General features: G+C 45.5%; 3 long non-coding RNA genes across 4 annotated transcripts; all 3 read left to right on the top strand.

Annotated features, from left to right (window-relative positions):
- The first annotated feature begins 3908 nt into the window (after positions 1 to 3908).
- LOC123394229 lies at positions 3909 to 7778 on the top strand. The gene is made up of 2 exons (XR_006608963.1): positions 3909 to 4201; positions 7597 to 7778. It is a non-coding gene; the product is annotated as an uncharacterized LOC123394229 (long non-coding RNA).
- Positions 7779 to 22522: 14744 nt separating this feature from the next.
- On the top strand, positions 22523 to 53804 carry LOC123394228. 2 transcript variants are annotated; one of them, XR_006608961.1, is made up of 5 exons: positions 22523 to 22832; positions 23430 to 23623; positions 44932 to 45073; positions 51603 to 51791; positions 51896 to 53804. It is a non-coding gene; the product is annotated as an uncharacterized LOC123394228 (long non-coding RNA). The 2 variants fall into 2 exon arrangements; XR_006608962.1 differs by lacking the exon at positions 44932 to 45073.
- Positions 53805 to 54058: 254 nt separating this feature from the next.
- On the top strand, positions 54059 to 64815 carry LOC123394227. Its single transcript, XR_006608960.1, has 3 exons — positions 54059 to 55293; positions 57454 to 57657; positions 64561 to 64815. It is a non-coding gene; the product is annotated as an uncharacterized LOC123394227 (long non-coding RNA).
- Positions 64816 to 71640: the final 6825 nt, after the last annotated feature.

The raw sequence follows: 71640 nt of genomic DNA, 5'->3' as shown, positions 1-71640 counted from the left end.
TTAAAGGCAGAGTTTGGAAAGAAGATGTAAAAAATATAAGCAGGTATATATCTAACAACATAATACCTAAAGACTCTAAAAATGCAATAACAAGGTAATATTTTAGCTTTTCAAATGGGAGTATCTACTAGAAGGAGGGAAAAACAAGGACACACAGAAAATAGACATCCTGGGGCGCCTGGGTGGCTCCGTGGGTTAAAGCCTCTGCCTTTGGCTCAGGTCATGATCCCAGGGTCCTAGGATCGAGCCCCACATAAGGCTCTCTGCTCCGCGGGGAGCCTGCCTCCTCCTCTCTCTCACTCTCTGCCTGCCTCTCTGCCTACTTGTGATCTCTGTCTGTCAAATAAATAAATAAAATCTTTAAAAAAAAAAAAGAAAATAGACATCCTTATTTCCCTCGGAAAGCATTTCTTTCTTACACTTAAGGAAAGCCATATTTGTAAAGATTAATTGCATACTAGGCAACAAAGGAAACCTTTACAAGCCTTCCAAATTAAAGATTTAAAGAACAGTTCTTTGATCACAATCCAGTAGAATCAGAATTAGATAACCTGGTAACAAAAAATTGAAACTACATACAAGTTAAGAAATACAGTCTTCAGTCAAAGAAGAAATCATAAGACGACTGAAGAAAATCTTGAAAGCAATGGAAAGGAGACTATTTCATACCAAAACTTACAGAAGACACCAGAAGTTATACTCTAAGGAGACTTTAGTGTCAAATGTCTTCAATTTCAAACATTTTTTTGAATAAAAGAAACTACTCATTTAAACCCATCAGAAAGGGGCAGCTCAATCAAAAGAAAGGAAGTAATTATAATAAAGATAAATTTTTAAGCTAATAAAAAATATGAGGGGCAAATAAACTCAAAGTGTTTTTATGAAAGACTAATGAAATAATAAAAAAAAAAAAAAAAAAACCTTCACATGTCCTATTAAGGATAAGAGAGGGGGAAGATGGGGTGTGGGAGGAGAGTGGGGAGAGAGAGGAAGGGGATGGGGAAAAGGGGGGGTTTCAGTGAGGAGGGGACAGAGAGAGGGAGAGAGAGAGTTGCAAAACAGATAAGGATTGGGAACAGATATAAAAGCAAATGCATAATATAAAAGAATCACTAAACTGCAAGGCACTTTATAGTAATCAATTTGATAACCTAGAAGAAACGATGATTTCCTAGGAAAACAAAAATCATCCAAATGATTCAAGAATGGAAAATTCAGAAGATGAGTTTCAAGATCAGACAGGTTTGCAGCTGGATAACTGTCATTCTACTGTTAAATGGCAACAGGCAATTAAACAATAATAAGTCAATTCACTTGATGAAGCTGAGCACAATTTTAATACCCAAACCTGAGAGGGAGGAACGGGGAAGCTATTAACAAATCTGGCTTAGGACAGATTAGTTAACAGAAACTGAACTAATGTTAGCAAATAACAGAAGTCAGGCATCTATCAAAGGACTATATCCTGAGACCAACTTGGATTCATTCCAGGAAAATAAAGGGAGCTCAAGACCAGAAAATCAATAAGATTTACCTCATCACTAAATTAACTGTGAAAAAAACTCTTAAGACCATAGCAATAAATGCATTTGATAAAAAAATAAAGGCACCTGATAAAAGGTGAGCAGCCATTCTTTATAAAAAATGAAGATAAAAACAGAAGGACGTTATGCAGGAGGGATTATTAACCGGAAAGCACTAGATCAAGAGGTAGATAAAATGAGCCCATATTTGTCAAACAGTGACAGAGCCCCATGCGTGTGTGGATAGAGGCGAATGAGTTCATGGATGAGCACCAGGCTGTCAACAGGTATTATAGGGACAAAGGCAGCGGTGAGGAGAGGAGAGTCTTAACAACAGGGAAGAAGGTAAAAGGAGGATTGCAGTTAAAAATTGTGCATGATACAAACACATGCAAATAAGACCGGATATTTTCCCGTATATAGTTTTTTAAAACCCTGCACACATTACTGGAACTACCAACTCTTGCTTTCAGCTCCGCAGACCTCGCGTGCTTTCCCAGTACCAGGATGCAGGGGTAAATCCTCCGTTGGTGAAATCCTATGTCATTGTACTCCTAAAGGGACAGGTGAAACAGCGCAGGGGCTGGAGGTCGGAAATCAGGCATCCCTGCGCCCACCCCAGCTCCCTGCTTGCCCAGCCCCGACTCTGAAGCAGCGGGCACTTAGAGCTGTTAAGAAGCAGGGATCTGAGCAGTTCTCTGGTTTCCCCTGGAGCCATCTGCATCCATCATATTTCTCACAACTCTCCCCGAGTGTTCCCTTAACTACTAGCACACCCTTCTTATGAGAGCACCTAGTACTCCCCGTCACAGTGCTCTGTCTGTCACATGCATCCATTGATCGACTTTGTGCTGGTTGAGGGCTGGAGCCCCCTCCTGTTAACTCCTCAAGTCCGTTTCTAATGCAGCAGCACCTGGCACTTAAGCACCCTGTCAGTACCTGCCAAATGAATGAAATGTACTCAAAACATAGTATGAAGTCTGCGTTTTGAAACTCCTTTTTGGAGCCGTTTGCTATCATTTTCCCAGGCAATTTAAAAAATGTCCAGCCTTGCTGCCAATAACCTGAAGGGGTAAAGGAATGCCGGCGTGCCCCATGGGACATGTCACTCTGGATGGTCCTTCAGCAGCAGGGACTTTGATAGCGCTCTTCCAAACCCAGCAGGATGGTGGAATGGGTACGTGGCTGAGTGCCTCCCGGGTCTGACCCTCCCGGGTCTGACGCCACCCGGTGCCTGCAGCTGCCCTCTGGAAGGTGTTGCTTTTGCGGCAGAGCCGGAGGGCACCAAGCGTGTGTCTGTCTCCAAAGTCCTGGGCACCACATCACAATGCCTTCCTGAGAAGCAGAATCAAGGACAGTTGCTGATCTTCATTCCTTCCCACCAAAGGTATCTCATACACCATCTTTGGAAGTTGGAGCCAGGGGGCGCCTGGGTGGCTCAGTCGGTTAAGTGTCTGCCTTCAGCTCAGGTCATGATCCCAGGGTCCTGGGATCGAGTCCCACACATTTGCCTCCCTGCTCAGCGGGGAGCCTGCTTCTCCTTCTCCCTCTGCCATTCCCCCCACTTGTGCTTTCTGGCTCTCTGTGTGTCAAATAAGTGAATAAAATCTTTTTAAAAAGTTTGGGCCATACTCTTTAGCCATTCTACTTTCCCTGGGGTAATTTGCCACCTCCCTGAATTTACCTGCATCTTTCCCAAAATCTACTTATCTTCCAGCCTTCTTGACCATAATGAGTCTATAAATTTTCAATAGACAGTGTGAACTTACACTTGCTAATATTTGCATAACATGCACCTCTTTCGATCTCAAAGAAAAGCTTCGCACCGCAATGGTCTCTAATCTCCAATTAGGTTCTGTTCCGGGATCCCACTGGAATTCTACGCGCCTGTCCCCTAAGATGCCATAAATTGTGGTCCAGTTTCCCAGCCAGCCAAGGAAAGCACATGGGAAATCTTGCTGAAGTATGAGTAAGAGCCAACGAAAGGGAACATATTTATCTGCCTCGAATGCTGGGACCTGAGGAAAGCAAGTTTCATTACAGACAAATCAGGAAGGAGGTGCAGATTGCTTTTTATGTCACTCTGGAGTGGAGGTCTGCCATTGATCATTAAGGCCATTTCCTGCAATGCACTCACCAAAGTGATACTCACTTCGGAGTGGACAAAACTTAGGAAATGGCCAAGGGGAGCTCTGCTTACACTTTACACTCTCAGCATTTATTTGTATTAATTTCTTTATAGGGCAGTATAGAGACATGAGACCACATTGAAAAAGCAAAGCTTGTCATCCTGTGGCCTTGGGTCAAGAATAGAGATAGTGCTGCTCATGTCAGTTTCAACCTCCAGTGGCCAAGGGTTTGATCTGATGCTCTTTCAAGTTTCACCATAGCCTTTCTCAAGCTCAATGGCCAATAATCCCACAGGAGGAGATTTTAGGGCCCTCTCAAACTTCTGTTTTGCTATCTCTCCCCAGCCTGCTTCCTCTGCAAAAGTCACCACTTTGCCTGTGCATCTACCACCTCTTAGAGCTTTTGGAATCAGCCACGAATTGCAGTGCTGATTCCTTCCATGACCACATATTGTTTACAGGAAAACTCTTCTTCGTTATGCCTTGCCAGTCAGAGTGACGGTTTCATCCGCAACCTGGACCAGGTTCGGGAATGTTCTACACATAAATGTGAGCAAATGTCTTCTGTATTGAGAGACATGTACATTCTGTAAATGGACTCTATTGAAAAAACCAATACATAGGGTACACTTATGTCCTGACCCAGCTGGAAGGAGGCACTTTATTTCCATCTTTCAGAAAATTGGTGTAACACATTGATTTTCATAACAAAGAAAGCAGTTTTGTGTCCTCTACCAAAAGACTGTCATAGTAAGCAATAAATTGCCTCTTTGGAGTGAACAAATTAATAAGATATTTTCTAAATTTCAAAATAACAAAGACAGAACGATGTCTGTAATGCTAAGTGCATCCCCTTAGTTGCAGGACATTGTGTCATGGACCACCTGAGCAATGACACATGGCGGCCGGTAGTCTGATTCACCTGGCAACCTGTTGAAAGAAAGTCTTGCACATGACAAGCTTTCAATAAGACACTGAGAAGATGGCCAGGAAGCCAGCCTTAGCTGGCTTTTTCAGGTGTCCAGACATCTAGTCAACCTACCTCACCAACTCATCACCATGCTTACTGGAGTAAACCCAATCTCTTCCTTCCCCCCTGGAGATGGGAGAAGAGCCACTCACACGTTTGTATGGAATTCTCATTCCCCCTCACTCTGTCCCCACATGGCGCTGTCCGTGTAATAAATAAACAAATCTTTATGTCACCCGGAAGTTCCTGGGTCAAATTAAACAACTCGGACAATTTTGGGTCACTACAGCCTTTTGTTTTTCTCTCCACCTTAAGCCTTCTGGGTGACCAACAGCTATCTAAAACACATGTTGCTGCCATATGCTGTTGTTCTGCTTCATCTTCCCAGTAAAGTTCAGTATTTTTCCCTAAAGTTTGGTTTATCAGTATCTCCAGCGTCTATCTCCAGCTCAGGTCACGATCCCAGGTCCTGGGATCAAGTCCCACTCTAGACTTCCTGCTCTGCGGGAAGCCTGCTTCTGCCTCTGCCTCCCATCTCTTATGAATAAAAAAAGAAAATCTTTAAAAAAATTTAAAAAAACACATTTCTATCTTCCCACTTTTAAAGATTAATTCTAGGAATTATTGCTATAAATCCAAGTGTCCTATCTCTTTCTTAAAAAGTCTTCTCCAGGGCACCTGGGTGTCTCAGTTGATTAAATGTCTGACTCAATATTTTGGCTCAAGTCATGATCTCAGAGTCATGGGATTGAGCCCTAGTGAGGCCTCTGTGCTCAATGGGGAGTCTGCTTCTCTCCTTTTCCCTTTGCCCCACCCCCCTACTCACATGTGCACACACGTGTTGTCTCTCTCTCTCTCAATAAATAAATTAACAAATCTTTAAAAAGTCTTCTCCAAAGGGAGTTTGAGAAATAGTCCAGTAAGGGGCTGGAAGAAAATATTATGAGTTTTATTCATATTTCATGTCATCCATTTAACTGTTTAGCTTTTGCATGTCATTTATAATGTGCATAATAATTTAGTAGAGTAGTAGAGTCTATAATTTATCAAAAATTTGCTTAAATTGGTGGTATGTATGCAAATATTTTTGTATGTATGTATGTATGTATTTATGTATTTATTTATTTTTGTGAAAGAGAGGTGCACAGTAATAAAAGGAGATCACTGCTCCAGGGACCCAGATATTTCCCCAAGTCCTGTTTCCTTCCATTCCCTCTGGGCTTCATTAGACCCCCTTAACACCAATCTTGTCCCTAAAACACGCCCTCTGCAGCACCAAGTTCGAATGCTTAACTCGGGCCATCACTGCAGGCTGTACCGGGATGACCTTAGGGAAAAGGGTGGTGGGTCTCATGGGTTAGCTGTGTCACCTCCATGAACAGTCCTTTGTTCTGAACAGCTAGTGCAGTCCACGTTTGCAATCACAGGCTCTGGCACCAGAGTGGGCGTAGATCCCAGCTGGCCCCTCAGTAGCAATATGGCTTTGGGAAAGTTGTGTCATTTCTGGCCCAGACTTAAGGCTCATCCATAACGTGGAGGAGAAGACAGTGTGACCCTCAGTGGGCTGTTGAAAGGATCACGAGATGGTTTGACTCAGGTGCTCTGAGGTACCCAGCACACAGTAGGCCCACAGTAGAACAAAAAGTTGTTCTATTGATCTTATAGTTACTATTACTCATACTAATAAAACTGATCATTTGAGATGATTTTCAAGCGAAGTGTCTTTGCCTGGATTTCTAAGATTAACCTACTTCAAAATGAATTCTGCTCTACTGTGAAAAACGAGCTAACCAGCAGGTTTCTTCTGCGTCTTTTCTGAACTTTTTAGGATCCTCTCTAGAGAAAGGTTCTAAAGGAAGGCAAAGTGCAGAAATACTCTTGCTTCAAAGGATGTGTAGGAAATGATTAATTTTGCCAAAAAAACAGTGCCTTGAACATAAAAGATGTTTGACGAAGCTCACTGTAGACAGTGTATCCCTCCAGGATTCATAAGTTGAAAAACTCAATGTCCAAAGGGACATAACTAGGAGATGGGGTCCTTGGGAGATGTTTAGGTCATGAGGGTGGAGTCCTCATGGGCGAGATTAGTGTCTCCATAAGAGAGACCCCACAGAGATCCCTCGCCTCCTCCACCTTGGAGGTTATAGGGAGAAGATGGTCATCTGTGACCCAGGAAGTGGGCACTTGAACAGACACGGAATCTTCCAGGGTCTTGATCGTAGACTTCCCAGCTTCCAGAACTGAGAGAAATAAGTATGTCTTTAAAGCACCTAGTTTATGGTGCTCTTGTTACATCAGCCCAAACTAAGATAAAGCTTGCCTCTTATACTGAAAAAATAACACAAATGTTAACAACAATTAAAAAAAAGGAACAATGTGGCCAATGACATGTAATGAACATCATCTCTCCTCTACAGAGCCAAGAGCTTAATTAGTTTCGGGCAACTCAGTAGAGTATGATTAAACCAAAGAGCAGCAAGATGTCTAAATGCTCAAGTCCTCTGCCTCCTACTTTTCTGTCAAAACAAAAGAAAAGCCCTAGGCTGGTTTTGGTTGCCACCAAGCACAAAACAGCCAAATTCCAAATTAGAAAGCTCTGGGGTTTAATTGTGGATGTATGGAATTACATAGAAGCTCTCTTTGATCATTCCAAAGGATGTTTCCCTCAAAGGTTACAAATACATCTCAGCCTACCAACCATCTCAGGCCTACCACAAAAATATATATATATATATATATATATATATATATACTTTTAGCATTTTAAAAAATGTGTCTAAATTTCAGTTTCGGATCCAGTTTTGACTATTGTTATGGGCTTAGTTGGATGCCCCCAGATTCCTACATTGACGTCCTAACACCCAGCATCTCAGAATGTGGCAGTATTCAGAGACAGGATTTTTAAAGAGGTGATAAAGGGAAAACGAGCTCACTGGGGGTGGGCATCAAGCCAACAGGACTGTTGTGCTTACAGGAAGAAGAGATTAGGACACAGACAGTACAGACTGAAGGACAATCGTTTGAAGACAGAGTGGAGAACACAGCTATCTGCAAGCCAAGGAGAGACGTTTGAAGAATCGAACCCTACTGCCACCTTGATCTTGGACTTCCAGCGCCCAGAACCATGAGGAAATAAATTGTATGTTGCCTAAGCCACCCAGCTGTTGATATTTTGTTTACAACAGCCCATGACTCAGAAATTTGAGGACCTCCCCCCCAGACTTTATCCTGAAGTTCTGTTTCAGCTTCAGGGGCTTGTGTAATACTACTGTATCAAGGAGGAGGCTCCTGCCATTCCCCGCACTGGGTCATTGAGACACTGCACAGCTGTCCCCAGGGCTGGCTACATAATTTACAAGCCCCATGCAAAATGAAGATATAGGGCCCTTTGGGCAAAAAACAGGGAGGAAGTGTTTGTTAAAGGTACTAAAATAGAAAGCTCATTTCCTCCATGGTCTGTCTTCTGAAGGGGCATGGCTGCTGTTTTCTATTTGCATTTAATGTCATTCCAAGCAAATAAAAATTTTAAATGTGTGATTATGGGCATGATTCTTGCCATTCATCTTCGCAGGGTGCAATGTCAGTGTTAAATAATTCACGCAGGGATTCCACAGCTGGGGCACACCCACGTGCCCTCTTCTTATCAGAACCGTGGAAATCCTGCACAAGACCAGCTCTGCCATCTTTACCTCACCTGGGGACTCACACCTGTTCCACCGACCCTGCCCTCCCTCGGCTTCCTGATGAGTAAGGAACTTGACAGGATCAGGAGCCGGGGGCTGCCTTTTCTTTCCCTTCCCTCCTAAGTCACCACTTCCAAGGCTTGGCTAACACAGGGAGTTGACATGAGTGAGAAAGGACAAGACAGGGTTCTGGGCTGCTCACAAGAGGCCCCCGCCTCCTGCCGGTGCTCAGAGCAAGCTCTGGTCTGTAGGGAAGGCGAGCTCCGGTTGACTCGGTCATAGACGTCACGTGGTCAGCGAGTCTCGTTGACCACCACTCACGAGGTGTCCATTTCCATGCTGTGCTCACCGGGCAGGGCGAGCAGTACATACATGCAAATGAGGAGGCAAGGAATGGTGGATACCCACAGTGGGCTGTCCCCTCCGCTATGTACGTGCTCCACTGTCCCACCTGTTATGCCCCAATAATGGGTCCATGATTAAAAGAGCGAGACTGATACAAAGCGAAGGTCAAACAAAGCTTTATTTCGCACCAAGCATCAAGAATCAAACTGACCAGCCAGGGCCGCTTTTCTTACAGAGAAGTCAACCCCTCTCTCCTCCTACGGACTAGCTTTTAAGGACATAGGCCATGTGGTTGGGCCTGGTCATGCACAGGTGGCCAATGAAATTGTAACACACAGAGAAAGCTGCACAGTGATGCTAGGTGACCAATTGAATTACAACTTACCTTTTTAGTAGATATTTGACCTAGCCTATCACCTTGGTTAGGATTGGCGCCCAAAAGACTCACAAAGGGGCGGGACCCATACTCCTTGGTAGCTAGGGAGACAGTATGCAACCCTCCACTGATCAGATGTCTTACCTGGCCTGACCCACCCTTGTATTTGGGCTTTGTTACCTGAGGTTGATTTCCGGGACTTGTTTTTAAGTAAGTCCCCTGGGAGAAGGGGAGCAGGGACAGCTTAAGGGTTAAACAACAAGGTTATTGTGTAACCTCAATGGAAGCCTCTGGCTAAAATATAAAAATATAAAATAGGTCCTTACACCACCCACTTCGCTCAAAAAACACAAAGTAAAAAAATAAAACTGAGTAATTCCTAGACAGTGAGAGAGAAGCACACTGACTTCACCTTAGAACCCTTCTGAGGGCGGTGCTTGGCGGGGGTAGGGGGGTGTGAGGGGGTTGGGGGTGGATAATGGGACCTCTGAGGGTGTGGCCAAAGGGCAGGGCCCTTTGGGAAGGGGCTTTCTGGGGGAGGGGCCCTTCTGGGAGCAAAGCTCTGGGTGGGGGCATTCCCTCTGGGGGCAGGGCTGGGAGCAACCCCAGAAACCTGGCCCACAGAGAAGCTGGTCCTGTCTCTCCCTCTGCCCCCTTTCCCCAGGGACCCCTAGGCTTTGGAGACTAAAGTCAAAATTAAAGCCATATGTCTAAATGGTTCATACTGTGGTTGGGTAGTGTTTTTAACATATTAATTGACTGGTTTTTCTCAGTATTTGTCAAACCTTTCCCAACTCAAGGCTTTCTCTTAAGCAGCAGCGCAAGGCTGGCCCTTCAGTTGGGTCAAGCTGTTTGGTGATTCTCTGTAAAAACCCACCCTCTTGCGCTGCTCAGGAGGGCAGTGTTGCATCCTAGGATAAACATAAATGTATATCAAATGTGTTTACAAATTATATTTATATGTATACATTCAATTCTATGTTTACATATATATGTATAAAATAAAAATAAAAATATTGTTTAAAAGGCTGTTTTCCGGGGTGCCTGGGTGGCTCGGTGGGTTAAAGCCTCTGCCTTCGGCTCAGGTCATGATCCCAGGGTCCTGGGATGGAGCCCCGCATCGGGCTCCCTGCTCAGCGGGGAGCCTGCTTCTCCCTCTCTCTCTGCCTGCTTCTCTGCCTACTTGTGATCTCTGTCTGTCAAATTAATAAATAAAATCTTTTAAAAAAAATGCTGTTTTGCAGGGAACCTGGGTGGCTCAGTCCTTAAAGCGTCTTTTTTCCACTCAGATCATGATCTTAGGGTCTTGGGATGGAGGCCCACATTGGGCTCCCTGCTCAGCAGGAAGCCTTCTTCTCCCTCTCCCACTCCCCCTGCTTGTATTCCTGCTCTGTCTCTCTGTCAAATAAATAATTTTTAAAAAAGAAATACTTTATTAAAAAAATATATGTAAAATGCTATTTTGCCCTCTATCCTGGTAAGATTGAACACATTCCTAACAAGAGATCTTCCTTGACTCCGTGATAAAAATTTAACATTGTCTTAATGAATCCTCACAACATCCGCCTCCCCAACCCTTCTCAGATGTTACAATTAAGGTTCAGTGAAGTCCAAACACTGGGCCTGAGGTAATATACCCAGTATGTGGCCTCTTGGCATAGTCTAGCAGCCCAAATTGGGGGCGAGGGTGTTTGAGTGTCGTTGGCCAGGATGAAAAAGCTGAAAGATGAAAAGAAGGGTAGTCTTGCTTTTTGGCCCAAAAAAAGAGGATTTAGAAAGAAGAGACCTATCGCCCAAAGGAGGAGGCTCCCCACTGATCCCGGCTGGGCAGGAGTCAGAGCAGAAGGGAAACTCCCATCACCAAGGAGAATGGGCTTCTCCTTCATACAAAAGCATAGGATCCCTCTCACCTGATATGTTTCTGTCCCATAGTCATCCCCCTGTGCCTGCCCCATAATAGCATTCACAGGAAATGGCTGAGAGATACATTCAACTTGCAGAATTATAGCAAATAAAGTAATCTTTGACCCATCCTGGGAGCTTCTGATTACTGGGAGGGGCCAAGCCATCCTAGGGCAAGTGCACTCATTTCAAGAACCAGTAAAATGACTCCAAGAGTATCCTAAGGGCTAGTGATCATGACTGGTCCAGAAATATTTCTGGGAGTCCCTTTTAACATCCCTCCCATCATTTCTTCTCATCTCCAAGGGAATGGTACTTAGGTATTCTGAAAGAAATATGCATGACTAGTAAACTGTGTGTGACCCCTGCCGCCTAATTCATCCCTCACCAGCAATTAACACTGATGGTTTGAAGGATGGCTACTCCCCTGGCAGGGCAAGAGCTGAAGCAGAATGTATGGGGCGAGGCGACTCTTCCCCCTGGATATAAATAATTAAACCCAGTAGCCACCCTTCCTGCCTGGCCACTGTCATTTAGGTATGGCTGATTATCCCTAAATGGGAATGAGATGGGGGCGGGGGTGGGGGAGGGAAGCAGGTGACGGTCAAAAAAACTACAGTAGCTGCCACTGAGGGTCCAACCTGGCATTAGACTGAGCTCAAGTCCTGATTCCATCATATACGAGCTGTATGAACTTGGAAAACTGAGTTCAACTCTCGAAGCATCTGCTTTGCCCCCCCTTGGAGTGAGAATAGTCAGTAGTATTGACTTCACAGGGCTTATTAGGAGGATTAAATTAGATACTGTTCATTTAGCACAGTTTCTGGCCTATAGAAGGCACACATAAAAGTTGATTATCGTTTTTATGGACCTCCAACTTTAAGCCTTCTATAAAGAACCAAATGATATCTCTGAAAAATACCAACTGCCTACAAGGTTGTAGGGAAAGTGGTATCTATGTTGACCTGATTAGAAAAAAAGTGGAAAATCTCTCTTGTTTAAGCCTTGTTGAAAATTTTCTAAACTCTGTCCGCTCTTCTGCTTTAGTAATTAGAACAAACGTTGGAGACTCGTGGTTTTCTGATAATTGAGTTGCTCGTTGTAACGCAGGGCAATTCGACATTAGTGTTTATTTAAAAAATTACCGCAAATGAAGATAAATGGTGAGACGTGCACTAAATTTGATGAAAATCCTGACGTGAGTGTTTCTTCTTGGGATTCTCTCTCTCTCTCTTTTTTCTCCTATGATCTGAGAGCGGATTACATTCTACTTGGGTGATGGCTCAGGTCAAATGTGTGGTTTTGCAGGTGCCTAGCCTTTCACAGACAATCTTGGAAGAACCATCATTGTCTCTGTAAGAAAACGGAGGGAAAGATGTGATTTTAACACTCAGCCTACAACAGTTCAACAATCTACCAATGTGAATTTAGAAACGCTGAGCAGGTCCCCCTTCTAGTAAGGAATATCTCTCCCTCCCTTTTTCTTATAATACCTGAGTTTCTACAACTGAGCAATCTACTCTTTTGTGTAAAACAGCTTCCCAGGATTGTTTCTCCTTTAAACGCAAGTGAACTTTGGGGATGGCACTCAGATCCCTTTCTTTTACTGGACAACTGTGGAGCAGGGGTTGGGTGTGTTTCAAGAGGGAAAATATCCACAAGGGGACAGAAAAAGGACATAAATGTACAAAATCCCATTTTCCAAGAATATAAAAAGCTAACTTCCAGGGGAGCCTGGGTAGCTCAATTGCTAAGCATCTGCCCTTCGGCTCAGGTCATGATCCCAGGGGCCTGAGAATCCAGCCCCGTGTCGGGCTCCCTTCTCAGAGGAAAAACCTGCTTCTCCCTCTCCCACTCCCCCTGCTTGTATTCCCTATCTCATTGTGTCTCTGTCAAATAAATAAATAAAATCTTAAAAAAAATGCGAACTTCCAATATTTATTTTTTTTTCCTTTGCTCTAAATATCTCAATGTTCACTTGTTGAAAGCAATTGATTGAAGCCCTGGGAAGAAGTGGTAGATTGAAGCACTCATCAGAGTTGTTTGTGCTGCTTTGCAGGGGTCTGGCTGCACTAAATTATTTCAAGAAGTATTAATTATCTAAGTCACTCAGAAGAAGCCATTTACCTATTTGATTTTCTTTTTTTGAAGAGAATCTTTTTTTTTAAGATTTTATTTATTTGTCAGAGAGAGAGAGGGAGCGAGAGCGAGCACAGGCAGACAGAGTGGCAGGCAGAGACAGAGGGAGAAGCAGGCTCCCTGCCGAGCAAGGAGCCCGATGTGGAACTTGATCCCAGGACGCTGGGATCATGGCCTGAGCCAAAGGCAGCTGCTTAACCAACTGAGCCACCCAGGCGTCCCCCTATTTCATTTTCTGTGGTTCTTGATCCTTCCCCCAAATTCTCACAGGCCTCCGCAGCTGGCACAGAGTCCGCTCCCATAACTATAATCCCTGTCCCATACTCTCACCTCCATCACACATCATACATACCTGATACAACCCCACCTTGGTAAAAACCCAACCCTCTGTCCACCCTACATCTGCCCCTGGCAGCTGAAGGTGGTTGGTGAGAAAAGCAACGATGCTGGAAGCTTTCACATTAAGTTTTTTTTTTTTTTTTAAAGATTTTATTTATTTATTTGACAGAGAGAGATCACAGTAGGAGAGAGGAAGGGAAGAGATCACAGAGAGAGGAAGGGAAGCAGGCCCCCTGCTGAGCAGAGAGCCCGATGTGGGACTTGATCCCAGGACCCTGAGATCATGACCTGAGCCTAAGGCAGCGGCTTAACCCACTGAGCCACCCAGGCGCCCCTTTCACATTAAATTCTCAGCCACAAATCCAAGTATGTTTCTCTGACCGACAGAATCTCCACTCTTCTCATGAAATATTTTGACTCTTTCACATCTTCTTTCCTCCAACCTTAAGCCAGGGCTTCTCAACACTGGCCACACTTTTGAATCACCTGGAAGACTTTAAAACACAGGAGTGCCCACCTCCAGAGGATCTGATCTAATTGGTGTAGAACCAATTAGATTAATATCCAATTAGGGTCTGGATATAAGTGTGCTTTTAAAATTCTCCCAGGGATTCTAATGTACAGCCATTTTGTTCAGAGTGAGAACTGAACACCTTCCATCAGATACAGCTGATGACCGACCATTCTGATGACTTCACTGAGAAAAGTAAATTGAGGGCACCTGGGTGGCTTCAGCTCAGATCATGGTCTCAGGGTCTCAGGCTCTCGCATCAGGCTCTCTGCTCAGCAGGAAACCTGCTTCTCCCTCTCCCTCTGCCTGCCTCTCTGCCTACTTGTGATCTCTCTCTCTCTCTTTCTCTCTGTGTCAAATAAATAAATGAATAAAATATTTTTAAAAAAGAAAGAAAAACAAACTGGGTGGGTGTGTAGGTGGCTAAGTGGTTAAGCATGTGAATCTTGGCTCAGGTCATGAGCTCAGGGTTATGAAATCGAGCCCCACGTCAGGCTCCATGCTCAGCGGGGAATCTGATTGAGATTCTCTCCCTCACCTTCTGTCTCTTCCCCCTGCATGTGTGTGCTCCTGCGCTCTCTCTCTCTCTCTCTTTCTCTCTCTCTGTCAAATAAATCTTGAATAGAATAATCGGTAAGGAAAGAAGACCCACAGAATCCCACTAAGTTTACCTGGGTGGAACCCTTACTCCAATCCCTTCTGAGTGAGGACAAGCCCCTCCACTTGGGGTTTCTTCTCATTTCCCTGATCTCTGAGTATGAATGTGCTCCAGGACCCAACCTCAGACTTCTCCTCTGTCTACACTGAGTCCTTGGTGACTGTCCCTCTTCTACCATCTGTCTCCTGATGATGACTCCACATCTCCACCTCCAGTCCAGACCTGGATTTTGAGCTTTCTTCCACTGCCTGCTTTCCAGATCTACCTAGATGAGTTAAACCCAACATGTTCAAAACCAAGCTCTTATTCTTCTCGAGCTCTGCTGGTCTTGCAATAGCTCAAACAGGAAACTGTAGAGTCATTCTTGATTCATCTCTTTCTTTCACTGCCCACGTTTAATTCTTTGGTAGAAGCTGTGGATTCTATCTTCAAAATATATTCTAAATCTGACCAGTTCTCCACACTTCAGTTACTCCCACTGTGGTCCAAAACACCGTCTTCTATAGCCTGAGTTATTGTAATAGTCTCCTATCTGGTCTTCTGGATTCCATTTTTGCTCTGTTCTAGTTTATTTTCCACTCAGCAGTTAAAGCAATCCGTTTAAGACAAAAGTCAGACCTTGTTATTTCTCTGCTCTAAGATCTCCAATGGCTCCCCACTTCACTCAATACAAAATTCAGTCTTACAAAATTTAACACTCAACTTCCTTCTCAATTCATCTCCTACCTCTTCACTCAGCTGTCTCTGCCTCCGCTCACCAGCCTCCTTATTGTCTAACAGAGTACAGCAAGTGCGTGCCTCCCTTGGGGGTTTGCACTTGTTTCCTCTTCTTAAATGTACCCGTCTTGTTCTCTGAATCCACTCAAGGATCTGCCAATGTCTTTTTATCAGAGTAATCTCCCCTAACTGCACACACAGCCAGCACCAGCACCATCACAATCAACATAGTTTCTGTCCCTCTCTACTTTTGACTTCTTATCAACAGCTGACATATTATATATTTATTTATTTACTGTCTGTTCTCTCTCTTCTATTTTTGAATGCATGTGCTATAAAAATGGTATTTGTGGGGGGGCTTTTTTCCTGATTTATTCTGTGTTCAGAAGAGGATTTGATACATAATACTCAGTACATAATTGTTGAACGAATGAATGAATCAATGGAAATGGAAATATCAGGTTATCTCAATCATAAGAGAGATTTCTCTCAAGCATTTTCTATAGTATTGCCCTATTTCATTCTCTGCACCTCTGGGTTGATTAGTAGATAAAATCATCATGTAAAATCAGTTTGAGCAAGGTTGGATCCTTAAGCTTCTATGTCACCTAGGACTCCAAATGTCACGGTGTACCATGCACATTTGCCTCCAGCCTTCTCCCCCCCCATTTTGGTCATGGTTCAGCAGCTGTGGCATCGTTCAGCTTTCTTTTCCCCTCCCCTGTCTCAGTTCCAGGAGGTCCTCCTTGGCTTTGGGCCCCCTCCTTGTGGGTGATGAAGGCAATGTAGGGAGAGGCAGCAGCTTCCCTGACTCACCCCTGCTTTCTCCATTCATACTGATCCAGTAACGCATAGCCTGTGCAGTACAGGGCTGGCCAGGTCAGTCTCTGCCACTTTAGGACCTCATTTTTGTTCCCTGCGGCAGCTTGGCCATTTGCAAAATCAGAAATTGTAAAAGTACAAACAGGAGACAATATGCCATATTTTATAGATTTTAAGATGCCCCTCCCCTCCCATTTTCTTTCACATCTCCAATGTCAGGAATTGTCTTATAGTTGGGGCTGAGCAGGTGGAAGTCCCTGTAAAGTTACCACAGCTTGACCCTGTTCCATGTGGTTACTGCTCCTAGGGCACAACTGATCATCTACATCCCTTGGCATGCCAAGCCACAGGCCTTTTGAGGACCATTTAAAGAAAGAAAATAAACTGGTTATTATATGAAAATCTCAGATAAGGAAAAAAAAAAAAAAAGAAACCCCACCAGCATCAAACCAAGCAGAATGGAGGGGTGGCAATTTGGATGACCTCAGAATACTTTTATAAGAAGTGCATCATGCAAAACAATCTTGAGAAAGGAGAACAAAGCTGGAGGTATCAGCTTCTTGGATTTCAAGATATACTACAAAGTTATAGTAATCAAAACAGTAGGGTCCTGGGAGAAAATATACGCATAAATCAATGGAAACAGGATAGAGAGCCCAGAAATAAATCCACAATTATATGGTCAATTAATCTTTAACAAAGGAGGCAAGTATATGTAACAGAAGAAAGTCTCCTCAAAAACAGTGTTGGGAAAACTGGAGAGCCATATGCAAAAGAATGAAACTAGACCACATTCTTTTACCATACACGTAAAGAAACTCAAAATGGATCAAAGATCTAAATGTGAAGTGTGAGGTGTGCCTGTCTTGCTCAGCCTGTACAGGATGTGACTCTTATTCTTGAGGCTGTGAGTTTAGGTCCCACATTCAGTGTAAAGCTTACTTAAAAAAAAAAATTAAATGAATAAATGAGAGACCTGAAACCATAAAACTTCTAAAAGACAATAAGCAGTAATCACTTGGAGATTGGTTTAGCAACATTATTTGTGGGTATGTCTGCTTAGGCAAGGGAAACAAGAACAAAAATAAATTATTAAGACTACAACAAAATAAAAAGCTTTTGCACAGTAAGGGAAACCCGCAACAAAACCAAAAGGGAACCTACAGAATGGGAGAAGATAGTGGTGAATGATAAATATAATAAAGGATTAATAACCAAAATATGTAAAGAACACACACACACACACACACACACACACACACCCCCCCCAAAAACCCAAACCCCAACATATAATCCAATTGAAAAATGGGCAGAGGAGTTAATAGACATTTTTCCAAAAAATAATACATACAGACATCCAATAGACATGTGAAAAGCTCATATCACTCAATATCAATCATCATCAGGAAAATAAAATCAAAACCACAGGGAGATCTATCACCTTATACTTGTCAGAATGGCTAGTACTAAAAAGACAAGAAAGAACAAGTGTTGGCCAGGATGTGGAGAAAAAGAAACCTCTGTACATTTTTAGTGGGAATGTAAATTGGTGCAACAACTGTGGAAAACAGTATGGAGGTTCCTCAAAAAATTAAAAATAGATTTACCATATGCTTTAGTAATTCTAGTACTTGATATTTACCCAAAGGAAATAAAAACATTTGATTCAAAAAGATATATGCCCTCCTAGGTTTTCTGCAGCACTATTTATAATAGCCAGTATATGGAAGCAGTTCAGGTGTTTATCAGTAGATGAATGGGTAAAGATATGGTGTATATAGATATATAATGGAATATTATCCAGCTATAAAAAAAGAATGAGATCTTGCCATTTGTGACAACATGGCTGGATCTAGAAGGTATTAGGTTAAGAGAAATGTCAGACCGAGAAAGGCAAATACCATATGATTTCACTTCCTTTTTTTTTTCTTTTTTTTAAGATTTTATTTATTTATTTGAAAGAGAGAGAGAGATCACAAGTAGGCAGAGAGACAGAGCAGAGAGGGCAGGTGAAGCAGGGTCCCCACCGAGCAGAGAGCCCGACTTGGGGCTCGATTCCAGGAACCTGGTATCATGACCTGAGCCAAAGGCAGAGGCTTTAACCCACTAAGCCACCCAGGGGCCCCTGTAATTTCACTTCTATATGGAATATAAAAAAAAAGAACAAGTGAACAGACAAAAAAAAAAAAAAACAGAAATAGACTTTTAAATACAAAGAACAAACTGGTGGTTATGGGAGGGAAGGTGGATGGGGGATGGGTGAAATGGGTGAAATAGGTGAAGGGGATTAAGAGGTACAAATTTCCTGTTATAAAATAAATAAAATAATTTCCTGTTCTCATCTGGAGATGAAAAGTACAGCATTGGGAATACAGCCAATGATATTATAATAAGTTTATATGGTGACGTGATGATATACTTACTGTGGTGATCACTGAGTAATGTATAGAATTGTCAAATTACTATGTTGTACACCTGAAACTAATTTAACATTGAATGTCAGCTATATGTCTAATAATAATTTTTTAAGTGCAGCATGACAGAAGCTCTGGGTGGCTCAGAGGAACATATTGTGAGAAAAATCTGGGCACTGAAATCTCTCAGTTAGAAAGTAAATAAAAGTAGTGAGATTCTTAATGTGAGGTTTGGAAAAACGTTAACCAACAATTTTAACTTTTATTTTATGTATGCATTAAGGCCATATGTAATAAAAATCTGTCTAAATACTTACCAAAGAGCTTTTTGAATACATTTTAATTAAAATATTAATGAAAAGAAAACATTGTATCATAGTTTGAATGGTAGCATTTTTTTGTTTCTTATTAAACTGATGAGGGAACAGGAGGCTGGCTGAGAACGGAGCAGGGGCTGGCGCCTTGCACCCCCTCTCCACCCACTCCCCTTGGTAATATGTGTCACATTTCACAGGCACCCCTGACGGCCCTAAAAGAAGAGCAAATGGTTATCTTGCAGAGATCACAGTCCTGCAAGGCAGGAGTCTCTCTTGGTTTACAAATGTCCTTGAGATTTACTACAAAGAAGTTGTCTTATCAATAGCCCAATTTCCAAGGACACATAACTCAGTTCCTCAAGCCCTAACGTCACCCTCCCCTCCATAAAAAACCGAAGGAGATGGAGGTAGAAGGAAAAGTAAATAAAGTTAAATTTCTTTTAAGACCTAAATCTCACTAACAAGGACGTTTAATAGCAGGAATGTAACATTCCACCAGGAGACTCCCAATTGTCTTTATGTTAGTGCCTCATTAGAGGGAAAGTGGCCTTGGCTTGATAGTAACCAGGCCTTCAATATCCTGATAGTCTTCTTTACCCCAATAGCCCTTCTGAACACCCCTTTGTCCTCACCTACCCAACTCCTGTGTATATAACCAGCCACTCCTCAGAGGCCCTGGGCAGCTGCATCTCTGCCTGCCCACGGGTCCTGTCCCCGTGCTCTAATAAACCACCTTTTTGCACCAGAGACGTCTTAAGAATTCTTTCTTTAGCCGTCGGCTCCGAACCTCACCCCACCGAACCCCACCTAGGTTCTGGGACTTCATCAAAACTATACCAGGAAAGAAGGCCAAGACTCAATGAAATATGGCGATTATCCCCAGTTTCACAAGAGCATGAACCTCTCTGGCTTAACAAAGCCTAGGAATCTACTACAGAAATGGGTTGTTCTTACTACCCTGGAGCCTTTTGTGCAGACTATGAACCAAAAGCTCAATATTAATCTTAAAATTAATTATATTACAAAGTTGTATTATTTGGAAGATGTGTTTAAATGACTCAAAGTTAAAAGATCTCAGTATAATGCTGGTTCTATAATTATCCTCCCAGAAAACATTACTTGTAAAACTTAATGAATGATGTAGAACCATAATCATAGCATCGAGTAGGAGGTTGCCAAGCAGATGGGAAAGTTTTTTGGTTTTTGTTTTCCAGTTGTTTTCTTCCCTTTCCTCCCCTCCTTTCACAAGGAGAATCAGCCACCTGTTTTTAAAGTCTGAAGTATTTTTACTGTTCTTGGTCGGAGACATTTGTTTAAACAAAGTAGCACTTGGTTGCTAAACCCTTGATTCTAAATGGACATAGCCATCTCATTTTGTTGGGCCAGGGATTGGATAACAATTTGATTTCCCAGTCTGTTTCTTTTGTGACCATATAATCCTCTCCCAGTGTTGCATGCTCTGTGAGCTACAAGCACTTGAGAGCTCATAAGCACAAAGACTCTAAGGTTTCTTTGGGATTAGCATCATACAAATGCAGATTTGGCACAATGGAAGACTGATTCCATCCTTGTAACTGTTACTGCTCTACTTCCTGCTTCCTCTGGGTAGCAAAGCTAGCCACTGTTTTTAAAATACACACTCACATTAGCTGCTGACTTTTACATTGGCTGCCTGGAGAAGAGAAGGAGTTCTTGCCTATGTATTTCAGTGTTTTGATCCCTTTCAATTATTTTTTTAAAAATATATATCATTAAATTTTAGAGAGGAGTACTACAGAATTCCTAATTGCAGAATTTGAACTTGAGCTACGCAATCTTACTTTTCGTCTTCAATCTATGTGTCATTGACCATTTTAAGTCTGATTACCTGTATGAACTCTCTTCAGAATCTTTCCCTGGTTAACACAGTATAGAGAAGTGCTGGAAACCAGTTCTTTTCTGTGACACAATTCTTCCAACGGAGTTGAAATGCTTTGCAAACAATTTCACGTATATCAGCCAATTCATATACAAAGCAATGTCATGTGAATCCTTTCCTTTTTATATATCATCTTTCAGTGATGATCAGGAATTCATGCTGGTACAGAGACTCTGGTTTGGGAGGAGGAAACAGGGGCTTGCGAGGGGAGGGCGAGAGCAGAAGAAGCTGCTCACCTGCTGTTAGAACTGACCTTAGCTGGTGGTCCCAACATCTTCACCCTTTATGCATCTGCATCCTTTATGCATGAAATAGCAATATGCCTTTCCCTTTCGTGTAATCCTTATTTAGTTAATACCCAGTAGGATTTGCAAGCCCTTCACATCTCTGTGGATTTATTTTATTTCAGAGTGCAAGTGACTTTATGGCCCAATTACCATCATTGTGACTTATTGCATTATTGTGGGAGGGAGAGAGGAGCAAGAAACGCCTGATCATGTGTATCGTCATCAATGGAATGAGTGCCACGCACTCCTGGCCAAGGCAGAGGGATGATGAAACCTTTCTGATCTATTGTTTATCAGAACACTGAAGCCTGGGTGATTGTGCCGTATTTTAACAGACAAGTGTGTCAAATGTATGGGTGAAGATGTTGCAGTGGTGGTGTTAGAGTAATTAATATTTGGAAGGTAATGAATACTTTGAGTTTAAAGATGACAAAGGTCAAAGACGGGAGGAATGACTAAGATCGGATGTTGACCCCCTCAAATTACAGGGGTATTGAAGCGAGACTGAGTCACCACATGACCCCAGGAATGAACCAGCGAGGCGGGCTCCTTATTAGAGCAAGGCTCCCGGAAGCCAGATAGCCCTTGTGCTTGCAAGAGCTCAAGGCACAGCCGGTTGTGGAGCACCGAAGCAGCAGCAGCCACAGCAGCCACGGGAATCGTGACCCTCCGGCCGGGCGCCTACCTGGAATTTCCGCACCGCCTGGTTCAGAACCACCGGGGCGGACAGCTCCCCGCCGCCGCCGGCGCCGACTGCGGAAGGGGACCGAGAGCGCGGGCTTCACGCTCCGTGAGCCGGCTCGGGCGGCGAGAAGACCGGCTGCGTCCCCCCCAACCCCCGACACCCACTCGGTTCCTCCCTTCCCCCTGCAGGGCCGCGCGGGGCCTGCGGGTGGCCGTCCCGGGCCACACGTCCCGCAGGCGAGGAAGCCACCGGCCGCCCTCCCCCCTGCGGCCGCCGCCTCCGCAGCTGCTCTCCTCGCCCCGCTCGGCCGAGGGATGTGGGGCGTGCCCCGCGAGGCCCCGCCCCGGCCTGCTCCCCATTGGCCGGCGGGCCGGAGGTGCGAGGGGGCGGGGTCGGTCTCTGGCGGCTCCCGCCGGGGAAGGTCGGCCTGGGAGCGCGGGGTGCCGCGGGAGGGCGCGCGGGGACGCAGCGGGCGCCGAGGAGACGCAGCGGCGGCGGTAGCGGCGGCGCCTGGGCCCGGCCGCAGCCCCTGCCTCCCGCCCTCGCGCCCTGCGTCCCTCCGCGGCCTGCAGCCTGCGGCGCCCGAGCTCCGAGGGCGCTTCCTCGGGCGCTGGGCCCGAGGCGGCCCAGACGGCGGGCCGGCCGGGCGCGGGGCGGCGGGCGCTGTGCTGCGGGCTGCGCTGGTGGGGGGCGGCGGGCCGCGGCGCGGGCCCAGTGCCCAGCGCGTGCGGCCGGGAGGCGCTCTGGGGGGCGGGCGCGCGGGCGGCGCCCGGGGCTATGGCCCAGGTCGGCGGGAGCGCGCGGAGGAGGGCGCCGGCGCTGCTCGAGGCGGCCCGCGCGCGCTACAAGAGCCTGCACATCTGGGACGACGTGTTCGGCGAGTCCGGCCCGGACAGCGGCGGGAACCCCTTCTACAGCACGTCCGGCGCCTCGCGCTCCTCCTCGGCCGCCTCCTCGGACGCCGAACACGAGCGCCCCGGCCCCCCGCTGCCTCCCGACGCCCCCCGAAGCGCAGGAGTCCGACGAGGACGAGGCCAGCACGGGTTTGAGTGCCACGCTGCGGGACCGCCCGCCCCCGCGCTTCGTGGACACTGGCGGTAAGGCGCGGCCCGCGGGGACGGGGGCGGCCTGGGGTGGCGTGAGCGCGGGGCTGGGAGAACTCCAGACGCTCCGCGGGCCGGCTGCTTGAGGGCGGCTTGTAGGTCAGCACACAGATGGGGCCCTGGCAGCGGGGATTTGAAGTGGGAGAATCAATCTGGTTGCCTGGTGGTGGTTGGTGGGGCCGCTCTGACTTCCCCGCGGATGGAGAGGATGAGGAGGAGGCCCAGGTGGCACCCTGCCGCTGGCAAGGACCCAAGGGGGGGCCTTCCCTCCCTTGCTGGGAGTGTCCAACCCAGTCACACCTGTGGGGTTGCTCCTTAGGGGTGCGTTTGAGTTAGGTTCCTAAAGCCCGATGCAGCTTGTGTGTGTGTGTGTGTGTGTGTGTGTGTGTGTGTGTGTGTCTGTGTCTGTGTGTGTTTGTTGCGGGTGGGGGGTACGTAAATCGTTTTGTGTGGATGGCCCCAGAGCAGCGTTACCCAGGTGCCAGGGGTGGGGCAGCCAGCCTTTGGAGGGAGGCCTAGTGTGAGCCGGGATGTCTTCACTGGCTCGTGTTTTCTCCAGTGAATCTGACCAACATTGTCCATGCCTTTCAGGATCACTTGCTGAGAGCAGAGAAGAGTGAGAGGACCAGTTATCAGCGTTAAGCTGTCTGCTCTCGCTCCAGAAGGCACTTGTGTGTTCTGCTTACCGACACGGTCATGGTCAAGCCCCTGATATCTGGAGGTCGCAGGCCTGCTGGCGGTTGTGGCTGCTTGAAATCCTCCTTTACTGCCTACTTTTTGGGAAGGTAATTCTGACATGTCTCTGCTTAGCCTGCAGAAGCTCTGCGGCCTCTGCCCTCTGGGAGAGGTGGAGACCAGCCAGCAGTCCCACCTGTCCCCTGATGCTTTCTGTTCCTTGCTCGACAGCCTACTGTGGCAGGCCCTTGTTTCTGCACACCATTTTCTTGTGTTGAAGAGTGTGCAAACCAGTGTTGTGGAGGACCAGGGAGTGGCCATACTGGACCCAATGCCGCTCTCCCTGTGGCTCTCCATGATTGTTGTTCAACCATAGGAGGGCAGGCCAAAGGGAACCCTGGCTGGTGCCTGGGCTTGGATCTGGACCTTGTGCCACAGCCTGCTGGTAGGCTGATTGGGTTGGCTGGACTCTCTCAGCAGGGAGTGGTCTGCAGACCTCCCACGGACAGGCTGCAGTGTGGACACCCTGAGCTACAGCTGGGCTCTAGGGTCCGAGTCAACTGTGCTGTGTTTTGGCATGGGTGAATTTAACATATTCTCATTTAGGCTTCAGTTCAGAGTTTGGGAATTTTGAAAGTCACATCACCCTGCATAATCCTTTTAAACCCCATACATTTCCCAGAATGTCATAAGGGTTTCCAGCCCCAGATGGCTGTTTTCCATTCAATTAGCTCTTTAAGAATTGTACGTACCCAGAGCTCTGGTTTGGCAGACTTGATGCTGTGAGTGCTGTGATCCAGTTTTTGATCTTGGACCATGAGAGACATGTCCTCTTGCTTCCCTCCCTCTCTGGGGAAAATAGGGGAATCGTGTTAGCTTAAGCCTGGTTATGACTAAGAGCCATGAGTGTTGGTCTGAGAAGGATGAGCGCACCTAAATACATTTTCAAGCAATATTATGTTTCTCAGTAACCTATACTTGGGAGAAATTCTGCATCAGAGCAATTTAGTCTAGCCACTGTGGCACTTAAATGGTCATGAAGTTCAGGATCATTTGTTATTTAGCATCAGGTTCAAATTCTGCTTCCTTTGGATGTGCACTGAGCTCACATCTGGACCCGAGAATCACAGGCAGGCAGGTGCTTTAACCAAAGACATTTAGTGGTTATTGGATGGTATTTATACCCAATTTTGTTTTCCAGTTTTTTGTGGAAGCTTGCTTTTAAAATCCAGCCCTAATGAAGAATTTCCTTTTCTTCTTGAAACAGTCTTTCCCTGTGGGAAATTCGGGGTGGTGGCGGAAGGGTGATGTGGATGGTTTATTAAGCATGAGTTCAGATGGCCTGGAACAATGGGATATGATTTATGAGGCCTGGAAATAGATGCCGGGCAGAGAGAACCCTTGTGCCCCATGGTGGGGGGGGAGAGATGGACGGGTTTGGTAAGAGTGAGAGCTGCACCCTGGCCAGTCTGAGAGCAGAGAGGCTCAGGCTCTGAGGTTTATTAAAGTGTCAAATATAACTCCACTTTAGGAAGGCAGCTTGGGCCTGTCTTCCATCTTTGTTCCCTGGTTCACTGACAGATGTCAGCGGGCCGGTGGGGTAGGAAACGGTGGCAAACAGGATGGTGGCATTTGGATCTGTGATCAATCCTCGAATAGGAAAATCCGTAGCAGAAATGGCTGTTGCTGCTAGAAGCAGATGAGGAAAGCAAAGGACTTAGGGAACAGGTTTCATGCCTGCCTTCTGCTGCAAAAGCGTGTGTGTGTGTGTGTGTGTGTGTGTGTGCGCGCGCATAGGTGTCTTACACATAAATATGTATTGCTTGTGCTGGCTTGGGCTGGTTGGGGATTTTGGTTTTGGTTTTAAATTGGAGATCACAGGTGCTGTCTAGGAGTCCCGCTGATGCCCTAGACTCCCTGCGCCGGAGAGAGGCATCGGCACTGGGCACCCCTGAGCTTGGATCTGCATCTGGAGTGCAGTAGGGAGGCACCTGGTGCCCAGCCGAGGGGAGGAGGGCAGGGAGGCAGAGGTGTTTCTGTGGTTCAGGTTGAGACTAGTCTGCGAGCAGCTCTTCTAGTCTTCCAGTCTTCCCAGATTCTTCCTTCTGTTCTGTCCACGCATTTAGCTTCCTGGATCAGGCGCTCCAGAAGTGCAGCCAGCAGATAGGAGTGGAGGTACCCTCTCCTCCTCTCCCCCTTCCCTCTCCTCCCTGGCTTCTGGTTGTGCCTGGAGATATGGGCCCCCTTGAGGTGATTTAAATACAAAAAGACCATGCTTGCCCTGCTGCCTCTTAAACCACGTCTGAAGGGAGGGTCAGCCTGGAAGCTGAAGATGCATGCTGGGACCCCAGGGTCCAGAACCTTCTCCTGATCAGACTTACAGCTCTCCCTCTAAAATAACCCCTTCAAGCTGTCAGCCTCACCTGCCCACTGTGTAAATAACTGACACAGCAGGCGGGCTCACTCCTTGGAAGCAGCACGAAATTCAGGACGTGCTGGTTTCCGGGCTTCTGCCCTTCTCATTTCCCATTCCGAGCAGTCTTGTGACTCCTTCCCTCTGAGGAGGCAAAGGAACAGGCAGATTCCCAGATGCTCAGGGGCCCCTCTGTGTTTGGCTTTGTCGGTGGTTCCTTTGCCGTGGCTGTCTGGATTCTGAGCTGTTTGCTTTTTCTCTTAGAGGCTGGACATCCTAAGAGTTTTTTTTTTTTTTTTTTTCCTGTGTACCGTGTCAGCAACCCTCGGTAATCATTCAGCATGGAGGTGTGACCTTGAGAAGCTGAAGACGACCATAGGGCTTTGGAAATTAACATGGTTAAATGTTTTATCTTAGGGTTTGTTGTTGGTTTACTCGGCTTAAAGTCTTTTTTGACTGAGAAGTAAGAGGAGAAACATCTTAAAGTTAGAGTTAAATGTATATGCTCATAATGGGTTTGTGAGCTGAGGTACCTGGGCCCTCGTCATTGGTGTCCACGGTGAGCCCCTGCTCCCAGCTTTAGCTCTGTATGGCATTCGGTGGCTCCGGGAGGAGCTGGGCGTCTGGGCGAGCGACAGGGTATGCCTTATGCAGTGCTCCCTAATAGTCAGCCACGTGCCCCTACCACACAGAATTCAGCGAAGGGAGCTTCCTGGAGGGAGGTGGTGTTCAGGCTGTGGGCATGACAATGACCACAACCAGCGGGCCCCAGTCATAGTGTTCCGTTTCATAATCACGCCAAACCTTTGCGAGTACTCCGAGAGAGCCGCGATCACCTCCACTTCACAGAGAAACATGGTTTCGTCTGAGGCGATGAGATGACCTGGGGAAGTGGTAGCCTTCTCTGGAGGGAGACTTGATTAATCAGGGAAGGTCGTGCCTTTTTAGTTTTTTTTTTTTTTTCTTTTCTTTACAGCATCTGAAAACTTTTGCTGTCAGAAATACTTTTGTATTTTTACAGGGAATTGCTTGTAACTTTTTCTCAGGGCGTACGCAGTTCAGTGAGGTCTAATGCATGTATGGATTTGGATTTGTGTAACCAATCTGCACAGTCGGATAAGAGACAGGAAATCTGGAATGTTATCTCTTTATTTAATCTGTCTCAGCCACTGTGATGAGCTTCGATAGAGCGCTTCTGCAAGCAGCAGGGCTCTGAATCCATGGGGAATCTGGGGGTTGTGTGGGGTCTGGTACTCAGTTTTATTTTATTTTTTTTAAAGATTTTATTTATTTTATTTGAGAGATAGAGATCACAAGTAGGCAGAGAGGCAGGCGGAGAGAGGGACGAGGAAGCAGACTCCCTGCTGAGCAGAGAGTCCGATGAGGGGCTCGATCCCAGGACCCTGAGATCATGACCTGAGCCGAAGGCCGAGGCTTTAACCCACTGAAACACCCAGGCGCCCCTGGTACTCAGTTTTAGAGTTGAAAACTCACCTTTATTTTTAAGAAGTGTGATTGTGTATTTTTTTCTTATTAATAAGTAATATATGTACATTTTAGGGAAAAAATGATGAAATTTTAAGAAATCCCATAACCCCTCATGACCTTAGCTAATCATAGTTAATCATATTGAGTATATTCTTCATATATCTTAGGTGTCAGCTTGTTGGGTGACCTGCTCTTTAATTGTAATTAATATATTGTAGTCGTTTTCCATTTACATTTTTAAATGTCGATTTTAATGAGTCCGCGGTATCACACAGTTTCCTCTGGGTCAGTGTTGTTGCTGCCTCCCTCTTGTATTTGTTCTGCTGTGATAAATATTCTTGAAACCTAAGTCTGTGTGCACATCTGTAGCACAATCCTTAGCAGAAAATGACCGAAACAGAATTGAATCAAGGACCCACTGTAAGGTTTTTGGTGTCCGTGGTGAAATAGGTCTCCAGAAACATATCTACAATGCTCCTGCCGGCTGTGCACCGAAATCCTTAGAAAGTCATGCTCGGAGGACCTGCTCCAGTGTGTGATTCCTGCCCGCTGGGGCTCTTAGAGGACCGTTGCCTTTGGTAAAGCTTGCTGAGGTGTAACACACACACACAGCACGTGAGTCCTAGCATGCGGCACGCTGTGTGTAACTACTACCCAGATGAGGATCAGGAACGTTCTGAGCACACCAGAGGTTCCCTCCTGCTCCTTCCCAGTCAGTCACTCCCTGCCCCCTGCTTCTCTTCCATCACCAGCGATCAAGTTTGCCTGTTACCTTGCTCTGGTGGTTCGGTTCCTCAGGACATCTGTGGATTCCTTCTTGTTGTCGCGTATGTGGCATCTTAAATTTCGTGATCGTCTGTTGTCTTCCATCACGTAGGTACTGTAGTCGGTTATCCGTTCTCCTGTTAATGGTCTTTTACATGGTATCCAGTTTGGGGCTTCTGAGGATAAGCTGCTTCAGACATTCTTGTGGTTTTGATGGACAGATACATTTCCCTTGAGCATGTAAACCTAGGAAAAGGTTTTCCAGGTCCTAGATTAGATGCGGGTCTCCCCTGTCGACCTCGTGGACTGGGTGATGTTTTGCTGAGGCCTGTCTTGTGCATGGCCAGATGTTGGCCACCTCCATTTGGCCTCTCCCCACCAAATGCCCAGTGGCGCCCTTTCCTCCAATTACATCAACCAAACGTTTCTCCAGGCATTGCCATATGTCCCCTGGGGAGCCAAATCACCTGCAGCTGAGAACAACTGCTTAATTTTTTTAAAATTTATTTTAAATTTATTTTTTGAAAAGATTTTATGTATTTATTTGAGAGGGAGGGGAGAAGCAGAGGGAGAGGGAGAAGCCAACTCCCTGTTGAGTAGGGATCCCCGTGCAGGCCTGGATCCCAGGACCTTAGGATCATGACCTGAGCCGAAGGCAGATGCTTCACCGACTGAACCCCCTGGTGCTCTGAGAACCCCTGCTTCAGTACATGCTGCCACACTGTGTTCCAGTTCATCCAGCTGCCAGCGATGTGCGGGACATGCCATGTGTTAATTCAGCAACATACTGAACCCTGCTGGGATAAAATGATGAGTGAGACCTGTCTCCTGGGGTCCAGCAGGAGAGACAAAGTAAAGACAAGGAGAAAGAGCCTCTGGGAAGCAGTGGGATCAACGTTAACAGGGATTTATATGGAATTCTGGGGAGGGTCACCTGGTCCAGCGGGGTTGGGGAGGAGGTGGCCCCTCTGATGGAGGTGGCCCCCTGAGCTGCTTCTGGAAGCAGAGATAATGATTACTCAGGTGAAGAGGAAGGAACAGGGCATCTCCAACTCGGGCAAAGGCCAGGAGGAGAGAGAGAGGTATGCCACTCTGCCCAGGGGCGGACCCACCCTTTTCCTACCCTGAGCATCCCGACCCGAGGCCTTATATACGAAAATGTCCTGAAACGCCACATGATGTCCTTGTTACCACAGCACAAGTAACTGTAGCTGGGATCCAAGGTCCCATGTTCAGGTGCAGATACAGATGTTTCTGGCGTTTCCTGGCGCCCACACAGGGAGGGGAATGTGGTCGGCTCGGTGAGATCTATGAACTTAGGATGGAATCTCTGGAGAAGCCCTGAGCTCTGCCCTCAAAAGAAGGAAGAGGGAAAGGGAAAAACTCAACTTCTGTTGGCGGAAAGAGGCACGGTGTTGTCTCGGGGTGGGAGGGATGTCGTACTAAAAGGATAACAGGCTCTGAAAACACCCTGTAATGTGACGATGATGTTCCGCCCCGACTGGCACGTGGTGCAGAGAGCCCCTCTCCCCTTTTTGAGTTTCAGAAAAAAAACTTATTACAAAAGTAGGAACCCCGGGCAATAGTTAGCTGTGTGTTTAATAATCCACTTTACTAAAAAGTTTAGAACTGCAAATCTTGACACTCTCACTGCGACAGACTCACTCTTTGGCCAGGATATTGGAAACGTCATCTGCTTCCATTTCCAGCTTCTAGGCTCGTGGACACCCCCACCCCATCCCCATTTCTTCTGTGGAAGAGGAGCGATCGATTTTTACAAATATAGGCTAATCTGATGATTCCCCGCTTAAACCTTCATGTAGCTTCCGGCTGAAACCAAAGGGAATTCCAGAGTCCTTCGCAAGGCCTCCAATGCCGACAGCTGCTCCGCAGCCTTCCTTTCCAGTGTCCCCTTAGTCCCCTGTCCTGCCGTCTGCACATAATCTATTCATTTCCGCCTTCATGCCTATGGGGCCCATACCTGGAATGTTCTTCATGGCAGGCTCTGCTTGTTAGTTTGGTCTTGATTCAGATGTCACTGCCTTACCCCATCCCTCTTTGCTGCCACATTTGCTAATAATATGTTTCCCTTGTGGGATGAGATGCTGGATGTCTTGGTCACAGGTAGGACACGGTGAGTCCTCTCTGTTTGTTGAATAAAGGAACTAACAGAAGACCAGATGAACACACAGCTAGGTTGTTAAAAATGAGGATGGAATCAGCACCAATGGAGAAATGTCTAAACGTTTTCTACATCCCAAATAGTGGAAGAGAGGTTGGACCACTCTTGAGGGAACGGATTCCCTACTAGGAAGGCAGCGAAGCAAGTCTGGGATGTATTTTACAGGTTTTCTGTCCTGCATAGAAAACTGAACTTGGCCTCGGAGGAACTCTACAACCTTGGGATTGTGCGGCCTGCCCACTTCCTAAGAGCTAGAGACCCCCAGACAGGAGCCTATTAGAAATCTGAAGGGAAGCCAGCCTCTTGTACCCTTTTATCTGTTTAACAAGTGCTTGTGTGTCCTGTATTATGTGCAGATAGTGTTCTAAGAACTTAGTTTTTTTAAAGATTTTATTTATATATTTGAGAGAGAGAGAGAGAGGGCAGGAAGTGAAGAGGGAGGGAGAGGGACATGCAGACTCCTCGCTGAGCAGGGAGCCTGACACGGCCCTATCCCAGGACCCTGATATCGTGACCTGAGCTGAAGTCAGATGCTTACCCACTGAGCCACCCAGGTGCCTCTAAACACTTTGTAACGTGTGTGCTCCTCATAACAATCTTGTGAGGTATTATTATCCTCATTTTTAGTATAAGGAAACTGAGTCACCGATTGGTCAAGTGATCTCGGGTGAAAGAGTTCCTTTGACTAGGGCTCGAAGAAACCCCATCCTTATGGCGTGAATGTGGAACACACATTCAGATCTGCTACTTAATGGTATTTCCCTTGTGAGGGGCCATTGAAGGCCAGTGTCATTCTCCAGATCTGTCTGACCTGCTGCCTCTCTTCCTGGTGGCGGCACCTCGTTACTCAGCACCCTTTGTAGTGAGACGGGGCCGCTGCCTGGATTCAGCGCGGTGGAAAATGAGCCCAAGGGTGGGCTCCACTCTCAGGCCTGGCCGCGGGAGGCCCCTGGGAGCCACACGTCAGGGATGTTGGGGGCCGGCAGGCAAAAGGACCTCGTATCGAAATCACCATTTGGAGAAAAGCTGCTCCCGCATCAGCCACAGCTCTCAGGGATTAAAGGCTTGTCGGCCAGAAATGAACTTCTTCCCCAGTTGGTTCTTGGTACGTTTGGTGGGGGGTGTTAGAGGAGCCGGGTTTGCAGACACAGACGCTGAAGAAAAGCGGATTCCTCGGGGGAAGTGGATTCAGAGCAGTCGGGCCCACGCGGCATTGCTGCGTGGGGACTCCTGAGGGGCTACGAGGGAAGACAGCCCAGAGGATAAAAATCGATTCCCTGTCTCCTTGCTGCGACATTCCCACGGTGACTTTGGGAGCGGCCAGGGATGGGTGCCGGGAAGCCACGTGCATCCTGCTCTCTGGAGATGGGTGCTGAACCGCACGTCAGTGGTTTGAGGCTGTAGACAGTTTGGAAGGGGCTAGGGGGTCAGTTTATGGCTGGAGAGGACCTGGGGCAGGAGGCCTGGGCTGTGCGTGGGCTCCCCCTGTGACTTTGCACTAAGGGGCTCCTTCCCAGGGTTCTGAGGGACAGGAAAGATGTGCGGGGAAGCCCAGAGCTGCTGGCTCATTCTGGGGAGCTTTATCTTTCTTCCTTTAAACACATGATGGCTTTTGTGCTACTTAGGAGATTTTCAGACCTTTGCAGCAACCAGGAACCTTAAAGAGGGCAAACCCAGGGTACCTATATGAGGCAGGGGAAAGCAGGCGCTGTCTTTGAAGTTGGGAGTGGGAGGGCCCCAGAGCCCCCCACCCCACCCCAGGGTGCTTCCACACCCCATCCCGCTCAGTTCCTCATACTCTAATGTGAAGGACCTTTGGCTGGGACCTGGGTCAGGAGGGGAGAGAGGCCTCTAAGAGGCACCCAGTCCTTTTCTGAGATGGTGAAGAGGACACTGATAAGTCAATGAGATTCTGGTGTTTCAAAGCCACCCAAAAGTGTCTATGGCAAAGTGATTAAAAATTGAATTATTTGGGGGCTTCCTGGGTGCCTCAGTTGGTTAAGCATCTGCCTTCGGTTCAGGTCATAGTCTCAGGGTCCTGGGATCGAGCCCCAAATCGGGCTTCCTGCTCAGTGGGAGAGTCTGCTTGTCCCTCTGCTTATGTGCTCTGTCTCAACAAATCACAATTTTTTTTTAATTTTAAAGATTTTTATTTTATTATTTTGGATGGAACTGAAATGGGAGGACACCTGTTTCCTTCTTTAGGAAACTGTTACAAAAAGAAGATCATGGATTGGGAGAGAGGATGATTTTCTAGGAAGAAAAAAGGTAAATAAGTATAATTGTCTAAAAGTGGTGACAGTCTTGCTTGTAGATGTTCCTCCTGCATTTTGGGAAGTTGGAGAATCTGTAATACTTTCAATTAAAGTTTTCCTGAGAATCCCCAGCTGACTTTGGGGGTGGGGGGCATTGTCCTTTGTGAAGATTTTGAGCTTCTGTGAGTGAGCAGACCTCCACTCCAGAGTGACATAAAAAGCAATCTGCACCTCCTTCCTGCTTTGTCTGTAATGAAACTTGCTTTCCTCAGGTCCCAGCATTGGAGGCAGATAAATATGTTCCCTTTCGTTGGCTCTTACTCATACTTCAGCAAGATTTCCCATGTGCTTTCCTTGGCTGGCTGGGAAACTGGACCACAATTTATGGCATCTTAGGGGACAGGCGCATAGAATTCCAGTGGGATCCCGGAACAGAACCTAATTGGAGATTAGAGACCATTGCGGTGTGAAGCTTTTCTTTGAGATTGAAAGAGGTGCATGTTTTGCAAATATTAGCAAGTGTAAGTTCACACTGTCTATTGAAAATTTATAGACTCATTATGGTCACGAAGGCTGGAAGACAAGTAGATTTTGGGAAAGATGCAGGTAAATTTTTAAAGATTTTATTTGCCTGAGATAGAGAGAGAGTACACACAAGCAGGCAGTGAGACAGGCAGAGGCAGCAAGAGAAGCAGGCTCCTTGCTGAGCAAGGAGCCCGATGTGGAACTCGATTCCAGGACCTTGGAATCATGACCCGAGCCGAAGGCAGCAGCTTAACCAACTGAGCCACCAGGCGTCCCTGGCCCAAACTTTTTTTTTTTTTAAAGATTTTATTTATTTATTTGACAGAGAGAAATCACAAGTAGATGGAGAGGCAGGCAGAGAGAGAGAGGGAGGGAAGCAGGCTCCCTGCCGAGCAGAGAGTCCTATGGGGGACTCCATCCCAGGACCCTGAGATCATGACCTGAGCCGAAGGCAGCGGCTTAACCCACTGAGCCACCCAGGTGCCCCCTGGCCCAAACTTTTTAAAGATGGTTTATGAGCACTTATTTGACACAAGGAGAGAAGAGAAAGCACAAGTGGGGGGAATGGCAGAGGAGAAGGAGAAGCAGGCTTTCCACTTTGGAGACAGGGAGGCAAATGTGTGGGACCCTCCATCCCAGGTCCCTGGGATCATGACCTGAGATGAAGAAAGACACTTAACCGACTGAGCCACACAAGGCGCCCCCGGGCTCCAACTTCCAAAGATGGTGTATGAGCTACCTTTGGTGGGAAGGAAAAAAAATCAGCAACTGTCCTTGATTCTGCTTCTCAGGAAGGCATTGTGATGTGGTGCCCAGGACTTTGGGACAGACACACGCTTGGTGCCCTCCGGCTCTGCCGCAAAAGAACCCAGCCAGAGGGGGCAGCTGCAGGCACCCTTGTGCGCAGGGAGTCACACAAGGTCAGACCAGGGAGGCACTCAGCCATGTCCCATTCCACCATCCTGCTGGGGTTAAAAAAATTACCTATATATAAAAAAAAAAGAACCAGAATAGTGGGAATGAATGAAAAATAAAAGTTTTCCTATGAAGTAGTGGTAGTTCTCTTGTAGTACTTTTTTTCTCTCTCTCTCTCTTTTTTTTTTCTTTCTTGGTTTGTTTTCTGGGGGAGGGGCCTGCCATGTGGGTTTTCAGTCAATGATGTTCCCTGACAATGATGTTCCCTGACAATGATGTTCCCACCTCAAGGGGGTGGGCTCTGAGGAAACTTTTTTTTTTTTTTTCAGGCTTTTGTTCTCTGGCGGTTTTTTGTTTGTTCACTTTTTTTTCTCACTTTGACCGCTTTTGATGGTTTTTGTAGTTTTAGAGGAAAACAAACCGCACCCTGATCTCCCTCTCAGAGAGAAGCCTCAGTCTGGCTGCAGAGCCCAAATAAGTTCCCCCTTGGCCGCTGGCAGAGCAGGTTCCAAGTCGCTGTCCCTGGGGATGGAGGATCTTTTGCTTGTACCCAAAAGCACGGCAGCAGCAGCTTTGGGCACCTCCAGACCGCTAGAGAGGTTCCAAGCAGCAATCGCACACTGAGATTTTCCCGCTGGCCCGGGCTGGGAGTGCCTGGTCTTTCTGGGTCTAAGAGCGCCCACCTTGCACGCACCAATTTCAGGGAAGGCAGAGGTTCGCGCGCGGGTCTCAGGCTCTGAGAATGGGGCACAGGTCCGGGAGCACCAGGCTGGGCCTTCGCGCACCTCTCTGGGGCGAGAGTTTGGTGCAGGCTCTGAAACAAGGGCGTGTATCAAAGGGCACGGGTGGGGCCTTTATACCTCTCTCAGGGGAGTATCTCAGGCTCTATAGCAGGACTCTCGCATTCTGCCGCCTGGTGTGGCTCCCATCCCCTCACAGGAAAGGGACCCCATGCATTCTCCAGTGCGTTGGCAGCTTAGGGACCAAGAGCTGGTTTCTCTGCCACACTCTCTGCCTCAGCGCCACGGGAGGCTGTCCTGGGACCGGGGACAGCCAAGAGTGCTCCAAGCCTGTGTGGACCCCAGGCCTGGGGATCCCAGCCCTGAATTCTTTCCTCTGCCCTTGATGACCCCAGAATAGATCAATTCAGCAACTGTCAATCCATGCCAGGCCAGGGAACAAACACAGCAGTACACAAGATCAACTCGCCTTGGTCCCAGGAGCCTGGATTCCCCAAGGAGGGCTTCACCTGGTCTCTGAAGGGGATTCCGGGGGTTCCAAGATGGCCATGGGTGGAGCCCACCAGGTAGAGAGACCCCTGGACACTGGCACTGAGCAGACAGAACATCCCCTCAGGCCTTCCCTCACGGCTCCACTGTGCCCTGGGGAGAGAAAAGGGCCAGCCACACCACACTGGGGCTGCAGCTCGGCCGCCCAGGAGCAGCAGCGGGCCTAGCCTGGAGCTCAAGCAGCGGCAGGGAGGCCGGGACTGGGCGGGGGACTGGGGTCCTGGAGTCAGCAGAAGAGCAGCAGGAACCGACAGGGGGCACAGCCAGGCCCCTCACCGGACAGGACAGACAGGAGGCTGGGCGACGGCGCGCGGGCCTGCAGAGGCCTGCACCGCTGTTTGCTGCCCCCCACCCACGGCAGCGCGCTCGCACCTGCCTGCCCCGCCCACCGCCTTCTGCGGGCCCAGCGAACTCACTGCGCAAGAAGCGCCTCCCAGGGAGGCAGGGGTTCTGGGCTGGCGGGGCAGGGTGCGGGGGAGTGCATCGGTGCCCCGCTGACTCAGGTACTGAGGGGCTGGGGAGGGGTAGGGGCGCTAGGGAGAGAGGGAGGCTGTGTCCCTCCTGCCCGCTGCCACCTGCTGCTTCGTCCAAGGGAGCGGGAGGGGGGCCTGGCGGACAGGTTCCTGCTGGCCTGGTGCTCCTACGCCCCATAGCCCTTGCCCCACAGCCCTTGCTCCACTTCTCTGTATCCAGGGAACCCGTGGGGCCCTACTGACATCAAGGAGCCCAGCACCACTGGGCTTGTCTGACCCCCGGAGAGACGCCTGTGCTGACAGGCTTCTTTTCCAGAACTTGATGGAAAATTTTGTCCCTCAGAATCGCTGGGCTCCCCAACCCGAGAGGAGCTGGCTCTGCCTGCACAGCCTGGGCCCCACTGGGCCCCCTCCACCTCAACTGCCTTTTACCCAGGAGCCCCAGGATACCATTCCTTTCTGGCCCATGGACCCCTTCCCCCCACCCCCACCCCCACACCTCTACTTTGGGCCTGCGACCACCCTGGGATCACTTCCATCTCCGGCCCCCTACCCCACAGGTCCTTGTCCACCTCCAGGCCTGAGCCCTGACCCCTCTCACCTCTGGAGTCACTGAAACCCTTCCACTTGGGGGCCACTGGCATCTGCGATCCCAGACTCCCGGGACTCCCCTCCACCTTGGAGCTCCCTACCCTGTTTCCTCTAGGAACTGCTGTGCCTAGAGCACCAAAACCCCACATTCTCAAGACAGCTGTCTTCGGGCCAGGGACTCAGGTATCCTCAGGGGCCCTCCTTTCCGGGGCACATACTCCTCTCTGTGCAGGAGAGACCAGAGAGAGCAGGCTTGGGGATCCTTCACTCCAGCTGGATGGAGGGGCAGAAGCTGGGGTGTGTGTGAGGGGGTGCTCACAGGTGGCCTCCCTGGGTAAGGAGCTTCCAGGAGGAAACTTCAGGGCGAGGCCAAGATGTGGAAGCCTCAGGAAGCACTGGCTGCACAGACTCCAGGCTCCTGGCTTGGGCAGTGGGCATTTAGTGGCCAGAGCCCTACAGGGCCAACCCCATCCAAACCCACCCCACCCTGGCCGGGTTTTTTGTCTTGAATTTGCACAGCAACCTTTTCTCCAGTATGAAATTGAAAGCTTTGCTTTGGAAAGTTTTGTGTCCAGGAGGCTCCTGGGCATCCACTTACTTTATTTCCGGAGGCTAGTTGAGGAGGGTGGAGTCTTTGGGACCTTAACAGCAGGTCTCCTGATCCTTCCTGACTTCCTTTTTTTATTTTTTTAGATTTATTTATTTGAGAGAGAGAGAGATAAAGAGCACACCACAGAACACATGCAGGCACAGGTGAATGGGCCAGGTGAATGGACCTGTGCCAAAACAAAGAGTAAGATGCTCAACCAGCTGCAACCACCACCCCCCGTCCACCTTTTACAGATGGGTTACATCTACACACTGTTAGGTGCTTTGCCTGGACCCGGCTAGTCTTACAGCAGTCCTAGGACACTGTCTCTTGCCCAGTGTCTCTGGTCAGTACCAACCCATGCCTCAAGGGTGGGAATGACTTCTTCCTGACTCCTTTTTTTTTTTTTAAGATTTTTTATTTTATTTTATTTATTTGACAGAGAGAGATCACAAGTAGGCAGAGAGGCAGGCAGAGAGAGAGAGAGGAGGAAGCAGGCTCCCTGCTGAGCAGAGAGCCCGAAGCGGGACTCAATCCCAGGACCCTGAGATCATGACCTGAGCCGAAGGCAGCGGCTTAACCCACTGAGCCACCCAGGTGCCCTTCCTGACTCCTTCTTAACTCCCTGTCCAGCCCGGGTTGCCCACCCCCCTCCAGGCTGTCCTAGTTGTATATATTGGATCTCTGTAGATTGTGGGCACCATCAGATCCTCACCTGTCGTGACCGGCACAACAAATCAGCCAGGAACATGAGGGTAAGAGGATGAAGAAAAGAACTCGAGAAGCAAAGAGATGGGGGGCAGGAGGAGCACTGAGGAGGATGTCCAACAGTGCTAAGTTTATTCAAAGCATTAAGGCCATATATATAGTGACATTACATCTGTGTTTAGTTAAGCAACTACGGTTCCTCATGACGCCAAATGGCTGATGCCAGTACAAATACAGCAAACCTGAAAGTCATTTATGGGCTGTACTAAGGCAGCAAGGACCAGCAACGAACTTTTTAGCCCAACCGAATTGTTCTCATTTGTTTAGTAAGCGTGTGGGAAGTCACGTAGGCGAGCGCACAACACATAGCACAGACTCTTTCCCAGTGCTACTCAACTTTTCCCGTCCTAAACCTTTTGTTAGGTTATTTGGACTTTAAAGGAGGCACAAGTCAGGGTCTGGTTTGGTTCTCGTCTCAAGCCTTATTGCGGCCTCCCACACTCACCGAAATGAGAACATGGCTCAGGGTTATGGAGTGAATATACCCTTTAGGAAACATTAAAGGACGTAGCATAACTGGTCCGGGGTCACCCAGCCTGTGAGAGGCATGGGTGAGATTCAGACTGCACTGGGTCCCACAGCCATTTTCAGCTCACCTTAGTGTCCAACCTGGTCCCAGAAGGTTCCTGCTCAGGACTTTGCTTTGTGCTGAGCTGGGCTTGCTTCCTGCCTGTGAAGCCATTTTCACAGTGTGTCCCCAGCCCACCCTCTCACATTGAGCATCAGTGCTGCCTTGGCTGGCCTCTGTTGATCGTGCCGTTCCTCTCCATCCCTCTGTCACCCCTCCGGCCCACTGTCCTACTGCCCTCTGTCCAGTGGGCCGAGTTCTGAGTTTCTTGCCTGCACTTCCTCTTAACTGTGCTCTGTTGAAATCCTCTCTAACAGGGAGGACCTGCTTATCAGAGCAGCTTGATTTGGAATCCGTCTCCCCTGGAGGTCAGAGCTTCTGACCATCATGTCCCCAGCCTCAGCACTGGGGATGCCTGCCCAGCCTATTGTAGGTGCTCGTGGAGCTCTGGGATCTTGGAGAAGATTTGCCATGAAAATAAGCATTTATACATAATACGGAAGAGAAGATCTGAGGAAAATGAGTGGGTGTCATCTGGTAATGTTTGTGTTAGGATGGTTCTGAAATTTCTGGGCCCTGAGTTACCAAGAATCCTAGGTTGCCCAGCTGGAAGGACCTCAGATAGATCAGCTGGGCTCCTCACCTCATTTGACAGATGGGAAGTTGAGGCCCAGAGCTTAGTGCCACAGAGCAGGAGTGAGGAGAGATGTTAGTGACAGGAAGAAACCATAGCGTAAGCACAAAGTGGCTGAGCCTGGGCTTTGTTTATGCAAATGAGTTGCTAAAACAGTGGGCCTGAGGCTGCTGACCCTATTTAGTGCCCAGCAAGAAGTAACACCAGCCCACACCTTCTGAGGTTTAACTCATGCCAGGAATGATTCTCAATGTTTTATTTGTGGGCACCTGGGTGGCTCAGTTGTTCAGCTGAGGTTATGCTCCCAGGGTGCTGGAATCTAATCCTCACCAGGCTTCCTGCTCAGTGGGAAGCCTGCTTCTCCCTTTCACACTCCCCCTGTGTGTGTTCCCTCTCACCCTGTCTCTCTCTCTCTGTCAAATAAATAATAAAATCTCAAAACAAGAACAACAACACCAAAATGCTTTATTTGCCTTAGGAGATAGGGTCTGTTATGGCTACCATTTTAATGCATGGAAATATGGGCACAGGGGAGCTAAAAGAGTCCAAGGTCACACAGCTTGCAAGTGGAGTAGCCAAGATTTGAACCCTGGGCAGCCTGCCTCCAGAACCTGTATTATTTTTTCCCCTTGTGTATGTCATTTTTAAAAACCTTTCCCTGAATTCTAACAGAGATGTGTAAACATTGTTAAGCATGTAGTTTATTGATCATCACAAAGCTTAGGTTCTGAAGCATTGCAGCAAGCTGGGGTGGGCTTTGATGTCAGACCTAATTGGAATCCAGTTTCTGGTGCTGCATGACCTTAGGTGACTTACTCAGCCTCAGTTTCTGCACTGAGTTTGGCAGCCTTGTGATGAGTAGATCGTGTGACAGTGCCTAGCGGGTTTGGTGCCTGGAGAGTGTTTAATAAATGGTTTTCTCTTCTTAATAATGAAGATTCTAAGTTGTGTTGGTTTTGTTAAGCAGTCCGAATACCTTCCTCATCGGTCAGTTACCTGTCAGTCGCCTTGTAGGTACTTGTGATGAGTCACTTTGGTAAGTCACTATATATAGCTGAAACATTTGGGGGTAGGGGGGGACACCCCCCCTGCCCCCACTGCCCCTGCATTGAAAGTCTGTAATTTAAAATGTTCCACCTGTGCCTGTTTTTTTTTTTTTTTTTTTTAAACATAATCACTTTGGGACAGTGAAAGTTATATGTCTTCTCCTTAGGGTTGTGACGGAGCCTTTGGGGACCTGCAACAGCTTACTTCCAGTTTCTGTCTGGCATGCTGATGGGCCAGAACTTATTTTAACAACATTCCATCACATTCCAGGCACCTGGAAGGAGAAATATGTTGAACTTCTCAGAAATTATTTTTTGGAACTGTTTTTATCCTGAGGAATAACCCATTTAAAAATTGAATGACCTTTATGGTTGACTTTTCCACTCTACATAATGCAAACTGAAAAACTCATTGTTTTCAGCTGCCTCTGCAGCAGTGGGAAGAGCAAGCCTGTGGGAGTCCTCCCCAGGTTGGCCCCAGCACAGAGCTGCATCATTCGACACACCCCTCATGCCTTGTCTCCTTGTCTGTGAGGTGGTAATGATGGTGCAGGGAGCTCCAGGGGTTGTCGTGAAGGTTACAGAGATGGGGGGTATAAACTTTGAACAGTGTGCCCCACATAAAATGCAGATCTGGTGAGCAGAGGCAGATGCTCACATTAATTGTTGATGCCAAGGCACTGGAGTTCCACAACAGCCTATGCCTTTCTTTCCTGGGTCCTTTTTGTCTCAGCCACCACCTTAGAGAAAGTGACTCAGCAAGGCTGGTGCTTGTGGAGCCCTCTACAAAGCCAGCGATGCCCTGGATATAAGGGGGTTTTCCTGGGTGGTAGGACCCCATTTCAGAGGCTTAACTAGCCGGTTTCTCCTAACTGGTCCTGTCCTCCAGGGTCAAGATGAAGGCCTGCCAGGAGCCTGGTGGTCTCACCAGAGTTTTCCACTGGAAGCATGAAGGACCCCATGGGGCCTCATGCAGAATAACATGGGTGTTGGAGGGAGAACAGGGGGGACATCGCCTGTACCATCATGGGCAGGTCACTATATCTGGCTCAAGCCGGCTTTCTTCCCATCGGGGAAATGGCAGAAGACCATGCTTTTTCACAGGAGGGATGAGGGTTTAGGGAGGTATTTGATGACTGTGTTGGGGCTGCATGAGTAACAGAGTTGACGGAGGGGCCTTGGAGTCACAGACTTGGGTTCAGGCCCCTGCTTCTGCCACATAAAAGTAGATCGCTTGGGTAAGCCATGGACCTCAGTGTCCCCCTCTCTGCATGTAGGGGTCCTAGCATGTAGGTCTGTGAGGGGTACAAAATAGAAGGCCAAATTAGGAGCTTAGAGAAGAGCCTGGTACCCACTAGATTGTAGTTTTATGGTGATACTCTGGCATCACTGGTGTTGCAGACCTGGTCCTATCCTCTGGAAGCTTTGGCTGTGTGACAGATGGCTTATGAGGCCGTGGCTGACAGAAAGAAGCAGCGTCTGTCTTTTCTTAAGATTAAGGGTACAGAGGGGTGCCTGGTGGCTCAGTCTTTGAAGCATCCAACTCTTGGTTTCAGCTAAGGTCATGATCTCAGGGTGGTGGGATTGAGCCCTGAGGTGTGCTCTGCTCTCAGTGTAGAATCTGCTGGAGGTTCTATCTCCCTGTATTTGTGTGTGTGTGCTCTCTCTGTATCTCTGTCTCTGTCACTCTCTCCCTAAAATAAATGAATCTGTAAAAATAAATAAATACATACATGCATAAGTCAATTAATTATGGGTACAGAAATCAGTGATGGAGCTGGGCTGATGGGACGCTTGGCAGCAAACACAGGTGCACCCTGCTTGAAGGCTCGGGGGTAGCTGCGGTGTTGCCAGAGGTGATGGGGGTGTGAGGAAGTTGCCTCGTGCAGCATCCAGAGGGGAACTTAGATGGGGAGGGTTCCAGGGAGTAAATGCCCATGGGTAGGAAGCATCTTCAGGCAGACGAATGTCAGAGGGTGTCCTCATGGATGGGGAGGCACCCTTTCTCCCTGAAGCTGCCCACGAGTGGAGGTTTGCCTGCTGGGGACATAACTAAATCATTGGGGTTTAGCCTCCTAAGCTGTTAATTTATGAAGATGTGGTCAAGACCTTGTCTCACTGCTTTTTAAAGAGAAGTAAATTAAACTGTTGTTTGGGATGGTGTTGTCTTCCAAAGGCTCATTCAGAGTCAGTGGCAGAGCTGCTGTGGGCTTTCCAACTTGTCTTGAAAGCCTGGTCCAGGCAAGGGTGAGGGATATTCCCATCTCTTGGGGTCTCTTGCCCTCTCTGTTTATGGCAGAACGTGGTTTTGTGACTGGTAAATGAACAGGCATCCTGTGCAGATCCTTCAGCTCTTCGTGTGGCTGCAGTAGAGGAAATTCCCATTCACTGGGCACAGACTGTGGCTGGACGGGCGGTGTGGCGGGGCTCTCACTGAGCATTCTCCTTTCACGTAATCCCTGACCAGACATGAGTTTTGTGGTGTTGCCACTTTCCTGCTGGCCAGGAGGGAAGTTGAGGCCCAGGAAAGTTACACTTTCTCGCTGTGGTAAGCGGCAGAGCCATGTCAGCCGGTCCAGGCCCTGGCTTTCAGGTCTGTTTGCTGTGAGCATTTCCTCTTGTGTTTCCAGCTTTTGGCCTGTTTGACCTATCAAACTATTGATGGTGTATTGATAATTCTAATACTCTCGACATTGTGAGAGATTAGCTCTTCACTTTGTGCTAGAAATGTTTCTTGCTGTATTTTTCTTTTAATTAAAAAAAAAAGTCAAAGTCCCACGTTTCTGCCCATTTGAATCTCTCTGAGTCTCCCTGTTGTGAAGTGGTTGGGTTTGGGGATTTCTAGGGCAGGGGCCTAGTTGGTGGTGGCTTTGCCTGGAGGAGCCCATGGCTCAGGACTTAGAGGGGGACTGGAGCAGTGTGAACTGTGGCCTGAAAATGTGTTCGTGTGTGCTGAGGTGGTGCCCAGATTCTTTTGGAGGATGAACTGAGGTTTTGATCAGTAGGTTAGAGAAACTCTTGATGGAATAACACTGATAATTTTGTTTTTGTATTCAATCCTAATTTTGTGTTTTCGTTTTCGTGTAGTGCAGTGTGCTCTATGTTCTAAGAAAAAATTGGCAATCAATTCATACAGTATCATGATTTAATAATCCTTTCTAACTCACTGGGTCATATTTCAGGTTTTTATATGTAGTTTTTACATCTGTAGTTCTGTTTCTGAACTCTGCATTTTGATTCATTCCTTCATTTTTAAATTTCTTATTTTAAAGATTTTATTTATTTGAGAGAGAGAGAGAGAGAGAATGAGCTAGGAGCAGGGGCAGAGGGAGAAGGAAAGGGAGACTCCTCACTGAGCAGGGAGCCTGATGTGGGTCTCATATCCCAGGTCTCTGAGATCAGGACCTGACCCAAAGGCAGATGCTTAACAGACTGAGCTACCCAGGTGCCGCCACATTCCTTCATATTTTTATTTTTACTCCAGTGCTGCACTGTTTGGCTGGTTGCTTCAGTTTCTGGGAGGGAGGGAGATGACCCCCTCCCCTGTTCTTCTAACAAGTTTGCTTTTGCTGCGTTGACTGGAGAAGGGCCAGGCTTCCTGAAGATGAGTAGGATGATTCAGTGACACCCAAAAGGCAGTGGCTATCATTGTTCCCACTGTGCTTCAACAACTTCACCCACTGACTCTTTGATGATGGCAGCCACCAGCAAATCTTCTGCAGAGGACTGCTGCCTTGGGATGCTTTTCTTGTGGTGCTGGACTTCATTCCCCCTGGCAGCCAGTACAGCTAGGATTAGAACCTAGGAAAAGTCCCATTAGAACCCAAGAAAGTGGGGTGCCTGGGTGGCTTAATCGATTGTCTGCCTTTGGCTCAGTTCATGGTCTTAGGGTCCTGAGATCAAACCCTGCACTAGTGTCCGTGCTGGCTGTGGAGCCTACTTAAAATCAAACAATCAGAAATCAGCCCAAGAAAGTACCCTCCTTTGTGTTGGTCTATACTGTGGATCAGATTTTTTTTCTTTTTTTCTTTTTTTTTTTCTTTTTTCTTTTTTTTTTTTCTTTCTTTTTTTTAAGATTATTTATTTGTCAGTGAGAGAGCACAAGCAGGGGGAGGGAGCAACAGGCAGAGGGTGAGGCAGGCTTCTGGTTGGGTAAGGAGTCTGATGCCAGACTTGATCCCAGGACCCTGTGATCATGACCTGAGTCATGTTAGGCTGCTGCCTAACAGACTGAGCCAACCAGGCATCCCCCAGGATCAGACTTCAATAACCCTACCAGATTTCTTTAGCTTTGACATTTTAAAGGACAATGAAAGCTAGCTAAACCTACACCAGGATTCTGCATCTGCTGGGGCTGTGCTGTCCGGGCCTATGTGCCTCCTGTTCTTCTAACCCCATCAATTCCACCCATGTTTTAGCCAGAGAACTGTAGGCAGGTGTGGGTGTGTCACTGAAAGCTTTGACTCATCATTCATATCTTTATTGTAAGCTTATAATCTTTATTTTTTTTTTTTTTTGGGTAAGATTTTATTGATTTGTTTGTTTATGAGAAATGAATGGGGAGCAGAGGCAGAGGGAGAAGCAGACTCCCTGCTGAGCAGGAAGTCTGACATAGGGCAAGATCCCAGGATTATGACCTGAGCCCAATGCAGATGCTTAACCGACTGAGCCACCTAGGCGCCTCTTTATTTTTCCTTTATTGATTATCTGCCTTTCTGAGGCAGCGTTCTACCTGGGTTTTCATAACTCCACACTAAGGTATTCTTCCACTAGTGTGGCCTATTTTGAGGTAATTCCTATACATTTTGGCTATGCTGCTAAATGATGCTATGATCTTGGACTCTTTTTTTTTTTTTTATACCTCTCTGAGCCTTGGTTTCCTCTGTGCTAATGGGGATAATATACCCTCTCTTGCAGATGTGTGGAGGGCCATGGCTGACTTGGATGCAGTTGGAGTCATCTCACGGCACATGGAATACACAATTTATCTTGCTTCCTGTCTTGATAACGACATCTTGGTTTTCATGCTGTCTTAGAACAAGTAGAACTTGACTTACATGTAAGTTGTGAATTCACATACTTTTGACAGAGGTGTTATTTTAGTTTAGTTTAGTTTAGTTTAAAGCAGGCTCCACACCCAGTGCAGAGCCCAGTGTGGAACTCAAACTCACCACCGTGAGATCAAGACCCGAGCTGAGATCAAGAGTTGGCTGCTCAACCAGCCTAGTCACCCTTCTGTTTATCATTTTTCAAAAAATGTGACAAGTAACACTTTTTCTGCCTGGACCTGTCCTCACACCTGCTATGCTGGCCTGGGGGCCAGACGTGTAACTGGTGTGGTGCTGGTGATGATGAGCAAGACAATTGTTAAGTCTTTTTACCCTAATTGCTGTTGTCCTATTATTTCCCTTTTTTTTTTTTTTAAGATTTTATTTTATATCGTGGTGATATATACAAAAACTGTTGCTTCTGGTCCTGCATTAAAACTTGAATATGTAGGGCATTTTTCAAGGATTCATCCCTGGAGATACAGTATTTGTTTTTCTCTGTCTGACTTATTTTGCTTAGCACAATACCCTCTAGGTACATCCATACTGTTGTAAATATCAGGATCTCATCCTTTTTGATGGCTGAGTAATATACCATTGTGTGTATGTACCACTTCGTCTTCTGTTGCCGGACACTTGGGCTGCTTCCATACCTCGGCTATGGAAAAAAAAAAATGCTGCAGTAGGCTTAGGGGTGCCTCTGTGCTTTCAGAATGTTGAGTCTGATGTGTCAACTGCCACAACAGTCGTGGCAACTCAGGAAGGGAGCCGGGTCCAGGAGGTAAGAGGAGGAGTGCAGCTTTAGGCAATCTGAGTTGAGGTGTCTGTGGGACCCGCAGGTGTAGGTTCTGGTTGGACAGTCAAAATGTAGGGATGGGTGCTTGGGGGAAGAGAGATGCAATCATGCTGTTGCCAAGGGATATATTCCTTGTAGAGAGAGTGACAGTTAAGGATTTAGGGTAATTCCTTCTTTTCTTGGGCAGATAAAGGGGAAGAATAAAGGAGTAGTGGATGGAAGGGGAGGGACGTGGCTTTGATGCCAGGAAGGCATTTTTGCACAGATGTCTAGAGAAGAGAGATTTCAAGGAATGAAATGTCAGCAATGTTCGATGATGTGGAAAGTTGCAAAGCAGCTTGATTAGGGGGTGGGGGTAGATCGAGGAGGTTGTCACTGAGTACTGAAAAAAAATGGGAGGTGAGTCGTGGAGTCCTAAGCCAGACAGAGAGATAGAGTGACTGGGCGTGAGACCATGGACGTCACACACAAGAATAGCCTTTTAGAAAGTTTGATGGTAAAGACACAGACGATCATAACTCCAGACATAGCTTGGACAAGGGTGGGTTTTACAGGCTGTGTTTACCTATTTGCAGGTTGACTGAAGGGAGATGACAGATGGTGCATGCTGCTGGGTGTTGTGGGTTGAGATGGGATCAGGTATACAGAAAAGCACACAGAGAGGAGTGTATGGATGCACTGACTGCTTCTGTAGAACGCGAGGCCAACATTAGGCATGGAGGGAATGGAACGTGGCTCAAGGAGATGTGCAGTCTCAGATACAGACCACATGGCTCAGAGTCTTACAGGGCTCTCCTTGCCTCTGCGTGGCCCTTCTCACAGGGTTTAAGTTTTGAACAGTCCTTTTGTTGCTCTGGGTTTGGGGTGTGACTGGAGAGACAGAGCAGAGAGCAAGGGCTGAGGAAAGACCAAGAGGGCAGGAACTCACAGAGGGGAGTCTACTACCCTCTCTGCCTTCCCTGGTATGGGCTCTCTCCTGATCTGGATGGACGGATGACCTGCCATTACTTCTTTTAAAAATGCATTTGGCTTTACCCTGCCAGAAAGCAACACATGTTTATTGAAGAATAGTGGGAAACCCCAGAGAAACTGAAGGAAGAAAATAAGCACTCAGCTGAAGACAACCATTCAAAAGTTCTGGCACCTTTTCCTCCCAACTTTCACTGAAGTTGAACAGATAAATGTATATATATGAAGTGATTTCTGGGAAAGACCAAAAAAAAAAAAAAAAAAAAGATACCAACAACAAGAAAACAAAAAAAAGAGAACAAAGCAGAAGAAAAAAACGGTGTTCATTTTCTTCCTGAGGCTGCCCTTCCTCCGTACTGCTACTTGGTTTTACTACCTGCTTTTCTCCCTGGGCTTTCTTGACAAAACATGGTTCCACTACTTTTACCTTCTTCAAAGTGTTTGACAGAGTCGTTTGCTTTCAACATGGAGTTTGAGCAAAATGGACTATTGTTTTAAAATATTCTATCATGTGTGCTGTAATATCTCATCCTGGACATGATACAAATGCTATGATAAAAAGAGGAGATGCTTTTAAAGTGATCACCAGAGTTGTGAAATTCATTGGCATGATCCTTCTTTTTTTTTTTTTAAGATTTTATTTATTTATTTGACAGACAGAGATCACAAGTAGGCAGAGAGGCAGGCAGAGAGAGGAGGAAGCAGGCTCCCTGCAGAGCAGAAAGCCCGATGCGGGGCTCGATCCCAGGACCCTGGGATCATGACCTGAGCTGAGGGCAGAGGCTTAACCCACTGAGCCACCCAGGCGCCCCGAAATGATCCTTCTTTTGAGGGTCATAATTCGTTTAATTTTTTTCTGCTCCAGCTTAACCTTCGCAGTCTTCAGTTGTTATGTGCATTAGACACAGTATTAGCAGTAGTGGCAGTAAAACTACTCCTGTCACCCTTTACAGGTACCATTTTACTACCATCGCCTTACCACTGTAGCAGCTTTAAACCCTGTTCCCACCCTGTTCATTCCTTTAAATGCCTTTTCTCTCTGGCTTTCCTTAAAACCTTTTCTTAGTTTTTGGTGTTCTATAGCTTTACCACAAAATGTTTAATTGAAGATTTCTCATCTTGCTTGGTATCTGTGCATTTCCTGTATTTCTGGATTTATCATTTCTGTAATATCCTCAGCTGTTTTCTTCTGAAATGTTGACTCTGTCCTTCTGCTGTACTTCCCAGAATTCTTATTTAAACCTCCCGTCTGTTGTTTGTGTCTCTCAAGCTGGCGTTCATCCTCTTCTCCTGCCTCCTTGTGTTGCATTCTGGGGAATGTCTTCACTTCTTGGTGCAGTGTTGTGAAGTCCTTCATTCGGGGCTCATCTACTGCCCCACCATTCTGGTGTGTTTTCTGTTGTGTTTTACGTCTCAGTGATTTTTGGTCCCTGTTTAACTTCCTTCAGTTCCATGTTCACACTTGGCCTGTTGCTTTTGATAGGCTCTTGATCCTTCTTCATTTTTAAACCCCTTTTGTGTTCTTAAACAATTAACATGTAATATTTTCTATTCTGTATCTGATCATTCCAGTGTCTGAAGTCTTCATTTTCCCTCAGTCTTCTGTCTCTCACAGTGGCCTCATTTCTTGCATGCTCTGTGAAGGGATTTTGAGACCAGATTTATTGGAACATAGATGTAATCTCTTTTAATTCTGTTTTTTGGTGGTTTTTTGGTTTGTTTGTTTTTTTCCTGGAGGGTTTGTCTTTCCTTTGCCAGGAGGCTGGGAGTGTTCTTAGTTGGGATCACTTTGGTCCCATTTGAGGGTCCTGGTTTATTAAGGAAATCTCAGGTTCAGTTCCCCCAACTTACCATGTGGTGGGAACGGGGTCTGGAGGGCACAGGCCTGTAGAGATCCTGCAGTGAAAATGGCATTTGTTCTCTGGCACCCTGATTTGTTTCTCTTGAACTTGTTGCTTACAGATCAGGTTTTGGCTCACTTGTTTCTGCCACCTCCCTCTTCCTGCTTTTTTTCCTACCGTTTTCTAAGTCCTTTGTTAGTTTTCCGATGTCCTCTAAAGCCCAGAAATGTTTTGTGAATTCCATTTGCCATCACTAATTGCAAGTCTCATCCTGCAGCAGGAAGGCCAGAGCCAGACACTGTAATGCTCTACCTCCCACAGAGGAGATTTTAATACCCTCTCCTCGTGTTCAGAAATTCTAGATTGGAGATGGAGTTATGGATACATTACCATCTACAGAGGATTAGTTGCCTATATAATAGAAACAAGTATGCATTATTCTAATCTTCCTAAAACTTCCATTTTGCATAATAAATATGAATGAATAAGGAACCCGCATTACTTTAGTTTATGCAGATGTTCTCTTTCTGTCTCTGGCTTTAGATGTTAGGTTGTAATTTGTATGGTTCATTCTGAAAATTGGGTAACTTCATTCTTTTTTTCTACATGTTGGTGCCATATAAAGTGATGATTTATGGAGATTCAGAGGTAAATATTTATCAACATCTAAATAATTGGGGAAGGCTTCCTTTACAAAAGGTAGAATTATTAAGATCTGTTTAATCACAGAAGGGATATCCTGTAAAGCTAGCCCATAAATAAAAAGTGGATCAGAAGAAAGCAGAGAGAGGAGAGAATTTGGAAGGAGCACGTGTAGGGACACCTACTGCCTATCCCTGTAAGTCAGGGGCAATCCGGAAGGGAAACCTTGTTAAAGGAGGCAGTAGTGTTTAGATGTAATGAGCTACTGGAAACCTCACAGTGTTCTGGTGAAGCAAGTGGTGTGCAATCAATTCCGCCAGCCCAGTTGAAGTTGTGGCTTCAGGCAGCAAGCGAGCAGGCCTTTCTGTCTGCCTTTATCTCCAGTGGGAGCGACTTGTCCTCCTTGAAGTCAGCCTCCAGACATCTTTTCCTGTCGCTACACATCTGTGCATCACTGAGAATTTCTGCGGTTGCTGCTTCATGGAGATGTTTGTCAGTTTTGGGTTTTGTTTGTTTTGTTTTGTTTTTTTTACCGAGGTTCACTTGCTAACTTTTCTCTTCTCTTAAAAAAGTATATTTAATCTAGGGGTGCCTAGGTGGCTCAGTGGGTTAAAGCCTCTGCCTTTGGCTTGGCTCGAAGGCATGATCCCAGGGTCCTGGGATTGAGCCCCACATCAGGCTCTCTGCTCAGCAGGGAGCCTGCTTCCCTTCCTCTCTCTCTGCCTGCCTCTCTGCCTATTTGTGATCTCTGTCTGCCAAATAAATAAATAAAATCTTTAAAAAATATATGTGTTTAATCTAGGGGCACCTGGGTGGCTACGTGGGTGGGTTAAGCCTGTCTCTTCAGCTCAGGTTATGATCTCAGGGTCCTGGGATTGAGTCCTGCATCAGCAGGGAGCCCTCTTCCTCCTCCTCTCTCTCTCTCTCTCTCTTTCTCTCTCTCTCTGCCTCTCTGCCTACTTGTAATCTCTCTCTGTCAAATAAATAAGTAAGTAAATAAATCTTTTAAAAATATATATATAATCTCTTCCAGGAAGAGATTATGCTGAGTGAAATAAGTCAAGCAGAGAGAGTCAATTATCATATGGTTTCACTTATTTGTGGAGCATTACAAATAGCATGGCGGACAAGGGGAGATGGAGAGAAGGGAGTTGAGGGAAACTGGAAGGGGAGGTGAACCATGACAGACTATGGACTCTGAAAAATAACCTGAGGGTTTTGAAGGGGTAGGGGTTGGGAGGTTGGGGGAACTAGGTGGTGGGTATTAGAGAGGGCACGGATTGCATGGAGCACTGGGTGTGGTGCAAAAACAACGAATACTGTTACACTGAAAAAAAATATATATATATATATTTCATCTATCATTACCATGTATTTCAAATGGTAGTGGGGGATGATGGTGTGGGACCCCATGAAGTGAATTTACACTGCCATCTTGACAATATAAGTGTCGTACACAGCCGTCCTGTGTCCCCTTTCCTTCTGAAATGGATTCTCTCTTCCCAGCTGTTATCAATAGAAGACAGGGGTCTTTGTTCTTGTAGGTGACTTGTCCAAGATCGCACAGCTTTCGAGGTTTAACCTTTGGTCTGATTGTAGGACCCATTTTCTTTAACTCAGTGCCATGCAACCTACCATGTAGGAGTCTCAATACTCTCCTGCTTTTGAAGCTGTACTCCACAGGCCACGTCTACCAGTGCATATCTATTCTTGTCTAGTTCACTCATTTATTGCACACATTTACTGGATGCCAGCTATGTGTTTCAGGCACCTTTCTAGGTGCTGGAGATATGGCAGTGAGCAAGTCAAACACAACCCCCTGCCCTCATTGAGCATGTTCCATTTCCTACTACTGGAAGCATCCACCAGGAACAATGGACTTATGCCAGAAGTCCAGCAATGATATGAGTTCCAGAAATTTCTGAATGGTTCTTTGTGGAAGTGATGATTTGGCGGCAGCCCTCGAGGTAGCTACCTGCACAGGCAAAAAAAAAAAAAAAAAAAAAAAAGGAGGGCTGGTGTAGAAATGCCTGATGAATGGGCTTCAAGGTCAAATAACTGAGCCAGGTCTTTAAGGTCTTATTTAGCTCTGAGATTTTTCAAGAACTTTCCATGATACATATGCATATTATAGAAAAAACCCTATTCAAAGCACACTGTAAATTTGGAGGACGATTGTCTTTGCATTATTTTTGTGATTAAATGACAGTTGATGATACAGGCACTGTTGTAAGTCACTTATCCCTGTGCCAGCACTTTGTGGTAAATTCTTTTATCATCCTTATTTTTCAGAGGTAGAGACTGATGCAAAGGGAGAAGTTTGGTGGTTCTCCACTGGCCACAGCTAAGCTAGCAAAAAGCAAAAAGCAGAGCCTGCATTGGAACCAGGCACTGTGGCTCCAGACCCCAACTCTTCACCCTTGGGCTTCTTGCAGCACGCCTGCTTCCTTGTCACTAAGAACTTGGTGCAGGAGTTTAACGGTACCTTTAACTTCTAGTTTTTCTTTCTCAGAACTGAATCTGCATTGCAGTGCATCTCTGCATAAACACGTGTTTAATTTTGTCACCTTTATTTTTGTTTTTAGGTAAGATCTGAAGAAGTCAATCTGTTTCTTCTGTGGCTTCAAGCACTTCAGACAAACTTTGCAGAAGAGCAGGTGCTGATTTTTGCTTGCCTCGTGCCTGGTTTCCCAGCGATCATGTCATCCAGAGGGACCTGCATGGTGGACACACTCATCAGTCCTAGCCCTGGTGTGGCGGATGGTGAGGAACATTTTAGCCAGCCTTACAGGTTGAAATGACGCTGGAAGTTCTCTTGAGGGATTCCTCAGCTTGTCATGATCCTGAATAGAACCCTTTATTTCGTAGATGGGTTTGGAGGAGGAATTATCCCCTGCTCTTGTTCACAGTAATGTCTTACAGACATTAGAATAGAAAGAATCAGAGCCTTTTTTATATGCAATGAGGACGGGAGACATTTACTGAAGTGGTGGAAACAGGAATGGAAGGGAGGACTCAGATGCTGGAAACAGCAGGAAGTGGAGACACATCATGTATCTGGAGTGTTTTCTTGGCTGTGAATGAAATTTAAATCTGCCATCCAAAACTACTGTTTATTGTCCTCAGCATGATTATTTCACGAGTGGACATTCATCTGCTCACCCAGCTGTGTATTTTCATGCCACATTCATGGAAAGGCAGTAGCTGCTTCCTGGGAAAGTCATGGCAACCATCTGTGTCCCATGAGTTTTTAAGGAACTTGCCAGTTAGGACCAATGATTGATTAATGCACATCACTTTATTGCCCAAAGACAGGTATTTGATCCTTAGGCTGACCGAAGCAGAATTTGGCAGAGAGAAGAATAGTTTAGGGGGAGAGGTGGCTTCGTGGGACTTTGTACCGTATTTCCAACCCCTTGATGCTCACTGGCCTGGAGTGTAGTGTGAGCAGGTTCCAAAGGAGGGGCAGATGTATTTTAATGAAGGCCATTTTTTAAAAACCCTTTGAACGTTGGTGAAAGAACTCCTTTTTTTCCCCACTCTGGAGCAAAGATATATCCACAAGAATCACTCCACTCTTGCCAGCCATATCAGGGGAAAGGATCGCTGAGGACCAAACATGCTTTTTCCTTCAAGTACTATTGAACTGTATGGTTATTCAGGTAAAAGCAAAATCTTGGATAATTCAGGAATGGACTTTCTCTTGATAGGAAAGAGGAAACATTGCTTATTTTCTCCCAGCTCATCCATATTTTGTATGTTTGCTTGTTTGTTTGTTTGTTTGTTTGTTTTTTGAGTTGACTCTTTATGATATTTCAATAGAACTTGAATATGTGCTATATCACATCAGCAAAGACCTGGCATACATAATATTTTGTGTGAGAGTGTATGTCAAGGAAACATTTCAGTTCTCCCATCTGCTTTCATATTACCATATTCACACAGAACACTTCACTTCTAACACTGAGGCTGAGGCTGTGGATTTTTCCCTCACCAGGCAACTCTGCAACACCAGCTGGGTGTCCTGTAGTTTCACTCAGCTTTGACACTGTCTGCCTTGATATGGCATCTGATCCCACAGGTTAAGGGCTCAGTCCCGTGAGACTGTTCCATCACATTCAGGTGCCAGTCACAAGTAGGAGGGGCCCAGGTTACCCACAACTTCTCTACAACTTGGCTACAAATCAGAGGTTCCTTCAGCTCCTCCTCCGGTTCAACTGAGTGGCTCGCAGAACTCTGGGAAACATTTGTTTTCATTTACAATTTATGAAAGGTATGATAAAGGATACAGATGAACAGTCAGATGCAGAGACACAAAGGGCACAGTCTGGGAGGGTCGCAAGCACAGGAATGTATTCCTGTGGAGCTGGGTTTCATCCCCCTCCTGGTACCTGGATATGTTTACTTACCTGGAAGTTTCCTGAAACCCCTGCTTTGAGGATTTTTTTTTAAAAGATTTTATTTATTTATCAGAGAGAGAGAGAGGGGGAGAGAGCGAGCACAGGCAGAGGCAGAGGGAGAAGCAGGCTCCCTGCTGAGCAAGGAGCCCGATGTGGGACTCGATCCCAGGACGCTGGGATCATGACCTGAGCCGAAGGCAGCTGCTTAACCAACTGAGCCACCCAGGCGTCCCTGCTATGAGGATTTTTATGGAGGCTTCCTTACATAGATGTGCTCTGCTTTTAGCCCCCTCCCCTCTCTGGGGGAATGTAGGGGTTGGGGTGGGGGGTGCCGAAGATTCCGAAGATTCTAAATTCTAATCATGGTGTGGTCTTCCTGGTGATGTGTCCCCACTGAGGAGCCATCTGGGAGCCCACCCAGAGTTGTGTTATTAGAACAAAATATTAAACTCAAAATGGATGAAAGACCTCAATGTAAGATAGGAATTCTTGCCAGTTTTCTTAAGGTGATTCTTTCTCTCTGCTATCCCTCAAGATTCTGTCCTTGCCTCCCTTCCTGACTGCACTGTCCTATTGGGCAATCTTGCCTAATGGGCAGGTGGAAGGGACCAGTAGGGTCAAAATGCACAGCTTCTAGAAGACAAAGGGATACTCCAATCTGCTCTCAGGACTTTGGAGTCTTTGTGTTTTTGGTGCTGGCGAAAGGAAATGAGAGAGGAGAGCAGACAAGAAAGAATGCTAAGTCATTAGAGAGAACTGGTGGGATAAAATACAGGCATGATGAGTAGAATGAGTTTAAAAACATGATACCATTGGGTGATTTTTTTTTTAATACTCAGTAAGAATATTTTTAACAAAGTGAACCATTTAGTTTTGAAATATTCATTCTTAGCATGTTTTGAGTTTTAAGATAGGATTACATTACATGATTGTCAACATTATTTGTCACCATGACTTTTTTTTTTTAAATTTCGGATAGGAATTTTAATAAGATAGCATTTTATTTCAGTAGACATTTAAGTTAAAATTTAAATGTATATATGTTCTTTCCCACATATTATCCAAAGGCTACAAATTAGAGTGGAAGAATAAGGAGAATCAAGATACTTGTTTTAAAGTTCTTTTTACACTGTTTTAAAAATATTGTCTTCCTCATTTATTTCCATCATTTACCATGTTAGCAAAATCTACAAACTTGTACTTGGTAAGTACTGATTGGGCTGGGTATAGAGGATGTCCACAGGGAAGCTGCCATTCTCTTTCAAAGTGGCCTTTGTTTATTTTTAAGCAAAATAGTCACTTTATTCTTATATTTAATGGTAACTTTATTGTAAGAGGTTTAAAGTTTCCTAATAAATGATTTTACCTATTTGTACAAACTATTTATTTGTACCTCAGGAAGACTGTGGCTCCTAAATTAATTCAACATGTGTCATGATTCTTCTTGGTATAATTATATTTAAAATTAAGTTTTAAAATTTTAATTTTTTATTGAAACTGTTTATTGAAGGCAGTGTTTATTTTCTCAGGCAAAGATGGTGAAATAAACATTCTTGTTGAAGCCTTCTCTTAACGGTGTTGAGGTATGGTGACCCCAGACCCCAGACCTTGCCCAGTGGTGAGGCAGACCATCCCAGGCCATGCAACTGCCCAGAGTAGCCCTTCCTTATATCCTGGATCATTCATCCACTAGGTGCTACTTACAGCTTCTTATGGAGGGGCCAATATTTGGGCAACTGTGCAACCTAAGGGCAGTAAGCTCCAGAAAGGAAGGAAACATGAGGGAATTTCTAGTTTCACTGCTCAGGGTTTTTTGGATGTTTGTTTGTTTGTTTGTTTTCCCCTATGAAAAATGAAGGCTCACAGGACAGAAGTATCCCTTTGATTGGTGCTGGGGTGGGGAAGCAAATTTTCTTCTCCCTATTATTGGAAAGCAGGCAAAATTAGTTAAAGTGAATAATCAGAAACAATTTGGGAGGGAAAGAGATCACAACAGGCATTAATCCATGTGGTGAATGTGGACTACTAATTCAGTTGTCTTTGGGTGTTTACTTACATACACACAAATGTGCATGCTTGGATCAGGGGAAAACAGCAGAAACTTGATGCCTTTTGAAATATGTGGAAGTACTAACCTTTAGAGGTACCGGGCTGTGTATTTGTTAGCTATCTGTATATGGGTATTTTTTTCAGAACTTGTTTCTGATTTGATAAATAGTCTATATTCACTGTGGAAAACATAGTATACTTTAATATATTGAAATTAAAGTTCTTTATTGAGAACTTGTCTGCCTCATGCAAGTGCCTCCAGGTATATAAAAGGTGGGAGGTCGGGGTACCAGGTGGTGGGTATTATAGAGGGCACGGATTGCATGGAGCACTGGGTGTGGTACAAAAACAATGAATACTGTTATGCTGAAAATAAAAAAAAAAAGAAAGTCAGTAAGAGAGCTGGACATACAGCAAGTAGTAGCTCAAGTCCAATACCATGTAACTTTTTGTATTGATTATGAAATTTAAAGAAGGAGAAAGGGACTTTTTTTTTATTATTCTATTTCTTTTCAGTGTTCCAGAATTCATTGTTTATGTACCACACCCAGTGCTTCATGCAATAGGTGCCCTCCATAATACCCATCACCAGGCTCACCCAACCCCCTACCTGCCTCCCTTCTAAAGCCCTCAGTTTGCTTCTCAGAGTCCACAGTCTCTCTCATGGTTTGTCTCCCCCACCAATTTCCCTCAACTCACTTCTCCCCTCCATCTCCCAATGTCCTCTGTGTTACTCCTTATGGTCCAGAAGTAAGAAACCATATGGTAATTGACTCTGGTGACTTATTTCACTCAGCATAATCTCTTCCAGTCCAGTTCATGTTGATACAAAAGTTGGGTATTCATTCTTTCTGATGGAGGCATAATAATCCATATTGTATATGGACCACATCTTTATCCATTCATCCATTGAAGGGCATCTTGGTTCTTTCCACACTTCAGTGACTTTGGCCATTGCTGCTATGAACATTGGTGTACAGATGTGCCCTTCTTTTCACTACATCTGTATCTTCTTGGCATATACAGAGTGCAGTTGCAGGGTCATAGGGCAGCTCCATTTTAATTTTTTTGAGGAATTTCCACACTGTTTCCCAATGTGTCTGCACCAAGAAAGGGACTTGTTATTAATTCTGTGGAGCTGGTCAAGTCTGATACTCAAAGATGAATTCTTTCAGACATAAAGTAGTTTATACTGATTCTATTCTTCAGATTCATCTACAAGGAAAAGGCTATATAAAAACTAAAGTCCCATGGATTTGATTAGGGTAGTATTGGATGTTAAAGTACCTGAAATGATGAAGAATGTCTGTACATTCTTCTAGATTTGTTTCAGTCCTAAAATATTAAATTAGTTATAATGTATGTGAAAATATCCTTACTATTAGAATTGCTTATCCTTTCTCAAATTTTTTAGTGGCTTAGTACTTAGTACTTCCACCGCTGTATGCCATAGCTGTAATAAGCAAGCAGTAACAGGAGCCACCATCCCACCTTTGTCAGGTCACAAGGCAGAATCAGAAACAAGTCTACCAAAAAATGTCATCCCTAATAATTTCTGGTACTTTAATTTTAAAGTTTTAGTTGATATTCATCCAACCAAATATATAGCTGAGGTATATGTTTGTGAGAAATTGAACTGTTTAGGGTGGTGGGTTACACTCACTCCCCTAATCATGTATTCTGTTTCCTTCCAGACATCCCCCATTTGAGACCAGCGCCAGTGTATGTACATTACTACCACTCAAGACAATGAAAACATTTATAGTATAAAAATTCCATACATGGCAATTCACATTGTTTTTATTAAATGGATTATAAATTTCTTTTTGGAAAAAAAGTATCTAGCTATAATCCAAAGCACTCAAAATCGAGTTGCTGTACTGCCCCAAATCATACAGGTATGTCATTCCTCTTTTTCTTATATTTTACATAGGTAAAAATACACTAACACATACCAAAGTAATTGACTCATAGGGGTTTTGGTTCCTAAAGGATGCTGGTTCTAGGGATTATGTTTATGGGTGGGCTCTCTCTCTGTTGCTGAGGTGTCAGAGGGACTTCTGAGGTAGCACTTGCCATGCTCTGCTGACATTGCCATGACAAGGTGATCTTGGGGGCCAGGGAGATGTTCTGAGAACATGGTGTTGTGTGCAGTCTCCTGGACCCTCTCATTTTCCTTCCTTTGCTCAAGAGCCAGTGACATCAGAGCACAAGACCAGGGGCCTGTGTTGCCTTCACCCATCCCCAGCACCAGGCAGGCCCTCAAGAATCATGTAGGTGGGCTGTGGGAATGACCTATTCGACTGCCAAGTGCGTTTTGGCATCTCAGGGGGAGCAGTGGAAGAGCATCTCAGGATTTTGAGGTGCCATGATGGAATGCCTGGAAGAAAAGGCAGACTCTCTTTTGAAGGCTTTCAGTGAAGACCTCTTTCTGTGTGGGGCCCATGGTATAACTTCCCTCTCTTGTGGTCCTTGGTCATAGAGAAATGGGCTTTCCCAGCAGGTTGAGTTGCTTAGAGACTTTGTGCTGTGTAGGGAAGGACAACTTGGGGAGGTTTGAGAGGGGCTGCTTCATGGCAGGGGCCTGCTTTTATGCACAAAGCATGGTCCCCTTAGAGCAGGTTCGCTGATGCCCCAGAGTTCCCAAAAGTGTGACTAGGCCTGAGCTGCAAGAGTTCACACACCTGAGTGGCAGGTAGCATCTTGGTGGAGGAGCACCAAACTGAGGTCCAGAGCACGTGTCCTCATTGATTAAGAACTGACTACAGAGCTAGAGAAACTTACTGTCAAGAAGTCTGAGGGGGATACAGTTACAGTAAAGAGCAGCAAAATACTTACTGAAGATTTTGAAAGGGAGCTTTGGGGTGCGTGGATGGCTCAGTTGGTTAAATGTCTGCCAGAGATCAAACCCTGTGGTGGGGGGTGGGGAGTCCCTGCTAAGTGGGGAGTCTGCTTCTCCCTCTCCTTTTCCCTCTGCCACTCTTCCTGTCTGTGCTCACTTTCTCTCTGTCTCTCTGTGTCAAATAAATTTTATAAATCTTTTTTAAAACATAAAAATACAAGAAAGATTTGAAACTTAAGTTCACTAGTTGTAACATGTAATAGGAACCCTGTAAACAGTAATAATCACTGCTGAGAACAAAATTGATTTTTTTTTTAAGATTTTATTTATTTGGCAGAGAGAGATCCCAAGTAGGCAGAAAGGCAAGCAGAGAGAGAGGAGGAAGCAGGCTCCCCACCGAGCAGTGAGCCCAATGCAGGACTCGATCCCAGGACCCTGAGATCATGACCTGAGCTGAAGGCAGTGGCTTAACCCACTGAGCCACCCAGGTGCCCCACAAAATTGATTTTCCAAAGGAATATCCCAGAACACTGAGGAAAATTTCAAAGAGATGGAAATGAGAAATGAAAAAGTAAGATCTGAGGTCAGGTCCAAATCTACCTTGCAAGTACCCTGAGGACAAAAGGAGAAAATAACAGAAGTTATAAAATGAACTAATGCAGCATTTACTTGAGCTGAAAAAAACAGTCATGCCTTCAGTTCATAAAGCCCAAGTCCCAGGGAGAATTATCTGAACAGACTCAAACCAAAACAGACATAAACCTATTTGACTTTCAGGGACTAAGAAAAATATTGTCAGAGTTCCAAACAGAAACCACCAGTTCCTTCTAGAAAATGAGACAGAGTATCATTGAATATTGACTTTAAGCTCTATCCCTCAGAGCTGAAAGAACTCTCTTTCTTAGAACTCTTGCTTCCTATCACATATGTAAGCAGATGTCAGATTGATTAACCTTGTAAATTGGTTTAAGTTCTAACTCTACAAACAAAATGATAAAGAATTTGGAGAGAATCTAGGGGCATGTAAAAATTTGGGAAGTGGTAGACTACCTTAGGTAGAGATAAGACTCACAGACCATAGAAGAAATGACATGCCACTTTATTTTAAAAATTTGAAAAAGATTTGTATATCAAAAAAGAGTAAAGCTGCATGTGGGCAACAGGCTGTGAAAAGCATCTGTAACATCAGCTGTTCAAGGAGTTCATGTCTCTGACGTGCCTACAAATTGAGAAGAAGACAAACAGTCCGATTGAAAAACAGACCAAATGAGAGGAAGGAGAAGTTCATGGAAAAGGAAACAGAAATGACCCTGGATTTCATAGTGAGCCAGGGAACACCATTAGTTCTGGACCATGTTGAGAGACCTTTATTCACTCACCCTGTAGACAAAAACTAAAAATCATCAGGTAGACAAAAATTTGCATGAAATCATATATAAGAAACTCAGCCCCACTCTTTGATAAATTTTACAGTCTATCTTGTGTGATTGTTCAGTCAATTCAAAACAATCTGTTTAGAGACTCTGTTCCCTACTTGGTTACAAATTTTCAGGGAACCATCACTGTATTCATTGAGAATAAGTTCCTCATTCTTGAAAAATACATTTGAGTGATGAAAAATAGCAAGAATAGTGGAATAACCACAAATTCAAGGTTCTAGTTTTCCCCCGCCCTTAGTTGGAAAGGACACGTTTCACACATGTGAGTCATCTACTTTTATTATCTGGCTTTCTTAGTTTCCGCAAAGTCTGACGTCCTGAATCAGTTTGGATGGTTGTCTCATCCTAACTCAAACTGTCTTAAAGATTAAAAAAAACAAAAACAAACAACAACAACAACAAAAAAAAAACCTTGAATCTCATGAAGAAGCAGCTCATGGCAGGGCTTGCAGAGAATGTGTTTTATTCACGCTGTCTCCATGATTTTCTCCATTTTTCCCTACTCTGCCCTTTCCCTCTGGCCAGTTTGTCTTCCACCCCCTGCTGCCCACAGTGGGGGCACTGCTTTCTTTGTTCACATTCAGAGACAACCCAGATATTTCTGTAAAGCCCTTCCCGTTTGTGTGTGTGGGACAACCTAGGTTACTGTCTCTTGTACAACAGTAACAAGGCACTGACTGTCATGCAGCTGGCTGTGTGAATGGCCCAGGAGGAACATGACTGGCTTCCATGACAGAACCCTTCCCTGTAGTGTGGATGGGGCCAGCTTCCTGTGAGTCACCTGTGCTGCAGTGGAGGAGGCACACAGTGCACTGGGGTTCAGGGAGGGGGGGGGAGGGAGGAAGGATGCTGGCAGTCAACTCTCCAGACCCAGTACTACCACACCCTGAAGATAGTCCTACCTAGAAATTGTCCCTGCCATTGTACAGACTCAACATGTCTCAGTGAGTTTTTCTAGTAGTTTTTTTAGTGCCACTGTAGCAAATGACAAATTCTCAGTGGCTTGAAACAACACAAATTGATTATCTTGCAGTTCTGGAGGTCAGAAGTTCAAAAATCAGTCTCAGTGTGGTAAAATCAGGGTGTTAACAGCCTGTGTTCCTTCTGGAGGCTCTAGAGGAGAATCCACTTTCTTGCCTTGTCCTGCTTCTAAAGCTGCCTGCATTCCCTGACTTGTGGCCCTTCATTGCACCACCTTTTATCCCTCTGTTTCCAACTTCACATTGCCTTCTGATTCTGATCCTCCTGTCTCCTTATGGATTCTCATGATTACATTGGGACCACCGAGGTAATCCAGGATAATCTCTCCCCCCTCACACCTTAATTTAATCATGCTTGCTAAATCCCATTTGCCAGGTAAGGTAAAGTACTCAGAGCTTCTTGGGCTCAGGATATGGTCATCTTTGGGGCAGTCGCTATTCAGCTGATCAGTTGCCTCCTGTGCTCCCTTTTATGCCTCACACCTCATCTCACATGTGTCTGCATTGCAAATGAGAAATGCAGCAATTTAAACCATTGAATATTAGATTTTGGAGATAGTTGCGGGAATAAAAGCACATATAATTTTATTTGTGTCCTAAAAGTTTTTGTTTGGAATTTTAAATTTTATCTAATTGTCCCTAGGTAAATTAAATATGATTCAATCAGTTGATCTGAAAAATCTTTTCAAATAGTATACCGCTGTTGTAAAGGCCCTTCAAAACAGTATTTTGAGTGCTGTTTCCAAATGAAGTTTACACTTTCACCCTTATCACTGTATTAAAGGTCATGTTGGGGGTGCCTGGGTGGCTCAGTTGGTTGGACGACTGCCTTCGGCTCAGGTCATGATCCTGGAGTCCCAGGATCGAGTCCCACATCAGGCTCCCAGCTCCATGGGAAGTCTGCTTCTCCCTCTGACCTTCTCCTCACTCATGTTCTCTCTCACTGTCTCTCTTTCAAATAAATAAATAAAAATTCTTTAAAAAAATAAATAAAATAAAATAAAGGTCATGTTGGAGGGTTTTGTGTGTGTGTGTGTGCTTTTTTCCAAAGTGAACTTGCTTCTCTGTCTAAAACTAATACCTCTAACAGTATTTTTCACCAGGGAGGAGAGGAATTAGTGTACCTTCTAGACTAAGTTTTCTTTCCACGTGAAGAGTCTGTTAGGACTAATATTCATGGGAGAAGGAAAAGACAGTAGCTCTTACACCCCATATACTATGTTGACAACAGCAGTATAAGCCTGACCAAAGCTGTACATCTTGGTGCATCATTTCAGCTGAAACGTGTTCAGTGAAGTATGATTTATTCCTTAGTAATTCATTTTTGTGTGAGATAAAAGTACATCAACAGAAATTAGGGAAAGCAGAGTGGTAATTTTAAAATTTCATCAGTGACTGTTTTTTTACCAGTTCTATAAGCACATTAATTGATATTAAAACCCATAAAAGTTCATTTGGGAATAAAAAAGAAAGTTTGAGGTGGTATTGATTTTTTTAATGATATTTGAATTTATGTGTATGATTACGCTTAGTTACACTTTGATTGAGTCCGAATGTGCCCTTAACAATAATCCATGGGCTCTGGGTTTCCTGAAATTGTATGTCATGGGGTGAACAGTTAGAAAAAGTGAATCCCACAAATTGACAACCCTATGGGGGTTTATATATTACACAAACACATTTGTTTGTTGACTGCCACTCCAGTACATTCTGTGTCCTAGAGCTCTACCCACGTGGTGCAGGGCTGCCCCCATCTGTGCTGGAGAATCATGACGGGGCATTCAGTGGCCTTAGGCATCCCCACAGAGCTGCAGTTGCATCCTCTCATTTCCCACCTAGTTTGTGGGCATCCCCCTTTAGCTTGACCCTGACAGTGGACAGGTCTCAGTATGAGCTGTCTGTGGGAAGAAACAAGATGTTGGGGGGGGCAGCGGTAGTTGTTGATGGGAAGTTTTAAGTGTCAGGTTGTATCTTGCAATTTTCCGAACCCTGGAAGTGCAGGCCTGGGCCAACCTGGTATGTCTGTTTCACCGACCAAATCTTCCTCATGTGCCCAGGAAGTGAAACCATATTTGCATTTGCCACCAGAATCAACTAATACTAAATAATAGTTGAGAATTCCAGCTTGATTATAGTGAGTGGAAAATAGACCTCTCTCTGGTTAATTCTTACATATGATTTTACTGTTCATCTTCATAAAAGGGATAAGAAATGAGGAAACGTGGATTATCAGTTTGTTTTCACTCTCATCACTCACTGCAGTTATAATTTTCAAAATACCAAGATGTTTTTCGAAAGTAGTTTTTTTTTTTTTTTTTTTTTTGTGGAGGGAGTAGGGACTAAGACTAAGGAAAGCATTGTTCTATCAAGAGAAGTCGTTTTCAATTTATGGTATGATGGGAAATCCATCTCGTATGTCCTATTTGGATAACAGAGCTCACTTTTAATTTTTTTTAAACTTCCTTTGATTTTTAAATTGAAGTATAGCTGACCCACAATGTTGCATTAGTTTCAGATATAAAACAACAAGATTTGACAAGTCTGTATGTTATGCTGCGCTCGCCGTACTGTACCACCAACCATATTCCCTATGCTGTGCCTTTCGTCCTGCAACTTATTAATTTTGTAACTGGAAGCCTGTTATCTCCCACTGTATTTCACGCATTTTGCCTGTCCACCCGCTGCCTCCTCTTTGGAAACGATCAATTTGTTCTCTGTAGTTATGGGTCTCTTTCTGTTTTTCTGTGTGTTCAGAGAACTTTTTAAGATAACTTGGTGCCTTTAAACATATTCCTTGATTTACATTATTTTGGATACGTATTTGCCATGTTACCCAATTAGTTATGTAATGACTTCAAAGTTTGGGGGCTTAAAACAACCCTTTTGTCATATTACATATGTTTTGGGGGTCAGAAATTAGGGCAGGATCTCATGGGGCAATTTTTATGCTTAATACGGCATTAACTGAGGTCAGTGGGTGGTGGCCTTCAGCAGGTGGCTGCTTGGTCTAGAGGATCCAGGATGACTTTATGCACATGCCTGTCACTTTGATGGGTACAGTTGGGAGATGAGGCTCAGATGGCCCTCCACCTCCGTGCAGTCTTCGTAACAAGGTTGTTGGACTTCTTTCCTGTCCACTCAGAGCTCCAATAGCAAATGTTCCAAGAGAGGGGTTCCTTTTGGACTTGGGCCTGAAACTGACACGTTTCTTTCACTGTTTAACACAGTCACATAGCCCATGTGAATCAAAGGGAATGGGGAGTCATAGGATTTGTGATCATGTTTTAACGTGCTACATATGTTCATATGTGCATTTTTTCCCGTTTCTCTGACCTGTGGGAAAATGGAAGTTATCGATCAAAGAGTCACAGGTTATCAAGCTGTACGAGAGACTTCAGACTTAATCCAACCTCCATACTTTATAGATTAAAGAATATATATGTAGGTGCACATGTACATCTCCATATCAGTTATTATATATACACTTGTATATCACTAAAAATGGTATCTGTGGATCAGCCAATTCTTCTATTTTCATAGGAATGAAAAGGACTCGTCATTCCCCGGCAAATCTGAAGAAAGAAGCCAGAGCAAGAGTAAGGGAGAAAGAGAGTGAGAGGAGCATCTGATGGGATAGGATTTCTTACAAAAGGACTCCTGAAATGACCAGGGAAAACAGACCAACAGAAAAGGGCAGACTTTGACCAAGCGGTGCTCAACGACGTGAATATCCACATGGAACAGAAGAGGTTTTAACGCTATTCCCTACTGATGTAGCCTACATACTAAAGAGGACATCAGCAGTTTTCTGAAGATACAATAGAAAACCATTTTGAGGACCTGGGGGCGGTGGCAGAGATGAGTGGAACAGAACACCAAAAACAGGAAGCCCAAGAAAGCTTGGGTGCGGCTTCCAGTGGGCGACGAGAGAAGAATTAGGCTGCAAAAGACTGGGAGCAGGGGACAACAGTCGAAAAGGATGGCTGCCAGGAGCAACTCCACAGTCTCACTTTTATTGGATAGAAAACAATAGCCAATAGAAGGATTGAGGAAGGTCAAATGTTAATCCCATCTTGCTGACAAGCAAGAAGGCGGATAAAGTTTATAGTGAAACAAGCACTTTGAAAGAACTCTTCTAACTAACAACGGGCACTTCTGGGAAGAGAAAGGCTCGATGGCAGATAAGGGAGGCAGGCGGTTTTCATTCCACCCTGAGCTAACCTGGTGTTCCCGGGTGCTCCGCTTTCCTGAAGCGGGAGGCATTCCGCCCTGGGCCGGCCGGGCTTCCAGCCAGCGCAGCTTCTGTGAGGGGGCTGCGTTCCGCCATGAGCAAGCGAGGTATCCCCCGCTGCCCAGCTTCTGTGAAGGGGCGGTGTTCCGCCCTGAGCAAGCTGGGCATCCCCAGCTACCCAGCTTCAGTCATATGTCATCCTTTTCCCCAAAGACCTGTTGCCAGTATATGTATTTCTAGAGGTCATATGTAAATGTGCTTGGTAATCCTCCAGGGGTTACAGTTGAAGTAACAAATTGTTCCGAGGGGCAGCAGCAGTTGGGAATTTGGACTCTACTCATTCCAAGGTTCCAAACAAAAAAATCTTGCCCAACAAATGACAAGAGTAAAACTATGAAAGGCTCTATGGAGATACCGGATAAGGAACTGTATACAACTCTAAATAGGAGAACTAGGAATCAAGAAGGGTAGATAGGTAACTTCAAAACAATGAAAATCCTAGAGCAGAAATATCCCAAGGAGGAAACCATCGGCCAAGAAACATGAAAAGATTCCTGAAATCCTCAGTGATCACAAAAGAGCAAAGGAAAACACAATGTGTTAGTGTTAACCCAAGGAGGCAGACCCCAAAGAGTGTTGCTTAATCCAATGGATTGAATCGTGGAAAACGGATTTAATTATGGAGTGGGGCACCTGGGTGGCTGCTTTCTGCTGGGGTCCTGATGCCAGTGTCTTGGGCTCCAGACCTTTCTGGGGCTCTGTGCTCAGCAGGAAGCCTGCTTCTCCCTCTCCCACTTCCATGGCTTCTACTCCTTCTCAAATTGGGCTTCCTCTCTCGCTGTCTCTGTCTTTCTGTCCAATTCATCAATCAATCAACCAATTCCTTCAATTCAAGAAGTAAAAATCAAATGTTGACGCATGGGGCCCTAAAGAACGACAAGAATATGGAGGGTTGTTTGATGATTTTTTTTTAAGATTTTTTCTTTCTTCCTTTGACAGACAGAGAGGAGAAGGAGGGAGAGAGACAGGCAGAGAGGGAGGGGGTAAAACAGGCTCCCTGCTAAGGAAAGAGCCAGATGCAGGGCAGGGTGTGCAGGCTGCTGCCTCGCCAAGTCCAGCATGAAGCCCTGCAGCAGCTCCAGCAGTCCCAAGGGGATCTCTCTGTAGGTCTTGCCTGCCCCTCCCCCGCCGGGGGCACCTGGGCGCCGCCCTCACCTCCTCCCTGGACCGACCTGTGGCCCCACCCCCACCCCCGCAACGAGCACGCTCAGAGGGCGCTGGAGGCGCTCAAGGAGGCTTGCCCCAAGGCTTCCTGGGCCCAGCTGCTCCCTGCTGCTCCCTGCCATGGCAGCACCGAGGGCGGGGGGGAGGGGAGAAGGTGGCATCCGCTGAGGGAGCCCGGCCCTGGCAGGGCGGGCAGCACCGAGGGCACCTCCCGCTCGCCCTGGGTCCTGTCACTTCTCTGGGGTCCTGTCACTCTCAACCATTGTTCCCTTCTGTGAAGGGTTTTCATACTTGGTTTTAGGGCAAGAGCACAATTGAGTGTGAGGGGGAAAGGGCAGGACCAAAAGAGAGACCCAGTGGACTCTGCCCTGAGCCCAGAGCTTGCCTCAGGGCTCAATCTCAAGAGCCTGAGATCACCACCTGAGCCAGAACCAAAGAGTTGGGCGCTTCACTGAGGGTGCCACCCAGGTGCCCCTCAGCTGTTGTGGACCAATTTCTGGAGAGGGGTGCCTGCGTGGCTCTGTTAGTTCAGCGACTGCCTTGGGCTCAGGTCATGACCCGGGTCTTGCAGGATCTCCTCCCGCCTCGGCCTCCCAGCTCCTTGGGGAGTCGGCTTCTCCCACTGACATTCTCCTCTCTCATGCTCTCTCTCACTCATTCTCTCACAAAGAAAGAAAGAAAAGCTTTCCAAAAAATGTCTTTAGCCTTGTTTTATGGGCTTCAATATGGTTGATCTCAATGAGTTTTCTCATCGGATGCAGACAACTTGAGGATAGCCATGTGTTTCTAAAAGGGTCCTTTTGTGTTCTGAAATGTCTTCTTTCTCTGTTCATTTATCAGGTGTCTTTCCATTGTCTCTTCTCAAGACCTAGGAAAAGCAGCCTTTGAGGATTCGTTTGGGTAAGGTCTAGTCCTTTTCATCCTTTTTCTTTCCACAAAATCTATACTAGCCTCTGCTTCCTTCTAAGTAGAGTTTATTTTTCACTGCCCTATTGAGGTCTTTTCTTTCAATAGAATTTGAGTCGTTCACTCTGAAGGTCATTGTTGAAATGTTGAATTTGAAGTCTACTACCTCGCTAGGCGTATTTTCTTTTTCCTGTCTATTCCTTCTTCCCTTTCCCTTTAGAACTGCCTTCCTTTCGATGACCTGAGTCCTTTGGAGGCTAATCTCTGCTTTCTTTGATTGGCTGTCACAGGGGCAGTCAGAGATTAGTAGGTATTTCTAACCCTTTTTACAGTTGTTCTCCCCTTCTTTAGGGAAGCTCTAGAGTCAGCTTTCTCCGAGGGATCATTTCATCCCGCTCCTAACTCATGCTCCTTACCGGGTCTCTACTGAATATTGTGACTTAGCCAGAAGAACACTTCCCTCTGGCTGGTAGGAACTCCAATGACCTCTAGCCTTGTAGGAGTCTTGGCAATCATCTGGTTCCGTTGCCTTGACTCTTTGTCAGAACCTGGAGCATTTTCTAAGACACACACTGCTTCCTATGGACCAAGGACTCAAGAGGACTCCAATGTGTATTTTCAAGAGCTTGTTTTCTACTTGAATTCCGTCTCTCTGGAACCCATGGCGTTTTCATCACTCCAGCCTTCCTGAATTCCAATCTCTCTTTCCTCATACCAGAGAGACTCCCATCTTTTCCTTGGAATCTCCTCCCTACCCTCACCATCCAGAATTCCTCCAGGTGAAAAGCCAAGTGAATCCTGGGGCTCAGTTTATTTTTTTTTTTTTTTTTTTTTTGCTTGTTTTTCTTTTCACAGGGTTCACAAATGTGCGTTCATTTTCAATGTTTTAAAGAGTTAGATATATAGATATAGATAGATAGATATAGACATATCTATATCTATATATAGATAGATAGATAGATAGATACTTTTTTTTTTTCAATCCCCATGGGCTTCTGGTTGGTTACTTTTCCTCTCACAGGTTTGTATTAGTTTTCTAGGGGTGCTATTACAAGATACCACAAGCCTAGAGGCTGAAACAACAAAGTGGACAGAATTTGAGTCGTTCACTCTGAAGGTCATTGCTGAAATATTAAACTTGAAGTCTACTACCTCGCTAGGCATATTTTTTTCCCCCTGTCTATTCCTTCTTCCCTTTCCCTTTTGAACTGCCTTCCTTTTTATAACCTGAGTCCTTTGGAGGCTACTGTCTGCCTTCTTTTATTGGCTGTCACATGGGCAGTGAGAGATTAGTAGGTAATTCTGACCCTTTTTACAACTAACTAACTCTCAGGCTCCTTACCCGGTCTCTACAGAATATTCTGACTTAGCCAGAGGAACTCTTCCCTCTGGCTGGTTGTTACTCCAATGACCTCTAGCCTTGTAGGAGTTTTGGCAACCATCTGGTTCCATTGCCTTGACTCTTTGTTAGTACCTGAAGTATTTTCTTAGGCACACACTGCTTCCTATGGAGCAAGGACTGAAGAGGACACCAGTGTGTATTTTTTCCAAGAGTTTGATTTCTACTTGACTTATTTTTCTCTTGAACCCATGGCCTTTTCATCACTCCAGCCTTCCTGAATCCCAATCTCTCTTTCCTCACAGCAGGGAGACTTCCATCTTTTCCTTGGAATCTCCTCCCTACGCGCACCATCCAGAACTATTCCAGGTGAAAATTTGAGTGAATCCTGGGGCTCAGTTTTTGTTTGTTTGTTTGCTTGCTTGCTTTCCTTTTCACATGGTTTTTCAAATGTCCGTTCGTTTTCAATGTTTTAAAGAGTAATTTATGTAGATATAGATATAGACATATCTATATAGATAGATAGATAGATTTTTTTTTTTTCTCTTTTCCAATTCCTCATGGGCTTCTGATTGGTTACTTTTCCTCTAACAGGATTGTATTAGATTTTCTATGGTTGCTATTACAAGATACCACAAGCCTAGAGGCTGAAACAACAGAAGTGGACAGTATCACAGTTCTAGAGGCTACAGTGCTCGTAGACCATGCTCCTTTTGGAGGTATTATGGGAGGATCTGTTCCAGGCCCCTTTCCCAGCTTGATGTATTTGGACTTTGGACTTCTTCACATGGCCCTCTCCCTCAGTGCATATCTGTGTATCCACAGTCTCCCTTAGAAGCACACAAGTCCTCCTGAATTAGGGGCCCAGGCTATTCAAATATGATCTCATCCACGCTAGTTACATCTCCAGGGACCCTATTTCCAAATAAGGTCACAAACCCAGGTGCTGGGGTTTAGGACTGGGATAGTATATATGCATACACACACAAACACACACGTGTGTGTGTATGTCTCTATATATATTTATATTTACATTTATATTTATATGTACATATACTTTTTGATTTTTTTTTTTTTTTGCCTAATAAAGCATTTTTATTCAGAATCTCAGTCTTCCTTCCTTTCAATAGAATATGATTCGCGGGGCACCTGGGTGGCTCAGTGGGTTAAAGCCTCTGCCTTTGGCTCAGGTCATGATCCCAAGGTCCTGGGATCGAGCTCCGCATCGGGCTCTCTGCTCAGTGGGGAGCCTGCTTCCTCCTCTCTCTCTCTGCCTGCCTCTCTGCCTACTTGTGATCTCTGTCTGTCAAATAAATAAATAAAATCTTTTTTAAAAAAAAGAATATGATTCGCATGCTTTTGGTGCCTCCTGAACAATTTGAACACCTCTACCTCCTCAATTTCCATGAAAGTTATTCTTACCTAAAGTCGTCTGCCATTTATTTTTAAAAACATTTGGCATCTTTTTGCAGTTTACAGTGTTTTTGGTTGGAGTATATGTTGATAGGCTGATGGAGGTGACTTTTGTCCTACTCTTTCCTTCCGAATTTGTTCCTTTTTGGGAAAGTAAATTTTCTACTCTTTAAAAACAAGGACCTAGAAAAGCGAAATGGTTCTTTTTTGTGAGTCTGCATTCCATTTTCTCATTTTGCATGTGCTTTATGTGACCACAGTATTGGGGGCTGACAGCATTTATCAGCATTTAAAAGAAAAAAATGAAATTAAATTTAAATTAATTTAAATTAAATATATTTAAATTTAAAATTTAAAAAACAAATTAAAATTTAAAATTAAAAATGTAAATTAAATTCATTGGAAGGGGACGTGAAACATGAGAGACTAAGGACTCTGAAAATCAATCTGAGGGATTTGTAGGGGTGGGGTGGGAGGTTGGGGGAAACCAGGTGGTGGGTATTAGAGAGGGCACATATTGCATGGAGCACTGGGTGAGGTGTAAAAACAAGGAATACTGTTATGCTGAAAATAAAAATTAAAAAAAAAACAGAAAAATTGAAAAAAACTTAAATACTTTTAAAGAAAAAACAATGTATTTTAAAAAAGGGATCTATGACTTTCTTTTTTTTTTCTTGTTACTGTCAATGACATGAAGACAAAGTCAGCCAAACCTAGCCCTGTCAGCTATTAGCATGATCACTTATTTCAATGTGGAGTTAATTTAAAATGAACACTCTGGGAGAAATAAACTATATAAATCAAATATATAAGCATTATTCTAAAGTTTTGGACTTTGCTTCAAGAGAGTTGGCATATCTTTAGTTTCACTGTGAGAGCAATAACCAGTCACTGGGGTATCTAGTAGGATGTGTAAACTGGAAGCAAACTGAAATGAATGCTAATATATATATCCATATACATGTATGCATTGTTTATACGGTATAATCATATATTAAATCCCATGGCTTTGGAAGAAAGTTCTGAACATCTCTAATATAAAATGATAGAGAATATTGCAAAATAGAATATGTAGACTTTCAAATTGGAATTCAAAGTTTTGTGACAATTGTCAATATTTGCCAAACTTTTCAGTAGGTTCTTTGATGCCTGATTCTTTATTTGGGTATCAGAAAATCTTTTTCCCATATGGAAGCTTTACACATATTCCTAAGCCATATGGAATAGACACTTTGACTTATATGCAAAAGATTTGTGGTCTTTGCAGAGTCATTACAATTTCTCTTGCGGTACAGATGAAGCCATAAATAAATATATTTATATTTATTTATAAATAAGTATATTTATATATATACTTTATACTTTATTTATACTTATAAATAAGTATATTTATAAATATACACATATTACATAAATTGTCTCGTATGTTTTTGAGTATCTTACTTGCTCTTACTCATCAGAGGTAAATCACTGCATAGGCCCATACTTAAAGGAAGTGTGCACAGTG

Source organism: Mustela putorius, unplaced genomic scaffold (assembly GCF_011764305.1).
Source record: "Mustela putorius furo isolate JIRA1106 unplaced genomic scaffold, ASM1176430v1.1 tig00002057_pilon_pilon_pilon, whole genome shotgun sequence".
NCBI lineage: Eukaryota > Metazoa > Chordata > Mammalia > Carnivora > Mustelidae > Mustela > Mustela putorius.
The sequence above is the reverse complement of the archived record's forward strand: the minus strand, read 5'-3'. Positions and strand labels throughout refer to the sequence as shown.